At 41.6% G+C, this 72,089-nt stretch overlaps 2 protein-coding genes across 2 annotated transcripts in view; both read left to right on the plus strand.

Moving 5' to 3' along the window:
• Positions 1-20,484: 20,484 nt before the first annotated feature.
• On the plus strand, positions 20,485-40,374 carry LOC142443539 (alcohol dehydrogenase 1-like). The gene is made up of 9 exons (XM_075544870.1): positions 20,485-20,600; positions 23,173-23,274; positions 32,323-32,461; positions 34,938-35,025; positions 35,171-35,390; positions 35,597-35,857; positions 37,658-37,793; positions 38,960-39,098; positions 40,237-40,374. The coding sequence occupies exons 1-9, from the start codon at positions 20,583-20,585 to the stop codon at positions 40,259-40,261; spliced, it is 1,128 nt and encodes a 375-aa protein (XP_075400985.1). The 5' UTR covers positions 20,485-20,582; the 3' UTR covers positions 40,262-40,374.
• A 7,860-nt stretch (positions 40,375-48,234) lies between these two features.
• The window catches only part of LOC142443540 (alcohol dehydrogenase 6-like), a 27,325-nt gene continuing 3,470 nt past the window's right edge, over positions 48,235-72,089 (plus strand). Inside the window, exons 1-7 of the mRNA XM_075544871.1 lie at positions 48,235-48,252; positions 53,934-54,035; positions 57,761-57,893; positions 68,108-68,195; positions 68,307-68,523; positions 69,530-69,790; positions 71,469-71,604. Coding sequence (XP_075400986.1) covers positions 48,235-48,252; positions 53,934-54,035; positions 57,761-57,893; positions 68,108-68,195; positions 68,307-68,523; positions 69,530-69,790; positions 71,469-71,604 — 955 coding nt within the window. The remainder of the gene's footprint in view (positions 48,253-53,933; positions 54,036-57,760; positions 57,894-68,107; positions 68,196-68,306; positions 68,524-69,529; positions 69,791-71,468; positions 71,605-72,089) is intronic.

The raw sequence follows: 72,089 nt of genomic DNA on the forward strand, positions 1-72,089 counted from the left end.
GCAATACCGCCTGGTGGGTTGGAACCACGACTCTTCAGGTTTGTGGTCTATCACAATTATAGTTCATCTTACAAATAAAGGAGACTGCAACAGAGATCAAGAAACAAAATAAGGTGAAAAAAAATAATTGAGAGCTTACTATTATCATGGAAAATAACTTGCAAGTTGGAAATATACTCATCAGAACCAATCATTGCAAATGCATAATAAAATAAGGGCAAAAATATCAACTACATGTGGCAACCCAGATAATACTGGTGACCCTAGTAAGAAAAATTGCCATTGAATTTTTTCAATTGGACTCTATATGGAAGTACCTTGGAAGGATGACTTTTCTCCTAGTGACAGATACTTCTCCATTATATAGTGTGAATTGATGTCAAGCTAGCCATAAGCCCACAAAATATACTGAACTTACACAATATCAGATAACAGAACACACTTGATATAAGTGTGTTTATTATCTGTGGAATGTCTAATATGTGAAGTGTGTCATTATCTGTGGAATGTCTAATATGTGAAGAACACAGTTACCATCTCTGGGCAATGAAGAGATTTATACCAGTTTCCTGCCTCCAGGAAATTTATAATATGTTGGAAAAATAGTTAACCAAAGACTGAATCAGTGGGAAGAAGGGAAAAGTTAGAGGTGTACAGAGAGTGAAATTCCCTGTCGTCTGAAGCGACTAAATAGGGAAGTAAGAGTATTAGTTTAGATTTTGAAGATAGGGTGGACTATATATAGGGCATACCAGATAGAGCATTGTAGTCAGAGAGAAGGTAGCAACTACAAGCATGGGATGAAGTGTTCACAATGCTATGTAGTTGCTTGAGTTGGTTGATTAAATAGTGTGTTTCTGAGCAAATATATATATATTCATATACATATATACACACCATACTCTGAAGACTCTGTGCCAGATTTTGTTTCCTGCAAATAAAAACCATCAAATATTTAGCAGATATGCCAATCTGGGAAGTTAATAGAACAATAATGAGTGAATATATTGGCGCTGGATAAGGAAACCAGCTAAGAGAGAATAAGAATGGGACATTGAGGAAAGAGAAAGGAGGGCTGACATGGCAAGAGACAGATGAGAAATACCACCCAGGAAAGTAAGATTCAAAGATGGCGACAGGTCTCGAAGTTAGGGGATGGAGGAAGAGTAATAATCCCTTTGACATATACAGAGCATCAAAATAATGCAGGTTAAAAACAAATCGCCATGTCTTAGAAACATGAGTTTTTACATGACTGAAGCCATTAGAAAGATAACAAGCACACTAACCCACCCAGGAGAGAGTATTGTTTATGTCTCCACAGGAAAGGGAGAGAGAGACAAGACCTCATCACGGTGGGCCAACCTTGAGGGCAACCTTCCTTCCGGCATGGAGCAGAGAGGTAACAGAGTTGACCCCCTTCCCAGAAGAATGCACCACAGAGGATGGCTATGAAGCTATAGCCCAGGGAGAGGGGCAGGTCTCCCCAGATCACATGGGAGCAGAGAGAGAGAACTGCATCCTGGCCAACCAAGCCTCGAGGATGACATACTTACTACTTGAAGCAGCCAATGCACAGCGAGCACTGTAGGACCGGCCCCACCAAGAGACACAACTACCCCTCACTGACCCATAGTGCTTTGGGGGACAGCACTGGAGACACAGTGGGGAAAAGTGTGCCCGGTTGACACACACACCCTGACCCCCTCACTGGAGTGAAACACTAGGAGCACAACAGAGCAGCAGCAAGGGGAGCAAAGCAAGGGAGTTTCCCAGGAATCTTGAAAAGAGACTCCTAATGTGCAGGGCAGGGCTTGGCACCTCATCAGGCTCTATTGGAAAACATTCATAAATGTCAGCAGGCAGATCTGGGACTATTTATAGGCTTTTTTTCTTTTTCTTCCCCCCCCCCCATGTCTATTTATATAAGATAGGCAGGATTGTTTACAATCCCAAGGCAAAAACAATGGGACCAATGGTTCTGGGAGGACATAGGATAGGAAGAGGTGGGGGAAAGGGAGTGGGGAGCCAACAAACCCAGGGACAAGGGAACAACAAGAGATCTAAAATCAATGGTGAGGAGGATGTAGAATGCCTGGTGGGGTTTGATCAAGTGCAATGTAACAGAGAGGATTTACTCAGAACTGAATAAAGGTTGAATGTGATAGTGGGACAGGAGGAAAGTAAAAAGAAATAGAGGACAAAACTAGGGGGCAAAAGACATTTATAGAAGTATAATACAGGTATGTAAATATGTAAACATATTAATATATAATGATAGGGATATAGGTCTATGTACATATATTTATATGTTAGGTATTAAGGTAGCAGATGGACAATGGGCCTCTACTCAAGTCCTCCCTCAATTCAAGACCACTTGGTTCTAATAACCTGGCATTCTGTGATGCTCATATTCCCGATATGATTGCTTAAGACAAAATGGGTGCATAAGTAAATGTGGTGAAGAAAGATGATGGTGCCCACTTATTAAAAGATATAGTATGTGGGGGTTTAAAGGGTTGAAGTTAAACAAGCAGCCATCTAGCAAGGAAGCAACAAAACCCACATGGAAAAAGGACACCAGCCTGTGTGATCCTGAAGTATCGACGGGATCAACTATCAGGGATCAAAAGATACAAAACAAACAACTACATCAATGTGAAGGAGGGGGTTTGTAGTGCAGACCCGAAGCCCATCTGTGGACAATTGGATATCCCCACCAGCAGAGTTATAAGGAAGGGATGATTCAACCAAAGGTGCAGCAGAGCAGTGACAAAAACACACATCATTCCTCTAATTCCTGAAGGCTTCCTTCCCCCCACAACCATGACCCAGTTCTGCCTTACAAATCTAGCTAGACTAGAGAACATACATTGGTACAGATAAGAGCTCTTGACACATGGAATTCAGGACAGATGCAACCCTCAGGAACAGTAGTGGCAGTAGAGAGACCATGAGGACAGGGGGAGAGTCAGGGTGGGGGAAGGGTAAGAAAGGGGGAACCCATCACAAAGTTGGATATATAGCCCCGCCTCCAAAAGGAATGAACAACAAACATGTTGGTGAAGGGAGACAACGGACAGTGTAAGATACGAAATAATAATAACAATATATCATTGATCAAGGACTCACAAGGGAGGGGGAGGGAAGGGAGAAAAGAGGAGCCTATACCAAGGACTCAAGTAGAAAATATTTTAGAAATGATTATGGCGACATATGTACAAATATGCTTGATACAATCAATGTATGCAATGTTATAAGAGGTGTAAGATCCCTCAATAAAAGGATTTTAAAAAAAGATACAGCATCTGGTGTTTTAAAGGCTTGAAGTTAAAAAAAGCAGCCATCTAGCAGGGAAGTAACAAAGCCCACATGGAAGAAGCACACCAGTCTGTGTGATCAAGTGGTGTCGATGGGATCAGGTATCAGGCATCAATAAACCCAAAACAAATAATCATATCGATGTGAAAGGATGGGGGGTAGGGGTCAGAGGGAGACCCAAAGACCATTTGTAGAAAATTGGACATCCGCTCACAGAAGAGTCACAAGGAAGGACGAATCAGCCAGGGTACAGCGTAACACCTATGAAACACACAACATTCCTACAGTTCTTTAATGACCCCCCCTACACACACTACCATGATCCAGTTCTACCTTACAAATCCAGCTAGACTAGAGCATGTGCTCTGCTACATATGAGAGCTCTCGACATACAGAATCCAGGACAGATAAACCCCTCAAGAACAGTAATGGGAGTAGTGATACTATGAGGGTAGGGGGCAGGTGGGGGAAGAATGGGGTAACAGGTTGCACATATAACGACCCCCACCCCTGGAGATGAACAACAGAATCGTGGGTGAAGGGAGACAGCAGATGGTGTAAGATATGAAAATCCCAATAATTTATAATTTATCAAGGGTTTAAAGGGGGGGAGGGGAAAAAGAGGAGCTGATACCAAGGCCTCAAGTAGAAAGAAAATGTTTTGAAAATAATGATAGTAACATATGTACAAATGTGCTTGATACAACTGATGTGCAGATGATCATCAGAGCTGTAAAATCCCCCAATAAAACAATTTATAAAAGTAAAGGAAAGAAAGATGCCCAGCAAACAAACATGACCCTTGAGCTTGAACTTGAGAGAGATGATAAAGGCAATAGTAGAAAGCATGAAAATAAAGTCATTTGTCAGAACCCTGGGTTCTACATACTTCTGTGGGCTGAAAGAAAGAAAGAAGATTTTCTATTATATTCCTTTACATGCACAACTCATGAACCCACTCTCTCTCTCTGTTGTTTTCCTAATAGAAGCAAACTCCTGGGAGGTCCAAAAGGTTAAGACAAACGATGGGCACGTGGCTCAGCAAGAGAAAAATCAGGTAGAAATAATTTATTTCTTCAACATCCACCAAAGGGATAGTTGTTAAAATGAACGTGAAGCTCCATTTTACTGACGAAATCACAAAAAATTCAACTACGCATTTCGTAGGAGAGCAATCAGTAGAACTCAGTCATTTTCCCATTGAGAAATTTGAAACCGGCAACAAATCACATGGTAAGTGGAGGGTAAACGTGACCAACAATCAACACGAGGTGAATAACTAGGGCAAACGAGTTGCCACATAATAAGTACTTACCACCTAAGCTGAGGTTGATAAAAGAAATGTTCTCTTAGATGCATATTGTGGAAATCAAGGTAGAAAAAGTTTATTTCTTCAATACCTACCAAAGGGATAGAATTTAAAATAAAAAGGAAGCTCCATTGTTTTTACTAAATACGCAAAAATAAGTAGGTCCAAGAATGAGGTCCCCGAGGGGTGGCACTGTCGGGACATCATTGTTCAGCACTGGCAGAGCTGCCTTAGTTCTCCGCGGTTTGAGGATGAAAGAACTGCAATCCAGGGCGCGGGAGGCGGTAAGCGTTGCCGAGCCATGAGTGTGAACAAGAAGCCATAGGAGTTTATGTGAGGAAACCTGTCATTTCATCCTTGAATGACCGTTGATGCCAGCTCCAGGCTGACATATCCATTTATCTCTGTTGTTCTCTACAAACCATTAAGAAAACAAACATTTTTAAGAAGGAACTCAAAAGGTGGATGTCCTATGAAACATTTCCCAAAAGAATAATTACTTGTCAGTCCAGTTTGGTAGGTAAAGAATGAGTCAAGAGTTCAAATGTAAATAATCCTTTGTACATGAAAAAGGGCTCTGCACAAAGAAAGGAATGATGACATTGAAAGGGGTTTGATTGCACGTTAAGACTTAGTCCACCTCACGGGTTGTTGAGAAAGAATTAAAAAATGATCCATGGACTAATGCTCCAGCAATTGGCCATATTAAATGCGAAGTAAATCTTCAGGAATCTGAACGAAGTCACTTGGGATTTTCAGCTACTTCCCTGCATCTTGGACAGCACTTCTCAACCTGTGGGTTGCAACCACTTTGGGGGTGGAATGACCCTTTCACAGGGGTCCCCCGATTCATAACAGTCGCAAAATTACAGTTATGAAGTAGCAATGAAAATAATTTTATGGTGGGGGGAACTGGCTGAAAGGGTCACAGCATTAGGAAGGTGGAGAACCACTGGTCTTGGAAAAGGGACATTTAAATAATAGACTTCCATAAACCCGTGAGGCCTGACTCTCACGGATGGATATACAATGCATGTTGCTGGTAGAGTATAAAATGGTGCAGCATCCTGGAATAAAGTGTGCTGTGGAGATTCCTCCACACTCTGAGAATGGAAGAGGAGAGGAGGGACGAACCACAACATTGCTTACTGGGACAAAACCTCATGACACAACAGTTTCCCTTTAGCCCGACCCCGGCTTCCAGAATGCAGTGGGGAGAGCAGCTCTTCCAGCACCAATCTCTATGAACCTGCTGCACAGGCACCTGTGGCCCCCTGGAAAAAGCAGCTTTGGTCATTTCTTTATTACATTATTAGAACTGTAGAATCATTGGCTTAATCATCTACCTAATATTCTCTTTCATAAATATTATTAGTAGTAGTGGAAATAAATAAGTTTAGCAGTTAGCCAGTATATAGGATTTGCTAATGGTTTGACCTTGTTTCTATTATTTTCGTAATCTCGTATTAATTTCTACCTTAATTTTCTGACATTTTGAACAATTTTAGTCATTCATGTTGGACCATCAGTTTCTTTTCTACATTGTGAAGGTCAAATTCTTCACCAAAGTGTCACTTCCACTTCTCTCAGCAATCTCGTTCACATCATTCAGAAACTTGTGAAAATCTCTCTCCCTCCATGAAGCCTTTCCTTATTAATCAAAAATGACTACTTCCCCAAAACAGAAAAAAGAAAGAAAATGACTTCTTTCTAAACAATGCCTTCTTTAATTAAACATTAAAGCTCACTCTAAATTTACTCAAAGCATAGTTAAGGTGGCAAATAATTACATGAAAGATATCTTCCCATATACATTAGCTTGCTAGTGTGTAAAAATTCACCCTAAAATTAGCAGCTTAGAACAGCACCCACTTATTACCCACCAGTTTCAAAAGGTACAAAGTCTGTGCTCCATGTCCTAAGGCTGTAATCAAGATGTCAGCTACACTTTGTTCAGCTACGCAAGGGGTTCTTTTGCCAGCTTTTGGCTGAATGCAGTTCCTTGTGACTGATGTCCCTGTTCTTGTTCTGGTTGTCATCTGTTCCTATAAACTCCCTGCAGATCCTTGCCACCTGGCCTTCTCCGGGTGATCTCTCATGCTTGAAATTCCATAACTTCCCACCCTCCTCTGATCAGAGAGTGCAGTCTATTGTAAGTTAACAGGATCACAGAAATGAGCATCCATCACCATTTGCCATATGTCATGACTTAACCAAGGGAATCACTGTCTCATATTCACCTATTCTATCCATATCCAAAGAATATTAAAATTACCGTGGATTGTGAAAAGAACAAACCAGTCCATCTTGGAAAAAGAACTACCAGAATGATCCTCGACAGCGAGGATGGCACGACTCTGTCTCCTATAATTTAGTCAGATCCTCAGGACCTACTAGTCCCTCAAAAAGGACGTCATGCTGGAAGAAGCACACCCGCCTGTGTGACCACGAGGTGTCGAAGAGATCAGGTATCGGGCATCAGAGAACAAAAAATCATATCATTTGTAAATGAGGGGGAGTGCAGAGTGGAGACCCAAAATCCATCTGTAGGCAACTGGACACCCCTTGCTGAAGGGTCACGGGGAGAAGACGAGCCACTCAAGGTGCAGTGTAGCAATGATGAAACATACAACTTTCCTCTAGTTTTCATTTCTTCCTCCCTTCCACTATCATGATCCCAATTCTACCTTACAAATCTGGCTAGACCGGAGGATGTGCACTGGTACAGATAGGAACTGGAAACACAGGGAATCCAGGACAGATGACCCCTTCAGGACCAGTGGTGAGAGTGGCGATGCCTGGAAGGTGGAGGGAAGGCAGGGTAGAAAGGGGGAACTGAATACAAGGATCTACATATAGCCTCCTCCCTGGGGGATGCACAACAGAAACGTGGGTGAAGGGAGGTATCAAATGGTGTAAGATATAACAAAATAATAATAACAATTTATAAATTATCAAGGGTTTATGAAGGAAGGGGGAGTGCGATGGAGGGAGAAAATGAGAAGCTTATATTAAGGGCTCAAGCAGAAAGCAAATGTTTTGAGAATGATGATGGCAACAAATGTGCTTGACACAATGAATGGGTGTATGGATTGTGATGAGAATTGTATGAGCCCACAATAAAATGATTAAAAAAAAATAAAATAAAGCATCCAAATGATCCTTGGTTAAAAAAAAAAAGGACATCATGCTTGGTAAAGTAGAAGGGCGGCAAAAAGAAGAAGACTCTCCATGAGATCATCAACGTGGTTGTAACAACAGACTCAACATAAAACAATTGTGAGGACGGCACAGGACAGGGCGGTGTTTGATCCTGCTATGCACAGGGTCACGATGGGCAACAGCACCAATACCCACATTCAAATCCTTGGGTGGAGCAAACGCTCAGCTCCGCAGCAAAAGATGGATGATTCACCTCACCTAGAGGCACCTTTGAAAGCCAGTCTGGTGATGTGCTTGCACTGTCAGCACAATAGGAAGTGTTACATGCTTTGGAAAAATTACTTGGAAGTATTAATTAAAATATTAAGTCATTCTTGTCCTATTCCCCAGCAGTATTGTACTTGAGAATCGAGTACACAGAAATGAAAGCAAATGTGTGTTTGACCAGGTTAGTGGATCAAGCCCCCCAGCCACTCAAAGGAAGAAAGATGAGGCTACCTATTCTGCTAATGCAGAGGTTCTCAACATGTGGGTCACGACCCCTTTGGGGGTTTGAACGAATCTTTCACAGGAGTCCCCTAAGACCATGGGAAAACACATTTCTATGGTCTTAGGTACTGAGACACCCGCCCCTCGAATCTGTTCTGTCTCCAGGCTTGTCCGCTCACATGCAGATATGCCCACATAAAAGTACCCTGCATGAAGACTTTTACCCACGCTACATCATGCTTCAACACAAAATTTCATTTATTTGTTATTAGAAATAAATATTTCACAATCTATAGTTACATATTGTTTTTGTGATGAAGCACTATGCTTAAATTATGTTCACTATGTCACAATGAAAATACATCCTGCATGTCAGATATTTATGTTAGGATCCATGGATTCATAGCAGTAGGAAACTTAGTTATGCAGTAGCAATGAAAATCATTTTATGGTTTGTGGGGGGTGGGGGTCACCACCACATGAGGCACTGCATGAAAGGGTCTCCGCCGCTGTTCAAATGGTTTCTAGCCTGGGGACCCCATGCAGGGTTGCTCTGATGTGGAATCAGTGGGATGGCAGAGGGTTTGGTGTGGCTTTTTTAGCGCCTAAGACAAGCCTTGTTAGTGGGGAGGAGCCCTGGTAGCATAATGAGTTATTAATTGGGCTACTAACCACTTGGTCAGCAGTTCAAAATTCTTGGTCAGCAGTTCAAGATCACGAGCTGCTTTGTGGGAGAGAGCTGAGGGTCTCTACCCGTATATTACAATCTTGGAAACCCAGAAGACAGCTCTGCTCTGCCCTATGGGGTCACTGTGAGTCAGAATCGACACAATGGCAGTGAGTTTGGGTTTTGTTGTTCGATTTTTCTTAGTGAAGGAGGCAGGTAGGGGACTTTAACCAGTTTGATTGACAGAGTAAACAAAGAGAGCTGGTCTCGAAGTGAGTAGTCTTTGGCTGCTAACTGAAAGATCGGCGCTTTGAACCCACCAATTGTTCTGCAGGAGCAAGAGGAAGGACCGGACGATGAGCTTCTGTAAACGCTTAGGGCTCAGCCCGCGGTGGCACAGCTCTAGTCTGCCCTGGCAGGTTAAGATGAGCAGAATCAACTACAAGGCCGGGTTGTTTGTTTCTTTTTATTGCGTGTATTATTTGGGGAGGTATTGATTCTTTTATTATTGCTGTTTTTATTTTGGTTTAGGTTTGTATGGGAATGAGACCAACAACAGCAAGGCCAAGCCTATGACCCTCTCTTCTGCCTCAAGGTGACCCATATGTTACAGTAGTGAGACACTCCATGGGGCCTTTTTTGGCTGTGATCTTTAAATAAGTAGACCAATGGGCTCTCCTCCAAGACTCTGTCGGGTAGGTATGCATAGCCAACCTGCAGTAGTCAAGCACAAATCATTTTTGCCACCCAGAAATCTGAATATGAGAAAGATATGGAACTATATCAATAGGCTGTTTATCTCAGGTGTAAAGAGCTGTAGGGAGTCGAATTAAAGGTAATTTTTTAGACTATAAGGGCTTTGTCACATTTGGTAGTAGGAGCTGTATTACTTCATTGCCTTTGTAGAACAACTACCAAAGAGAGAATTTGTAGAAACGAAAAATTCTCATAGCGGGAATGAAAACCCACTAGAAAATCAAGATTAAATAAATGTACCTCTTCGTGCACCTTTCACTAGGAAGCCCCCTGAGGAAAAGTCCAGATTGAAAAATGAAGTCGAGTCCAAGAAAGACAGACGTGTGACTGGGGAAGCTGCAGCTTTCGCCCTGAGAGTGAGAAGGAGCAGGAAGAAGCGCCTTGGCCGCAGGTGAGTCTGAACCAAGCACGTCAAAGTCTGCAAGAGGATGAGCATTTCAGTGAAACTCCAGTAGCTGTTAGCAGTCGCGAATGAAAGTGGGCTGGGTCACAAGCCACTTAAAAGGAAATAATGTTGGTGAGCTTTGGAAAGCTTTGCCACTAAGCTAAAATAAAGAGGGATTGGGAGATGTGGGGGAATGTTGTTGATAAAAGACAGTGATGAAGACTGATACCTGCGTCTATGAAATAGAACTAGAGCGCCTACCTCCTACAGTCATTGTAGGTTAAAATCACCTGATAAATACAAAGGGCTTAGAATATCACTTGAATGCTAGTGACAGCGACAAAATAGTAGCTGCTATTACCATCTGTCAGTTTGTCCTACTTTGATGACATGCACTTTGCTTTGCCTCTGAAACCTATGCCAACAACATTTCAAATTCCCCCAGGTTCACCCATAATGGACAAGTTTGAGTAGAGTTTTCAGAGTAAAACAGATTAGGAAGAGAAGCCTGGTGATCAACTTCTAAAACTAAGCCGATGACAACAAAATGTCATTGCCCCAGACTGCAAAGCAGTCAAGTTATATTGTAGTCTCAGAAACAGACTCAATTATGCAGATGGCATAAAGCCACCCTCAGGCTGTTGTGCATGAGCACAGCAGGACTTGGAGCCAACTTCAAAGCAACTAACTACTATGACATTATTGTTTTTACCTCTTAGTAGCAGCAGTTAGATGCTTAAACCCCAGAGTCAAATCTCCTGAAGTCCATCTCTAACTATATGTGATGGTTAGGCTAGCTTTGTGTCAAGTTGGCTGGGCCAGGATTCGCAGTAGTTTGGCACTTGAGGTGTCCCCCGTGATTTGGCTTCAAACTAATTAAAATGAGAAAAATCTCTAATTTCTACTTAACAGTTGACTTTTTCTATCATTGCAGCCACAGCAATGATACTATGTGGTGTCGTTCTAGAGTATTAAGCACTGTGCTAGTCTGGGTACATTAGAGAAACAAATCCACAGAAACACACATATATATGTATATAGATAAGAGAGAGTTGTATATAGAGGTTAAGTGCACATCAAGAAAACATCCCAACCCAGTGCTGCCCAAGCCCACAAGTCCCATATGTCCGAAACTAATCCACAAAGTCCTCCTCCATCTCACAAAACACATGCAATGATGCCGACTGCAGGAGGAAAGCAGTCAGTGAATGTGGAAGCATCTCAGTGCTGGCAGGGGTCTCCACACAGCTGCTCCAGCACTCAGGGCTGCATCCAGGTAGGTCCATGTGGCTTCTCCTCAGGGATGTCTTGCAGGAAGTGAGCCTTGTCAGCTGAAGCAGGGAACTGGATAAGGCAGCTGCAGCCTGGTCTAACCATCAGAAAGCAAGAGACCCGAGAATTCGAAAGGCGAGTATCACTGAGCCATTTATCTCTCTGCCCTTCAATTAGCCCCACATGTGTTTATCGGCCAGGTTGGTACAATAAACTTTAACTATCTTGACACATTTGACATTTCCACATCAACTCAGTAATTATACATGAAATTATCTGTGAAATGATTTCCCATAAATCACCAAAGCATATGTAAAGCATTCAAATGCATTGTTTGGTTCTCACAGAGAAGGCTAGAGTGAACATCTCTGTGGTTTTGGAGTTAGGCTACTTGGAAGCTATTCCCAGGACCCTCCACAGAAGATATGTAAACAAGCACTCTGTTTGCTCAAACACACCTGATCTTCACAGTCAGTTTTGGGCTCATAGGCAGGCACAGGGGACTGCCAAAGTATTTCAACACACTTTACATATTTTTTCAAAATCAAAAGGAAATGCTTCAGGATGAAAATTTAAAAGGGAATTGCTAATTAAGTAGTCAATTACTGGTTCTTTTTACAAAAAAAATTGCTCTAGAACCTTATCATCTTGGTCCAGTGTGTATTTGCTGCCAGCAGTTTTTCTCCCCTCTCCTTATTTTGTCCCTGATCTCTCAACATACTTAAGGTTTTCAGGTTATTGAGGTCACTAGGGAAAGTGTTGTGTGCTTTTGTTTTTCTTTTCAGATTGCTTTAAAAACATTAACCTCGTCTTTTGTCATAATGTAATAATTTTTAAGGTATTTAAACTGAGGGTGATTCCTGCCACTTACAATGTTCTTTTTAAAAAAATATATTTTATTGGGAGCTCTTACATATATCATAATATTCCATCAATCACAGAAAACAGTACTGTACAATTGCTACCACAGTCGGTTTCCAAACATGTTTTCTTTTTTTTTTACATAGATGGCATATAATATTTTTAAAATACCATTAAACAATGTACTGTTTAAGGTTAAGTATAATATGAGGGGATTTTTAAGGGTAGAAAAAAATGAATTAAAATATAATGGCATCTTCCCACTTTCCCCCACTTTTTAAAAAATCATTTTATTAGGGACTCATACACCACCCATCTCGATCCATACATACATCAATTGTGTAAAGCACATTTGTACATTCATTGCCCTCATCATTCTCAAAACTTTTGCTCTCCACCCAAGCCCCTGGCATCAGGTCCTCATTTTTTCCCCTCTCTCCCCCCTTCTCCCTCCCTCATGAACCCCTGATAATTTATAAATTATTATTTTGTCATATCTGGCTCTGTCCCACGTCTCCCTTCCCCCACTTTTCTGTTGTATGTCCCCTAGGGAGGAGGTCAAATGCAGGTCCTTGAAGTAGGTTCCCCCTTTCCAACCCACCCTCCCTATCCCCTCCCAGTATCGCCACTCACTCCACTGGTCCTGAGGGGATCATCCGCCCTGGCTTCCCTGTGTTTCCAGTTCGCATCTGTACCAGTGCACATCCTCTGGTCTAGTCAAGCTTGCAAGGTAGGATTCAGATCATGACAGTGGGAGGGGGGTGGGGAAGGAAGCATTTAAGAACTAGAGGAAAGTTGTATTTTTGATTGTTGTTATGGTAAGATTTTTGTTCTGATGATTCTTAAACTCAAACCAAAGCTGTTGGTATCAAGTCAGTCCCCACACGTGGAGCACGGAGCCTTCCCTGTGTGTTACAGAGCAGAACTTCTTCCGAGGGTTGTCGGCTGTGATTTTTGCAGGAAGCAGTTGGCAAGGTCCTTCAGTAGAGCCACTGGGTGAGTTTCATTGTAGTGGGGGAGGCGGGTGAGGAACAGGGCGGGTTGGGGTGGGGCGATTTCAACACTGTTTCAAGGTAAAATAGAGACGATTATGAAAGGTTTAAAGAGCAGCTTGGATCAAGAACTTCATGTTCCATAGAAATTTAACTATGGAGTTCAAGGCAGAATAGCTCTGGATGTTTATATAAGGGTTGGTCTGACATTAAGGTGAATTTTCTCACAGGGAATCCCAACGATGACCCTAATGGATAGACATGCTGACTGCTGAGTCTGCAGGTCAGGGACCGAACCATCTCCGGAGGGGGCCTGCTGCAAAATCAGATAACAGATAGATTTTCTAGGTATTGATCCATCGGTAGCAAAATAGAGATTTCCAGAGAATGTGTAACATAAGCATTTCTTAAATACATTACTTAAAATCATACTACATTATTTTAACATGGTAATATAAATTAACATGAACTTGCTTACAACAATGTTTTCTTAGAACAGCCTACATAGGGAGTTTCAGACAATCATTTGCTTTTTTGACCCTCCCTGAGAGCAAGCTGCATCATCTTCAACGTGCATGACTACAGAGGAACTCTTTTCTAAATTCACAGAAGCAGCAATGGAGTCTAGTCTCAAATCTTAAATCAAACATCTTACTTATGCCGAGTGCTTTGTTTGAATTGCTCTTGATCGTTTCCTACCTTTAGATTATCGGCACTCAAAAACTTCTTGTCCCACCCAGGTACCACAGGAAGTGCTCCTTAGGGTTTCCAAGACTCGACACCTTTACAAGAGCAGACCACTTCAACTTTCTCCCCTCAAGCAGCTGGTAAGTTCGAACCATCCATCTTGTGGTTAGCAGCCCAACACTTAACCCACTACACCACCAGGATGTCTTCTCTTCCTTTTTAGGCTGTTGTACGTAATGTCGAATCTTGGCCAATGAAGACAGGGGCTCTCTTGTTAAGACACTGGTCTTTGCATCGTGGGCTTTGGAGTCTAGCTCAGCTCCACTCATGATAAAACTCTATTAGAGATGCCAGCTCTTAAACCCCTGCTGACTTCTTCCGGCAGTTATGGTAACTTGTTTGCAGAAACAGTGGCAAACTAACAACACCTTCCCCCATTACAGATATAAGGACTCCTGATAGGAATCTAGGGCGGATGATACCTTCAGGACCAGGGGTGTGAGGGGTGATACTGGGAGAGTAGAGGGTGAGTGGCTTGGAAAGGGGGAACCAATTACAAGGATCTATATGTGACCTCCTCCCTGGGGGACAGACAACAGAAAAGGGGGTGAAGGGAGACGCCGGATAGGGCAAGATATGACAAAATAATAATCTATAAATTATCAAGGGCTCATGAGGGAGGGGAGAGTGGGGAAGGAGGGGGAAAAAGAAGACTTGATGCAAAGGGCTTAAGTGGAGAGCAAGTGCTTTGAAAATGATTAGGGCAAAGAATGTACAGATGTGCTTTGTACAATTGATGTATGCATATGTATGGATTGTGATAAGAGCTATATGAGCCCCTAATAAAATGTTAAAAAAAACCCTATTAAATATATTAGAGAGTTAAAAAAATTTTAAAAAGGACCTCTGACAGTGTACTGAGTCATGCATTGGGAAGCTAACCACAAGGTTAGCAGTTCAAATCAACAATAGATCCTTGAGAGAACGATGAGGCTTTCTGCTACCACAAAAATTTATAGTTTCAGGAAACTCTAATGAACAGTTCTACTCTGCCCTATAGGGTGACTGTAAGTTAAAATCAACTCAATAGCGGTAGCTTTGGTTTGGGGTTATGAATATGACCATCTTGAGAATGTAGGTGGACCAAAGACACCATTATGATAGAAAGTGAAAAGATTGAAGGGGTCAAGGATTTAATTTTATTTGCATTCACAATCAACGCTCATAAGCAGCATTGAAGAAGTCAACTGGCAGAGATTCAGGCTGAATTCAGAAGAGAACATGGAAGCAGCAGTCAAGAGATTAAATGATACGCTGCAGTAGATAAATCTGTACACAAGACCTCTTTAAAGTTTTAAAAAGCAAAACAAATCTTTCTTGGAAGAGGTACAGCCAGGGATGCCAAGACTTGTCCCATGTACTTTAGACATGTTATCAAAAGAGACCAGTCCCTGGAAAAGGCTATCACGTTGGTTAAAGCAGAGGGGCAATGTAAAAGAGGAAGGCCCTAAATGAGATGGACTGACACAGTGGCTGCAACAATGGGTCCTAACATAGGACTATCGTAAAGGGTGGCTCAGGACTGGGTGGTGTGTGGTTCTGTCACACAGAGTGCTGCTAAGAGCGGGCGCCCACTCAATGGCACCTGACTAGAACAATGACAGTTTGGAGAGCAAGCCAATGCTTACCCAACGATGCCACCGGGGTTCTTTCTCAAGTTATCAGAGAGGCGCCAAGCACAACCACAAAGAGATAGCCTTTCGCTGCCACTACGATGCTCAGATCACAGAGAAAACAAAATTGAAATATAGTAAATGTTTCCAGAAAAGTTTTACGATTTGGCGTTCCCACTTTCACCCAACATTTTTTAAAAAATATACTCTTGAGAAAATTGTTTCATATGAGTTTCTAAAACACGCTCTGTTTTCAAAATGTTGTTGGTTTAGCATAATCGCACGAACATGAAGAAACAAGTAAACCCTGACTGAGCATCTCAGCATTCTGCTGACACTGCGCCTCTTTCCAGTCCCTGCGTGGTGTTGCAAGTCTTTGTAATACTATGACAGGGGGTTGTGCATCCCTTTGCTTCTTTCTGTGTTCTGTTCCCCTGCTTTTAAAATAAAATGTGTGGTATCCTTCCACCTGGAACAGTCACGCAGAATAATAAGTGTGTTTGCCTTTAGTTTTTAGTTTTGTTGTTTTCTGTTATTTAGGCAAACAGGCTGACCATGCAAGAGAAGCCAAAAGTGGTTGTGTGTCTTACTAATTGTGGTAAACTGAGGAACTGGATGAGAATGTAACACAGCCGACTCATCCATGTTCATAACGACAGGTCTGGGGGAAGACTCTCATGGTGATGAGATATAAAATGAATCTTAATATATATTGTCATGACTGAACACAGTCCCTCCAATACCCACACACCCCATACCAAAAAAAAAGAACTGTCAGAGAGAGGGACGGTGCTATAAGGTGAATCATTTCTGTGTCGGACTACTTCACAATGCCTAAAGGTGATCTGTAGATAAAGGCAATCAGGTTCTACAGCCAACCCACAGCAAATGGAGCAAACTCAGTTTTGACATCTCTTGCTGATACTGATCAGAAAGTACTCTCCCTGGGGAGGGCTCAGGAGCAGGGGAGGTCAAGTCCTCGAACTAGGTCAACACACTGACTTACCTCATTGCTTGTTTATTATGTTACCCACTTATGATATTTCCTAAATATTATGAGGTGCATGCCGTAGGAAAGATCTGTAAGCCCCATTACATATACCCATTGGAAAACATATTCTCTCTCTCAGTCCTGACATGAGACGAGGAGCCCCTGTGTCCCGCTGTCTGTCTGTAATATTTTCCACAATCGCAAAGTTACTCCTAAGGACCCATTCGAGTGTTGGGGACGCCCTCACCCTGACAACTAATAAACTCATACCTGCATGTCAAGGAGGGACAATCTCCTAAAGAGCTGACGCTTGGCATTTATTTGTCCCCTGGAAACCCTGCAGTCACATTATCACTGAAAATCATCTAAGAACAATGTGACGAAGGCCAAAGAGTGATAATGTGCGCCTAGAAGGAAGACAAGCAGATACCAACACCCAACAACCATTGCCTTCAACTTTAGCGGGGACGGGGGAGGGCATGGTTGAAAGATATTAGAATTTCCAACCCAGTTCCAAGGCTGGACTTCTGATTAGAACTGGCACCGTCTCCTTCCTTTTTCCCAATTGGACTGAAACAACATTATAACTAGTGACCAGAGGAATAAGGGCTGGGATTGCTGCTATTTAAGTCTTAAATATTCTTAAAATAAGACTTTGAAGAAATATATATTCTTTTAAAGTAAGAGTCACGCTTTAAAAGGACTCAGAATTTTCTAAATCCCTTTGTTGTTGCTGCTAGGTCAGGTTAAGTTAATTCCTACGTAGATGACCCCATATTTGTCAGAGTAGAACCATGCTTCATAGAGAACTACTAGCCACAAGATTGGTGATTCAAACTCACTAATCACTGTTCAGAGACAGACAAGGCTATTTGCTCTGATAAAGATCCACAGCCTCAACCTGGTATCCCGTAATGATCACCTTCTCAACACCATCAGTGAAGAAAAAGTGGGTGCATAAGAAAATGTGGTGAAGAAAGCTTATGGAGCCTGGTTATCAAAAGATACAGCATGTGGGGTCTTAGAGGCTTAAAGATAAACCAGCAGCCATCTAGCTGAGAAGCAACAAAGCCCACATGGAAGAAGCAGACCAGTCTGTGTGATCATGAGGTATCGATAGGATCAGGTATCAGGCATCAAAGACCCTGTGAATGCTGTGAATGAGGGGGGGTGTAAAGTGAACATCCAAAGCCCATCTATAGGCAACTGGACATCCCCTTACAGAAGGGTCGTGGGGAGGAGACGAGCCAGCCAGGGTGCAGTGTAGCACCAATGAAACATACAATTTTCCTCTAGTTCTTTAATACTTCCTCCCTCCCACTATTATGACCCCAATTCTACCTTACAAATCCAGCTAGACCAGAGCATGTACACGGGTACAGAGCTGGAAACACAGAGAATCCAGGACAGATAAACCCCTCAGGACCAATACTGAGAGTAGCCATATCAGGAGGGGAAGGGAAAGGTTGGGGAAAAAGGGGAACCGATCACAATGATCTACATATAACCCCCTCCCTGGGGGATGGACAACAGGAAAGTAGATGAAGGGAGACATTGGTCAGTGTAAGACATGAAAAAAAATCCTGATTTTGAACTATGCAGTGTCCTTGTTCTATTCACAAAACTGCCTCTTGACCCATGTGCAAGTTTCACGTAAGCACAATGGAGTGTTCTGGAATTCTCATTCTTCTCAAGGTTATGTATAGTTCATCAGGGTTCACATAGTCGAACGCCTTGGCATCGTCAATAAAACACAAGCAAACATCTTTCTGGTATTCTTTGCTTGCAGCCAAGATCCATCTGATATCAACCGGAGAGGGTCTTCCCTCTCTTGACTCCCTCTCTCTTTCCCTCAAGCCTCAACTCCATGTCGGAATAGTTATTCTGTGCATCTCCAGTAGCTCCCAGCTGACCTAAGTGCTACACAACTCTAATGATGTTCTTGAGATGTGGCCTACTTCACATATAAGTCGATGCTGTCGGGGAGCTAGCTTACTTCTTCCTGATCTGGGTCCTACACCTGGCTCATTAACCTCCAGTTCTTTGGACTTGAGCCAACAATATTGTAACATCTGACCCCAAACTTGAACCAGACTGGACTTATCCACTTACACCATTTTTTGAAGCACTTCCTTGATATATATTTATTTTTTATATACACGTCTTTCTTTATGTACATTTATATGTGGGATGGGGTATATGTCACTGGTTTTGCTTTTCTTAGAGAACCCAGTCAAACATGGGCAGTATATATAAACTATTCAAATTAAACTTGTAAACAACTAACTAGGTTATTGAAGAACCCCTAGCAGTACTGTCAGAGAAGCATTGAACTGCTAAACACAAGGCTGGTGCTCTTGGAGCTGTTTGTGGTCATTTGCTCTCGGATCCCCTCCATAAACCTCTGTCTAGCACAATAGAATTGCTGCGAGTTGGAACTAACTGATAGCAGTGGGCTTGGTTTTTGAGTTTGGGGTACTAAAAAGTGTTCAATTGACAGAAAATTCCACACCTAGAGACTTGTGTTTGTTAAATCTTAAGCAAACTACTCTTTTACCAAATTATTCTTACCTTATGACAAGTGTGAACTTCGAAAATAATATAGGCTGTCAACAAACAAATTGTTCTGTTTGTGTCTGCAGAGAAAGTTCTAAAGTATATTGGGCAAGGGGCGCAACTCAGGGCGGACAGTGTTCATCCAAAGAACTTAGAAACATACCCAACAAGTTAACAAATGATCCCTCACCATTTGCTGCTCTAGTATCCTGGTTCAACAGAATCAGAATCGCAAGTGGTAGAACCTGATTATAAACTTTTCACAACCTCCTATGGGTGTCTAATGCTCTCTGATGTTGAGGGGTAAGCACTAAGCAAGCAGCACGAGGAAAGCATGATGATAAATGTCATTATCATCTTCATCACCACGGCCCCAACTGTAAAGGTGACGCTGAGGTACAGGGAGACAGACAGACATCACTGACAGGACAAGGGAGAGCAGAAACAGAAATAGCTTTATTAGAGGGGGAAAGCTCTTGCAAGAGGTTCCCTACTGACCTAGACCAAGAGCTGGGGGCATGGGATTTTAAAGGGGTGGTGAGGAATGTGTGGCAATTATGGAAATTAACAGGTGGGGTCTGGAAACACCTGAGAATTGCTTGTCAACTCCTGGCAGTTTGCTTTGAACCCACACCATCTGGTTTCACTGGCCATCTGATCTGGCAGTTATCTTACCTGGCGCCATCTGCTGCTGACCTTTGGGATGTGCAGGGAAGCACTCACAGAGCCCCGACCTGCTTCAGCTTAGTCCATACAGGGCTGCTGAGGGCAGACCCGGCACAAACACCAGGGACACATTATTCAGCTTCACTTTTTTTCCTGAGCCACCTCCCCTGTATTGAATATATAACCATTATTTTAATTTATATCACCTCTACTTTTCTTCAAAATGCAGCTAAAGTCTTACCTAAATGAAACTCTGCCATCATCAATTATGATTTCACATCTTCTTCAACATTCCAGTTTATACTGTTAGCGCGTGGTTTGCCAGCTCCTTGACAACAGGAGGCACCGTCTTAGATTTTTTTATCTTCCATAATTTTATTTAGCAATCCTTTTTATGTCATCAGTGCTCAATAAATGCTTATTGTCAATTGGTTAATAGCTGACCTTTCTCTTGCTCCTGAACACATTTACCCTTTTAATATTGTCATTCCACTGCCTCTCATTTATTTGTCAATCTGTTCCTCTCTGCATACCACATCCTTAGTCTTAATGCCTCCTTAACCAGCTTCCTCATTCTCTGACATTCCATTCTGCCTCTCCCTTTCCAATACTGGCCAACCTGTTTATTGCTCTGGAGCTCTCTATGTTTGGGTCAGGTTGAGTAATGATTTATGATGACTTTCATTATGTCGGCACTATAAAAACTAGCTGGAGTCTGCCAGCGCCCGTCAAAGAAGGGGAGTTCTTTCTGTTAGACCTGTAAGACCCAAACCAAAAGAAACCAGGAGATTCATCATGGACACTGGTGGCAAAGTAAGTCGGATCCATATGCTCTTCATTAGTTATCAAAGGTGCACAGTAAAACCAAATGAAGGCACCTTTCTCTCTGATCAGATTATTTAAAAGGTTCATGATAATCTCAAGTATTTTCCCCAACTGTGGAAACTCACTGCTGGGAAAACAAATCGCTGGGAATGTCTGGGTTGATTTTTCCATGACATCGTAACAAACAGCTAAAAAAAAAGTGTCTATCCCAGAGAATGTACGCTGGTACAGATAGGAACTGGAAATACAGGGAATCCCCAAAGGATGATCCCTTAAGGACCAGTGGTGAGAGTGGTGATACTGGGAGGGTGGAGGGAAGGTGGGGTAGAAAGGGGGAACCAATTTACAAGGATCTCCATATAACCCCCTCTCTGGGAGACAGGAAAGTGGGTAAAGGGAGATGTCGGGCTGTGTAAAATATGATAAAATAATAACAATTTATAAATTATCAAGGGTTCATGAGGGAAAGGGGGTGGGGAGGAAGGGGGTAAAATGAGGAGCTGATACCAAGGGCTCAAGTAGAAAGCAAATGTTTTGAGAATGGTGATGGCTTGACACAATGGATATATGTATAGATTGTGATAAGAGTTGTATGAGCCCCCAATAAGATGATTTTTTTTTAAGTTTCTATCATTTGACTAGAAATTTATTTATTTCAGGGAAATAATTATGCATCCTTTTGTAACTATGTTACCTGTGTGTTTACATTCTTTTAATGTATAACAATGAAAATATCATATGTCAAATACTGGGAAATATTAGGGACCTAAGTAAATTACAATAGCTAGTAAGGCTTTAGGTGAGTGGTTCTCAACCTTCCTAATGCCACGACCCTTTAATACAGTTCCTCATGTTGTGGTGACTCCCCAACCATAAAGTTATTTTTGTTGCTACTTCATAACTGTAATTTTGCTACAGTTATGAATTGGGCGACCTCTGGGAAAGGGTCGTTTGACTCCCAAACGGGTCACGGCCCATAGATTGAGGACGCTGCTTTAGGGAGTATGTGTGTATTACTTTTATGTACTGTATGTATGTATTACTTTTGTCATTAGAAAAGTTTTCTCATAAATGTTTTTTTTTACTTGAACTTGAATTCTTTCAGAATTGTTTGATCTAAGTAGTTTATCCCACTGAAAGAAATAATATAGTTTATATCTTATTTAAACTTCCCTCATGGCATTATCTTTGAAGACATAAAGAAAGATTTACCAGGTTAGTATATCTTTTGATTGCTAGTGCAGCATAGCTGTAAAAGGAAACACAAATAAAATTATGTGGGGTACCAACACCAATCTATGATAAAGTTAAAGTACAGATAGGCACATAGGGATGAACCTTAAAAGCCCATGGAGAATCTTGCCAAAGAAAACAAAAAGAACTGATTATATAGCAGAGATGCTAATATAATATTGGACATGAAGAATCAATCAAGATACAAGCTAGGAGAATTAGTTTAGATTTCACTTCACACTGTACAACAAAATAACTTACAGCTGTAGTTGAGAGTTAAATGTTCAAAAATCAAATCATAGAAATATGATGATAAAGAGTATTTATTTGGTCTCTATACATGGAGAAGTTTCAACGTTTAACAATGAATAACTAATGAATAGATAAATTTTATCAACCAAATCACTTCAAATATAATGTACATATATATGCATATAATTTTATAATAAATTAAAAGTGTGAGCATATCAGGGAAGAAACATGCATAACAATTGTGGGAGACAATGGCTCAAATATAATCCCAGGAAAAGCACGAAGGTGCCAATAGACACATGTATACAATGTATGATCAAAACATGCTACAAATGGAGGAAAGCACAAATGACTAATATAAACATAGAGAAAACTCTACACCACTCTACTCAAAGAAATTCCAAGTATCAGAATGTCCTGTGTCCTAGAAAATACAGGACTTAGCATTTTTGCTTTTCACGATACAGCCCATAGCGGTGAGCATGAACTCCATGATGGTGTGCTTTTCCGAGGCTGATGTCCCACGCCTCTCTCGTGCTGTGGAGGCACTCAGAAATAAACAGAGCCCAAACAATGTCTCCTCTTTCCCAAATACTTTTCACTTAAGAAAATCAGGTAGATAAAATTATGAACAAAGGCACTTCCTACAGTATATTTTATAATACTGAAAAAAAAGTGAAAATAATTACATCTCTAGCAGTACTTACTGAATAAGCAAGGTAACACATTTCTGATTAGGATTTTAACATCGTAAAAAATTGCCTATAAACAAATAAATGACAAATATTCAATAAATGTTGGCTCTTAGCAAAAAACTAGGGTGAGAAATTAGTTATATGACATGATTTCAATTATATTTTTAAATCCTTAAAACTATGAAAATAAACATGCTAAAGTTTCTGCAGCTTATGCCTAAAAGTTCTGGTGAGATTTTTGCTTTTTTAAAATATAAATTAATTTTTTCCAAGCAACAAAAACATTATTTGTATAAAGGGAATGTTTCAATTTTTTAATTTCTAGTATTGAAAACATGTTGCTGCTATACCACGTCATTTGCTTTTCTTTGTGTCTACAGACAATTACATGCCAAGCAGCTATTGCCTGGGCAGTAAATTCTCCCCTTTCACTTGAAAAAGTTCAAGTTGATCCACCAAAGGCTGGGGAAGTTCGTATTAAGGTAAGTCTAGATCCCTTAGCCTTTACCTTTAAAAGGAAATCCTGTTTCATAATATATATATCTGTCTCATTTACATTTTGGGTCTGCCTATCTCTCTTAATAGAAGAATTTCATAAACTGAGATAAGTGCATAGAGCAAATGAAAATTTAAAATAATTTTAATTATGATAAAATATTGGTAATTATTTTGCCTATTATTAAGATTCTTACTTAGATTATATAATATTACAGGCTACAGCATGTGAGCTAGAGGATTTTGTTTTGAGAGTTAAATTGTTTTAATGTTTGAGGGGGAGGGGGAAGTGAATGCATTCCTCATAAATCTATGATACATAGTTTATAAACAAGAAATGTATATCCACATTTTGTTTTTAATTATCACAACTGATACTGATAAACGTGAAATAAAAGATGATAAGAGTCTATATAATAGACAATCTAGTACACTTCTAGGGAAAATTCAAATGACTCGCCCTTTCTGTAAAGTTTTGAAAATAAATTTAACCATAATAATATGTCTTCCCTTTCCCAAACAATTCTCACTTAAGGAAACCAAAATAGTAAAAATTAGGAATTAAGGAGCTTAACTACAGTATATGTTATAGTACTCATAAAATGGCAATAATGACTAATGTAGTGGTAGCGACTGATTAAGCAAGTTCGGGCACATCTAAATGATGAAGCATAAGTAGTCATTCAAGATTGTGATTTTCAGGTAAACAAGCGGCCATCTAGCTCAGAAACAACAAAGCCCACATGGAAGAAGCACACCAGCCTGTGTGATCACAGGTGTTGAAGGGATTAGGTATCAGGCATCAAAAAGCAAAAAAATAATATATTGTGAATGAAGGAGAGTGCAGATGAGGGACTCAAAGCCCATCTTTAGGCAACTGGACACCCCCTTACAGGAGGGTTGCGGGCAGGAAATGAGCCAGTCAGGGTGCGATGTAGCAATGATGGAATATACGACTTTCCTCTAGTTCTTAAATGCTTCCCCCCAAATCCCACTATCATGATCCCAATTCTACCTTACAAATCCCACTAGACCAGAGGATGTGCACTGGTCAGATAGGAACTGGAAACACAGGGAATCCAGGACAGATGAGCCCTTCAGGACCAGTGCTGAGTGGCAATACTAGGAGGGTGGAGGGAAGGTGGGGTAGAAAGGGGGACCCAATTATAAGGATCTACATATAGCCTCCTCCCTGGGGGGTGGATAACAGAAAAGTGGGTGAAGGGAGACATTGGACAGTGTAAGACATGACAAAATAATAATAATTTATAAATTATCAAGGGTTCATGAAGGATGGATTGGCAGGGAGGGAGGGGAAAAACGAGGAGCAGATACCAAGGGCTTAAGTGGAGAGCAAATATTTTGAGAATGATGATGGCAACAAATGTACCAATGTGCTTGACGCAATGGATGGATGTATGGATTGTGATGAGTTGTACGATAAATAAAATGATTTTTTAAATACAGCAGGAAAAAAAAGATTGTGATAGGGTATAGAGTAGAACTAACTTGTTGGGTTTCTAAAGCTATAAATCTCTAAGGAAGCAGAAATTCACATCTTTCCCCCTCAGAGTGCTGGTGAGTTCAAACATTTAGCCTTTCAGTGAGCAACCAAACCCATAACCCCTTACACCACTAGGACTCCTGGAGCATTATTACATATCATGAACTACCAACCACGTCATCACTTTGACTTTCCCTATATTTGTGTGTGGTTGGAAGATGGCAAGATTATCCTGCACTACTGCTTTGTGCTCACATATCATCACCTCAAAAAATTAATTGTACCATGTACAATGGGATAAAATTTGAATTTCCAGGAGTGATCTGAAAGATGATTATTAATTATTGAACAGCTTACAATAGAGATGAAAAATATTGGCCTATCAAAGGCTCCTTGCCACTCTTAAATCCAACTCTCAATCAACACTTTTAAAATTATATCAAATCCTTAATTGTCCAAGTTTAGGGGTATTAGTGCTTACAATTTTATTAAACATCGAATTTGCCCATCTTTTAAATTAGTACCAGAATTCAACACTTGATTCAATGAATGCCACACATACTAAAACCTAAATGTCTCTACTCCATATCAAGTGTAATCTAAGTAAGAGAAGGCACAGGAAGATGGTTAGGAGACTAACAGAGAAAGGAAATGTAGAGGATTGGGGAAATACTAGGAGGGGGAAAGGTGGAAGGATTGTGGTATAGAAAATATGTAAATGGGGAGTAAAAGGGCAGAGATAGGAGAATATAGGAATTAACACTACATAAAATATCATACTTCAGACATATTGTCAGGAGAGACCAATCCCTGGAGAAGGGCATCATGCGTGCTAAGGTAGAGGGGTAGTAGAGGAAAAGAGGGCCCCTAGGAAAATGAATTTATATTGGCTACAGCACTGCTCTCAGGCATAGGAACAATGTGTGGATGGCACAGGGCCAGGCAGTGTTTCATTCTGTTGTGCATAGAGTTGCTATGAATTGGCACCAACTCGATGGCACCTACCAGCACAATAACAAATTATCAACTCGCTGCTTAACTGCCTGTTGTAGTGTGGTGCCTTGCATGCTGCTGTGGTACTGAAAGCTGTATCGCTGGTATTTTGAATAGGTTTCAGCAAAGCTTCCAGACTAAGGACACATTACAAAGGGGGGACCAGCTGTCCATTTCTCAAGGGTTAACCACTGGAAACCTGATGAAAAGTAGCAGAGCATTGTCAGATACAGTGCCAGAAGATGAACCCCTGAGGTTGGAAGGCACTCAAACTATCAATGTGAAGAGATCCTGCCTCCAAAAAGAATCAACCATAATGATGTGGATGGTGTAAAGCTTTGGGGAACCCTAAGAGAGGGTACCCTCCCCGCCCCTCCAAAAAAGGGAAAAAGCTCTGCTGGGCAGAGGTTTTGTAGTATGTATTTTTCCCACTAGGCGAGCATCAAGCAACTGACTGAGTTAGTGCGCCCAGTGGCATCACCTGGAAAGGTTCTCTCTTGTCATCGTGAATTTTTTCATGAAAGCAGTTTTACTCCAACCTTGTTTTTTTGGTAATGGCTCATTTAAGAGAACAGCTTGTGGCTGTGAAATTTTGTTTCTGGCTCAGGAAAAAATGTAGCAGAAACTGTTGTGATGTTGAACAAAACTTAGAAGAACTGCACCATGGGAAAAACTCCAGTGTGTGAGTGGTTTTCTCATTTTAAAAAAAAGTGTAATGCTAATTGATGACTAACATCATTCTGGATGTGTTAACTTCCCCAAAATGTTGACAAAACTCTGTGCTTGCCCACTGACCATGGACCATTGAAGAGATATGGAGAAAATATCTGGACTGTGTCTGAGCTTGGTTCAGCAAATGTTAACAGAAGATTTGGGAATGAGAAGGGTCGCTGCAAAACTTGTGCCTCAGGCTCTGACTGACCAGGAAAAAGAGCATCGAGTGGAAACATGCTGTGCTCTAAAAGACCGGCTCCAACATGACCAAGACTTTTTTCCCCAAAGTCATTACCGGTGATGAGACATGGTGCTATTCTTATGACCCTGAAAGCAAACTTCAATCAAGCCAGTGGAAGACTTCATCATCACCTTTCCCGCCCCCCCAAAGCTCATTAAGTGAAATAAACAAATCAACACAATGCTCATTTATTTTTTTGATGTGAGGGGGATAGTGCCTTTCGAGTTCATTTCACCAGGTCAGACTGTGAACCAAGCTGGCTATTTAGAGGTTGTGAAGAGATTGCATAACAGTATGCAACAAAAAAGGCCTGATTTGTAGCAGACAGGGGATTAGTTTGCCACCATGACAATGCACCTGTTTATACAGCCATCTCAGGGCCCCAGTTTTTGGCCACAAGAAAAACATACCTCTCTTGCCCAACGCACCTTACTCACCTGACATCACTCCATGAAAAAAAAACTTCTTTTTGTTTCCACCAATGAAGAGAGACATGAATGGATAGTGATTTGACGATGTAGAAGTGGTGAAGGAAAAAAACAAGGGAGGGTTGTCAGCCATTCAAACAGATGAGTTTCAAAAGTGTTTCCCATAATATAATAGTACATTTGACAAATGAAGTAAGTGTAATGAAGAGCTTTGAAGGTGATAAGGTTGTTTTATTAAAAAAACACCAAAAAACATAGCTTTGAAAAAATCTAGCATTCATGGGGGGGGGGGGTACCTCCTCGTATTTTCTGATAGGGCATGGCTAAAAATGAGGAGAAATGGTGACAAGCATCTATTAATCAGAACGTAGAATGTATGAAGTATGAATCTAGAAAAATTATGTCATCAGAAATTAAATGGAACACATAAAGGACAGTATCTTAGGTGGACTACAATGGATTGGTGTTAGCCATTTTGACTTAGACAATCATATAGGGAGTGACAGATCCAAGAGGAATAGCTTCAGATTTCAAGATCTATCTTGAAGCACAACACTGTCTGTGATAGGAAAACATCTACATGACTGCAAAGAAGTCCAGTTAACACAATCATGATTCAAATTCACACAGCATCAAGTTCATAATGAAAAAATTGAAGAATTCTACCATGTTCATCAGTCTGACACTGACCAAACATACAATCAAAATGCACTGATATTTATTAGCTACTAGAATGCAAAGTTTGGAAGTCAAGGGGAAGGAACAGTAGTTGGACAATATGGTCTTGATTATAAAAACACAGCTGGAAATCACATGATGCAATTTTGTAAAATGAATAGACTTCTTAATTTCAAATACTTTGTTGAATCAGCGAGTATACACAAAGACCTATCAGACAGAATACACAGAAATCAAATTGACTATATGCAAAGAGACCATGAAGATACTAAATATTAACAGCTAAAACTGGGTCATGGGCTGACTGTGGAACAGACCATTTGTTCCCCATATGTAAATTCAACTTGAAGTGAAAGAAAATTTAAAACAACTACACGTGTGCTAAAATACAACCTTGATTATACCCCACTTTAATTGTGAGAGCAACTCAGGAGTATATTGATGCATTAAACTGTTGAAAACTTACCGTACACGCTGTGGAATACCATCAAGAACATTATACAGAAATAAAGCAAAAAGTCACCAACAAGACAAGAAAGAAAAGACCAAAGTGGATATCAGAAGAAACTCTGAAGCTTTCTCTTGATCTTAGAGTAGTTAAAGCAAATGGAAGAAAGGATGAGGTAAAAGAACCGAAAAGAAAATTCAAAGGGCAGCTCATGAAGATAGAGCATTAGGAAGATGTGCAAAGATCTGGAATTAGAAAGATAAAAAGGAATGGAGAGCTCAGTATATTTCAAGCTGAAAGAACTGAATAAAAAATTCAAGTCTTGAATTGAAATATTGAAGGATTTTGGGAAAAAGATTGAATGATACAAGGAATACCAAAAGAAGATGGAAATCATACACAAGCCATCATACCAAAATAAACTAGTTGACCCATTTAACGAGGTAGTATATGACCAAGAACCAATGAAAGTAAATGAAGATGTCAAAGCTACACTGAAGGCATTAGTGAAAAACAAGTGTCTAGGAGGGATGTTGAACCAACTGAAATATTTTACCAAGCTGCTGAAGCACAGGAAGCACTCATCCATCTGTACCAAGAGATTTGGAAGTCTGTTACCTGGCCAACTCATTGGAAAAGATCCATGCAAGTACTAAATCACATGCAAGTAAAATTTTGCTGAAGATCACTAAACACTCAGTGCAGCAATAATTGACAGGGAGCTGCCAGAACTTCAAGCCAGATTCAAAAGAGAACATGGAACAAGGAATATCATGACTCATGTCAGATGATCTTGGCTGAAAGCAGTGAATAATATAAAGATGATTACTTGTGTTTTATGGACTATATTTATGTGGAACATGACAAATTGTGGATAGCATTGAGAAGAATTGGCATTCTAGAGCACTCCATTGCATTGGGCATATCTGCTGCACAAGACTTCTTTACAGAGATGTTACTTTGAAGACTCAGGTATGCCAGGTATTTTCAATGACCTCATTCATATGCAGGTGAAAGTTGGACGATGAATAAGGAAGACAAAAAAAGACTTGATGCATTTGATTTATGGTGCTGGTGAAGAATACTGAAAGAACCATGAACTGTTATAAAACCAAACAAAACTGTCTCGGAAGAAATATAGTCAGAATATACCTTAGAAAGGAGAATGTTGAAAGTTCGTTTCATGTACTTTGGACATGCTATCAGGGGAGACCAGTCCCCGAAAAGAGACATTATGTTTGGAAAGTAGAAGGTCAGTGAAACAGAGGAAGACACCCAGAAACAGAGATTGACACCGTGGCTTCAACAATGGGCTCAAATATAACAATTGTGGGGAGAGTGCAGGGCAAGGTAGTCCTTCCTTCTGTCGTACACAGGGTCACTACCTAATATCAAAATATCCCTCCCGTGTCCAGTGCTATGCTCAGATTTCACAGATGAAAGAGAGTGAAGAGCAAAATGGAAAACGCTAGGAATTTACACAAGAGGGGAAAAAGTCAATAATTTGTGTTAACTATTACTGTTTTTGATGTTAGAGACCAGTCAGGCTGACGCCACATGACATGTCACAAAGTATGACGATTTTGTAGGGCTTGGGGGTTGGGGGGGAGGGGCTGTAATCTTATTAAATTGCAGGCGGATCCCGAGTTTGCGCGTGTTCTGCGCGCCATCTGTTACGGACGGTTCACGAGATAACTCGTGATTTCTACACTCTGTCTTCAGATGCCATCTGCTTGGATATATTTTAACTACTTCATCTATTTAGGTGTTTACATCAGTGGTGAATGTATCAAAGTCGGTTGTCTTCATGGTCTTTTTGTTTATTTAGCATTTTAGTGCAGTTTGGTTAAATCACATAGTTACTATTTGTTTGAATTGTTTGGCAAGGAGTCGTGCATTTACCATGATCAAACCTCAGTGAAATGTAAACCATCATCTAATCGCTCAAGTGGTCTCCCGTTACACAAAAAGACATGAAGAAATTCTTAGCCCGAATTCTTCTAATTTTTCAAAGTTATATGGATTATGTTGATTATTTTTACAAGAAGTTTATAAGTTCATGAAGATTATAGTTCGTAAAAGTAATAATATTCCACATACATTGCAAAATATTGTTTCATAATGTGAGACAATGTTTTATATTCAAAAACTGAAAGCTATAAATAAATATAATAAAAAATTGATGAGATGTAAACCCATTTATAGTTTAATGCAAAAAAAATTAACAGCTGAAAAAATACCCGGCCACTTGGGTAAGTTAGTAAAAAAATATCCAGTCTTTATAACTGAGGCCACTCACTGGGGCTTTCCTCAAACTGCCAACCTAACGGCTAGTAGCTGATCAAAGACCATTTTCACTTAGCAAGACAAAGAGGGTGAGCAAGCAAATGTGGTGAAGAAAGCTGATGGTGCCCAGCTATCAAAAGAGATAGTGTCTGGGGTCTTAAAGGCTTGAAGGTAAATAAGTGGCCATCTAGCTCAGAAGCAACAAAGCCCACATGGAAGAAGCTCACCAGCCTGTGAGATCACAAGGTGTCAAAGGGATCAGGTATCAGGCACCATCAGAACAAATAATCTTACCATAGTGAATGAGGGGGTGGAGTGCGGAGTGGAGACCCAAAGCCCGTTTGTAGGCCACTGGACATCTCCTTACAGAAGGGTCTCAGGGAGGAGACAAGCCAATCAGGGTGCAATGTCACAATGATGAAAAATATAACTTTCCTCTAGTTCCTAAATGCTTCCTCCCCCCCACTATCATGATCCCACTTCTACCTTACAAATCTGGCTAGGCCAGAGTATGTACACTGGTACAGCTAGGAACTGGAAACACACAGAATCCAGGGCGGATGATCCCCTCAGGACCAGTGGTGTGAGGGGCGATACTGGGAGGGAAAAGTGAGGGTGGGCTGGAAAGGGGGAACCGATTTCAAGGATCTACATGTGACCTTCTCCCTGGGGGATGGACAACAGAAAAGTAGGTGAAGGGAGACGTTGGACAGGGCAAAATATCACAAAATAATCATTTATAAATTATCAAGGGTTCATGAGGGAGGGAGGAGTGGGGAGCGAGGTGAAAAAATGAGGAGCTGATGCCAGGGGCTTAAGTGGAGAGCAAATGTTTTGAGAATGATGCGAGTAATGAATGTACAAATGTGCTTTACACAATTGATGTATGTATGGATTGTGATAAGAGTTGTATGAGCCCCTAATAAAATGATTTTAAAAATTTAAAAACAGAATGCTTTCAATGTGCATGTTTATATATTTTTTTAATTGACCAAACTCTAATTCATATGGAAGACCAAACTCACTGGTCACAGAGAGACCAGTATGACCTCTGAGATTATGACCCTTAGTCATCGTTCAGATCTGGAACTGAACTCACCCCTCTGGCAAAATCATCACCTGTAGGAGATCAAAAGGGCAGCACTGCACTGACGCAGTGACAGAGCTCGGAGGGTTAGGAAAGAAGGAAGAATGAAAATAAGAAGCTCATGAAGGAAGCCAGATCCGTGACAGTGGGAGGTTGCAAGGGATGAACCAAAACAAAATGTGGTTGGATTGCTGAATGTTAGACTGATGCGCTCCTCTTAATTCCCGATGTGTTTTTTTAATTGACTTTCCCAAAGTCTTATACACCGTGATCTACAAGGCATGGTATGAAAACCTGTATTTCTAAATGGACATGTTATTGACATATGGTCCAAATTTGGCCACTTAATAGTCCTTCTCTTGAAATCGTCTCTCAAGACTTTTCGATGACATAGGATGTAAGGCTTGATTTCAAATATCTAATTGTCTCACTAACTTTGAAACTAGCCACATGACGTAGGGCAATTTATTCTAATCTTTGGGGGTTCCTGTCCTCCTCCCTAAGATGGGCATGATAAAACCTTCCTGACATTCCTCAGGTGACATTAGCATGATCAAGTGAGGAAATTCATGTAAAATGTTTAACTATTCAATCAATGAATAACAAAAGGGGGAATCCCAAGCCAACTGATCTTTGGCTACTTCATTCCTATCCAGCTGACGTCTTCGGGGATCTGCGGCACTGATCAGCATGTGCTGAGAGGACAGCTGGCAATGAACTTTCCTTTAATCCCAGGCCATGAAGGAGCGGGGATTGTGGAGAGTGTCGGCAAAGGAGTGAGCACGGTGAAACCAGGTAGGAGACAGTGCACAGCGCAGCAGCTGCTCACAGACCTCCCTCGTGGCAGGAGAGGAACATAATACATCAATATATTTTACAGGAGAAATAAATTGGCTTGACTTTAAAGTCTTCCAATTGGCTATGTATCATATATTATATGTGCTCAGTGATTCCAAGGATTACATGGGTTCTGTTGTCCTACCTAGCGAGGTAATGGCTGAACCAGGTATACACTGCCAAAACTAAATGCGGATAGAATCAGCACACTTCTAAATCGATCGCAAGCACCTTAGGGACAAGTATTGTTTCCTACGAGTATTCGTAGACCCCACAATGTTTAGCACAGTGCCTGCCCTAGAGTCTAAATGTACTGAATGTTTGACAAATGAATAAATGTTCTAAACTGCAATTAAAAGCTTACATTTCATTGATAGAATAACAATGACAATTCAAAGAATAAACTTACTGTGCTTCCCAGACATTACATTTTTGACAAATTAAAGTTTGTAGCAAACTTGAGTCAAGCAATTCTGTAGGCACCATTTCTCCAATAGCATGTGTGTTAGTCTGGATACTTTAGAGAAACAAATCCACAGAAACTCATGTATAAGAGAGAGTTTTATATAAAGGATAAGTGCACATCAAGAAAACATCCCAACCCAGTACTGCCCAAGCCCATAAGTCCAACATTAACCCATATGTCCAACACCAATCCACAAAGTCCTCCTCCATCTCACAAAACAGATGTAATGATGCCAACTGCAGGAGGAAAGCCAAGTCAGTGAATGTGTAAGCATCTCAGGGTTGACAGGGGTCTCCACACTGCTGCTCCAGCACCCAGGCCTGCATCGGGGTAGGTCCATGTGGTTTCTCCTCAGGGATGTCTTGCAGGATGTGAGCCTTGCCAGCTAAAGGAGGGAAATGGCTAAGGCAGCTGCACCCTGGTCCGACCATCAGAAAACAAGAGATCCAAGAATTCGAAAGGTGAGGCTCAGTGAGCCTTTTATCCCTCCACCCTTCAATTAACCCCACATGTGTTTATCGGCCAGGTTGTCACAATAAACTACCTCCTCATGTGCTCAGTTCATGTCTCTGTGTCACATTTCAGTACCATTCACAATATTTCAAATTTTTTTCATAATGCTATTGCATACATGATAGACTGCAGAATAGAGTCTACGTAACTTCTTTATTTACTAGAATGCAACTCAATATAAAGAAAACAAAAATCCTTGCAATTGGACCAATAGATAACATCATGATCAATGGAGAAAAGATTGGATTTGTCAAGAATTTCATCTTGCGTGAATCCACAATCAACACTCATGGAAGCAGCAGTCAAGAACCCAAACAATGTACTGCATTGGGAAAATCTGCTAAACAAGACCTCTCTGTAACGTGTTGAAGAGCTAAGATGTCGCTTTGAGCACTAAGATGCTCCTGACCCAAGTGAAAGTTTGATAATGAGTAAGGAAGAGCAAAGAATAATCACTGCATTTGAATTCTAGTGCTGGCAAAGAATATTGAAAATAGTATGGACTGCCAGAACAAATAAATCTGTCCTGTAAAAAGTACAGCCCAAATGCTCCTTAGACGTGAGATTGTCATGATTTCATCTCACATACTTTGGACATGTTATCAGGAGAGACCAGTCCCTGGAGAAAAACATCATGCTTGCTAAAGTGGAGAGTCATCGGTGAATAGAAGACGACTCCCAATGACATGGATTAACACAGTGGCTGCAACCACGGACCAAAAGTACAATAATTGGGAGGAGAATGCAGGACCGGGCAATGTTTCCTTCTGATGAAACTCTGAGTAGAATTGCTATGAGTCAGAACTGACTTGATGGCACCTAACAGCACTGTCAACCCTAGCCTCTTACCCCAGGCCCCCCAAGATTCGAGTGTCTTCAGTAACCTCGCCAGAGCTCTTTAACCTGAAAACCATTTTCTGTAATAAGTGCTCCAGAAACCACTTTTATTCTCTGAATTTAACATATCTTAGAATTTAGGCCCACGGAACATAACATCTCATGGGCCTGCTGTTTGTCTTTGTGCCATATTCAGACAGGTAACTCTGCCAGAATATAGCTGGGTAGGTCACTCTAGGCAGGTGACAACCACTATGGAGTCTTACATCCTCCAAAGAGAAAACAAAGAGGTTAAATTAAATAACTTCCCTCTAAGGTTTGCTTCTCGTTTTATTATTCTCTTCCTAAAACAGAGCACAGGGAAGCAGACTTTACAGCTACCGGTCCAGCAATGACTACTCTTCAATGTCCACCATTCTCCAAAAAATAAAATGAAGTGAGAGTTGTGAAGCCAAGTGAAATGGCATCTTGTTAGAAACAGCCGTGGGTGACGTGATGCTGTGGCCATCGGTTGTATACATCAAGCTTTGAAGCCATTCAATACGATTCTTTTGAAACACGCTGTTGTATTTTTATCCCAATCATATTTCCTAATCATCTCTTTCCCCTTCTACCCAGGAGACAAAGTGCTCACACTCATTCTTCCACAGTGTAGAGAATGCAGCTCCTGCTTGCACCCCACAGGCAACTTCTGCGACAAGCAAGAGTTAGTAAATTTGATTTGCCCTTTGTCCTTTGACTGAATTTCTTAGTCCATGAGCATTGATCTGCAGCTAACAGTGCTAACTTCTCTCTTGGCAATTCTGTGTGGTTCCTGCCCTGGTGTCTGTGTTTGTGTTGCTGTGGAACAGTGTTATACCCTCTTCTGGACTTATGATGGATGGGACCAGCAGATTTACCTGCAAAGGACAAAGGATTTATCACTCTTTCCGCACAAGCACTTTCACTGAGTACACTGTTGTGCCTGAGATTGGAGTGGCAAGAATTGATGATGAGGCTCCTATGGATAAAGTGTGTGTCATAAGTTGCGGGCTGCCTACAGGCTATGGTGCTGCTGTTCATTCCGCCAAGGTGAGGCAGTTTCTTGTATCTTAATATGTGTTATAGTGATAGGGATAAAAGCATCAAAGGGGCGCCCATGAACCCAAATGGTTCACTTGGTGTATAGTTCCCACAAGTCACACTAGCTGTTGGTTTGCTTGTTTTCCCTTTAGTGCTCTACTTGCATATGTGCCCAGGTGTCAGACATAACACCAGCGTACCTTTTGGATTTGTAGGTCACCCCTGGCTCTACCTGTGTGGTCTATGGACTTGGAGGAGTCGGATTAGCCATTGTCATAGGATGCAAAGCTTCTGGTGCTTCTAGGATCATTGGGGTTGACATCAATGAGGAGAAATTTCCCCGGGCAAAAGCCCTCGGCGTCACGGATTGTATCAACCCTCAGACACTCGAGAAGCCCGTCCAAGACGTGGTGGTGGAAATGACAGGCTTTGGCGTTGATTTTGCCTTTGAGGCCATTGGACTCCCCGAGATGATGGTAGGTGGGCTTGAGGCTGCTTGTCAATAGCAGCCGGCAGCTGTCAGGTCGAACTCATGGCAAGATCTGGTGTGTCCGAGTAGAGCCAGCCTCCACACGCCTGGTTTCCAAGGCTGATTGTGTGGGCAGAGGTTGCCAGGTCTTTCTCTCAGATCATGTGTAGGTAGACTTGAACCTCTATCTCTCAGCGGCTGAGCACCTTGATAATCATTTGCACTGCTCGGGCTATTTACACATTATACACACGGATAACAGATCAGCATAAACTCTCCTGGAGATACATTATAAACCTATGGATCCCTGAATCTCAAACAAAAATAGACAATAATCTGTTTTTAAAACAGAAGCAATAAATGCTTAGACATATATCACAGTATGGTGCTGGTAGCTGCCGTCCCATAGATCTCGACAGCCTTCGGCGTGCATAGGGGAACTGCCTCAGAGAACGTTCAGGACTGGGGCCTTGTGAAGCAGATGAGCACCAGGCTGTCTTTGGAAGAACCCTATGGGAGGAGTCAAAGCACCACCATTTCCCTAGTAGCCAAGCACTTAAATATTGCTGCACTCAGGAACTTTCCGTGGTGGTCTGTACCACCGTTTACAAGCAAGGCTGCCACCAGGCCAGGATTGTACTCCCTTGCCTCTCCATAGCTCTGGATTCACCAGACTTTGATTTGAGCATCAGTTGCCTCCTATATAATATAGCAGAGCCATTCCCTCATTTAAAAAATGTTTTCATAAAATATATATGTTTGCTAAGTATCTATGCACCCGACAATGTGTTAATCTCCGGGGGACACCAGAGTGAATAAAGTAGTCACTTGTCCTCTTCGATCTAACATTTCAGAGGGGAGTGTGCATTGCATTCGGTATCTATAAATGTGCACCTCATTTGGTACATGGATAGAAGATTCATGTATTGGGTCCAAGAATAAAGGGAGTGGAGATAGTAATGTAACTGAGAAGTCGTTGACAAATAAGGCCAAACGGAGCCAAGCAGGGGGAAATAGATCATGGGAAGTGAGGTTAAGAACCAGAAAAAGAAATAAAGTAGAAGAGATATAAAGAATTATATATTACGCCATTAGAAACTCGAATTTTAAAAAATGGAAGGTTTATATGCACATACTTACAAGTACATATATTTGGGTGAGTTGTTTTGTTTTTTAATCATTTTACTTGGGGCTCATACAACTCTTATCATAATCCATACATACATCAATTGTGTAAAGCACACTTATATATTCATTGCCTGCATCATTCCCAAAACATTTGCTTTCCGCTTGGGCTTTTGGAATCAGCTCATCATTTTCCTTTTTTTTTTTTCCCTCCCTCCCCATTCCCCGCTCCCTGTTTGGTTTGGTTTTTAACTACGGATGAGGAGGGCAGAGAAGCATGCAGTTGAGAAAGTCAGGCAAAAAATAGAGATACCCCCTTTGAGGAAACATGTTGCTTCCATTAATAAACACAGAACTCACCATGTATTTGTTAGTGTATTGAATGTTTTAAGAATGATAAGTATTGCGTTCTCATCACAGCCCTGTAAGATAGGATGCACGAGTCTTCTTTTTACAAATGCGGAGACTGAAGCATAGGGAAGGATAACTCGCCAAAGGCCACACCGGGCAGGTCTGTCTGGTCTGTGCTCTTTACCATGAAAGCATGCTGGGTCAGTAAGAAAGCTGAAATCGCTTCTTTCCAGGAGATTCAGAGCCTGGGGCCGCCAAAATTCTCTAAAAGGGGTAAAGTAGTAGCTGTTGTGTATGAGGATATGCTTACAGTTGCTATTGTTGTTATTAGGTTGCTGCTTGGAATTCCTGCCACATAAGCTATGGTGTCTGTATGATAATTGGGTTGGCCCCGTCCAGCAGTTATCTTTCCCTTGAAGCACCGAAAGTTATCACTGGACGAACAATGAAGGGATCAGCTTTAGGAGGTAGGTTGATGAACAGAAAGGACCAGTCCCTTACTCTCTATGAGAACTTGGCAGCAAGTTAAAAGTCAAAGCCCTTCCCCTTGGCAGACAGAGAGATAATGGCAATCCTTTCCAAAGACTCTTCTTCCAATGTGTCAGTGTAACTCATAAAGCACTTTTTCAAAGTAAGTTCTGGTGGTGTTGTTATTCAAATACAATTTGTAATATGCGGAGACTCCTACAAAATCATCTCAGGGTTAGAATCACTGCAGCAACTTTAAGTCGGCTCCAGTGGATTCAACACTTGTCCTGTTTACAGCAACGCCTAATGGAAAACTCTAGGCAGTGTCCTGGTATCGCAGCGCTTACCGCTGCCTTCTCAGAGAAGCTCATTTCTAAGGCGTCTTTACCAACAGCCTTAGGAAATTAACATGCCCATCAATCCATTCTTCTAGTTGGAAGCTCCCTGTGCCGGTGGGAATAGAGAATGGAGGGATAGATTGCAAAAGGGTAAACGAAGCGGAGTTGAAGACTACCAGTTTGAAAGGCCCAATTTCTCACCAGAAGAATTCTGAGTGACAGAACCGTGTGTAGCAGCCACACGCACTGCCGTAGTTTCCTGCCTAGGCCCACCATACAAAGTATCACAACGTAATGCCTTAACCCTAATTTGTTCTCTCACCTTTCTGGAGATTAGACATCTAAATACCGAGTACTGGCAGTGCCCAGCTTTCTCTAAGGTCTCGGGGAAGACCCTCCTTTGCCTTCCTGATTGCCGCAGGGATACCTTGGCTTGTGCCAGCAGCCACACAATTCAAATCCTGACCTCTTTCTTCTCGTGTCCCTTCTTTAAGGATACCAGGCATACCAGAGTCCGCCCTAATCCATGACTTCATGCTAATTAATAACATCTGCAATAACCCTACATCCAAATAAAGTCAGAGTCAGTGAAGTTAGTTCTTGACTGTATCTTTATAGGAGACGTAACTCAACCCTAACAGTTAGCAACTGCAGCCAAAGCTGTCTGGTGTACAAATGAATTCTCTTTTGTGCCCAGGGACAAACTTTCAGAGAAGTGCTTTATCTACCTCAATGGCTTATTTGATCCCTAACCCCACCTGCCCTTTGGTTAGTATGATATTTTTCAAATCACATGATCTGTTTTAATATAATCAATTGTTTTTCAGATTATAAAACCAGAGATGCTATTCCCGAACTAGTAACTGATTACCTGAAAAATAAAATTAACATAGATCCATTAATTACCCATCAACTGCCTTTTAATCAAATCCACAAAGCCATGGACTTGTATAATGCTGGTAAAACGTGAGTATTTTGTTTGTCGCTCTCCTAAAAGCTGATAATGCAACAAAAAAAAACAAAAAGAGTGTTTCTTTAAGCATTGCCAAGTAGTTTCACGAGAAACAGACCTTCGATATCTTCCACACAGCCCACCATATTTCCTACTGTTAGCAGGATATGAAAAGATTGTTTCTGAGGACCACTTCTGGAGACAGACCCACATCAACCTTGTTTAGAGAAATTTTAAGAATTTGATATAACACTAAGACCCATGCTACCCTACAGTTGTTAATTATGTATTATTTTCTGGTTAGAGACAAGATGTAAAATAAATGAGAAAACATAGCAGGAGTCATAAAATAATGCAAGGCATCTTAGAGTTGCTTCCAGGTAGAGACTTAGGCTCCAAGTCGAGGCCCAAGTCCTTTCTGCACTGCGCGTGCATGGATTGCTTGGGTCTGCTCACACACCTGCCGGTGTGGAGTCGTCGCTCAGCAAGTCCTTAATGCAGTCACTTAATGCATAGTTTTCAAGAATGGACCATTTTTCAGGCCTGTGCTAAATTCTGAAAATAGAATGGACACCAAATGTAAAACCATGAACAAGTAATGGAACAGTAATAAATGCTCCAAGTTTCTCAAGCAAATATCACGGTCATGTGCTCTCCCCTAACTCTACCCACCTCCTTTGCTTATTTAGTAATTTATAAATATTTTAAATCATTATCTTATGCCTTTCTGGAGGCTACTGAGCATTATAGCCCATTTAAAAAGGGAAAGAAGAGTAAAAAGAAAACTCATCTGAAATTTTAGAAAGAGATTATCAGGGGCAGGGAGCAGGGATCTAGCTGGCAGTTGACACAACAAAAGGAGAGGAACAAGGGCTGCCTTTTGTCCTAAGTCAGGCAAAAGGAGGTTAGGTGTTAGGGGTGAAGGAAACGGGTCAGAAGCTAAAGCAGAGGGTATGGGGAGCCTGCTGTTCCTGCAGAGATGAAGGTGCTTAGAGCTGACGGTATTTCCTATAGGTAAACGAAGATGATGGTGAGGTCAGAGGTAGGTGCTCTAGATCACCGAGTCCCTTCCATACTGTGTATAACTAACTCGCTGAAATCCGTGTTTCCAAGGCGCGCCAGTCGATCCATTTCTGTACTTCTCTGTTTCAGCATCCGCTGCGTTCTGTTGTTCTGAGAGCCAGATGACCACAGGAGCAAGGGTGATGCTTGTTTCCGGTTTTGCCTCCCTGATAATCTTTAGTGCAGTTGGAAGAAATAGAGACGAAAATAAAGTGAAATTGAGAAAAGTAAAATAAGTGCGCCTGAGTATAATTATTTTAAATGTTGTCTTCAATTTTCAGAGAATTCATTCTGTGACTTTATAAAGAGAAATAATGGAATTGAACTGACGATGCCACTGATATGTTCTTCAGCCAAATTGACCTGTCACCAGTCTGTGAAAGTTGCCACTGAATTATGCTTCATATCTGGCATGTTTTTCTATATCTTTCATTCACTCTAAGGCTGACATGATGATTTTGCTGCTTACACAAGATGATTAAAAACCAAAACACCAAACTCACTGCCACTATTGATTCCAACTCATACTGACCCTGTAGGACAGAGTAGAACTGCCCCTGCGGGTTTCTGAGACAGCACTTCTTTACAGAACCAGAAAGTCTCGTCTTTCTCCCACAGAGTGGCTGGTGTTTTCAAACTGTTAGCCTTGAAATGAGCAACCCAATGTGTAGCTCACTACACCGCGAGAACTCTTCCCCCAAAGGCTCGTCTCCTAAGTCTGTGGGAGACCGCGTGCTGACGAAGTACATCATCTCCATCCAGGGCTCTTCTCATACTTGTGGCTAAGCCTATCCAGCAGTGAGACAAGGGTCCTATCTGCTTTGAAATATAAAAGATATGAAGAAACTATAACTGTATTCTATGTATTCACGAAAAAGGAAGAAACAGTGCAACCATGATGCGAACCAGCATGGCTCTTTCTCAAACTTCTCCAAGTGGAAGCACTCTATAGTCAGCAACCCTCCTTCTACAGACACGCCCTAGAGTTCTAACAGAAGAGCCTAGAAGGGGCATGTGCACACCTATGTTCCTTACAGCACTAATCATATTAGCAAAATAATAGAAATAACTTTCAGCTTGCCCTTCAGCAGATGAATTCACAAACCAAATGTAGCACATCCTAGACAATCAAACATTATGCCGCCACAAATATGATGAGTTCTCAACATGAATCGGGAGGGTATTCATATGGAGTGAAATAAATCAATCTCAACAGGCCAAATATTTGTCTCATTTTCATAAAAAGACAAACATAGATACATACACAGTAAACCAACACACATTAGCAGTTAACAGGGGGTGGCGGGGGGCAAGGGCCCTATGCTAATTGCTACAACATATGTAATTTAGCAACAGCAACCAAAACATGTAAGTGCAGGTATATATGCTACATTTATATGTATACTAATATCCACTTCCATGGAGTCAATTCTGACTCCAAGCAACTCTACATAGGGTTCTGAGGCTGTAAATCTTCACAGGAGCAGACAGCTTCATCTTTCTACCAAGTAGATGCTCGTGGGTTTGAACCGCTGGTGTCACAGTTAGCAGTATGTGTATAGGTATGAATACATGATTATAGTTACATGTATACAGAAGTGTGTGTATATATGCATCCATGTATACTTATATGCATGCATCTGTAGTTACATGTATAGTAAAGCACATAATAGGCACAGCTTATTTTGTTCTGTTGTACATAGGGTCGTTCTGGGTCAGAACCGACTTCATCGCACCTAACAACAGGCACCAGTACAATGCTTCTTGGGCATAGCCAAACATCTAATTCAGTTGATTTTCTAAGTTTGAGGCCAAAGACCATAGTCTTGTGAGACAACTCAGTTAATTGGCATATTTTTCACAAAGCTTATGTTCTTCATCCTGGTCTGGTAAACTGTCTAGGGTCTCAAAAGATTGAAAATAGCCAACCAAGTTGCAAATATCGATCTCTGCTCTCTGGAGAGAAAGAAAGGGAAGAAGACCCAAAATTAAGGACAGAAAATAATCTACAGGACTAACAGTTTACACAGACCCTGGTCTCTTCTACCCTAAGAACAGAAAACTAGATGGGGTCTGGCTAACATTGTTTATGGTTCCAATCAGGGCCACAATAAATGTCTCCTGGAGACTCCGGATAGGGCGAGATATGACAAAATAACAATCTGTGGATTATCAAGGGCTCATGAGGGAGGGGGGAGTGGGGAGAAAAGGGAAAGAAAAAAAAAGAGGACCTGATGCAGAGGGCTTAAGTGGAGAGCAAATGCTTTGAGAATGATTAGGGCAAAGAATGTACGGATGTGCTTTATAAAATTGATGTATATATATGTGTGGATTGAGATAAGAGTTGTATGAGCCCCTAATAAAATGTAAAAAAAGAAAAGAAAGAAAATGATTAGGGCAAAGAATGTACAGATATGCTTTATACAATTGATGTATGTATATGCATGGATTGTGATAAGAGTTATATGAGCCCCTAATAAAATGTTTAAAATTTTTTTTAAATTTTAATAAATAAATAAATAAATAAATGTCTCCTGGGAGAATGGGAGATAAATGAGGACCAGAACCTCAAATTCTTAAAATGTGTAGACCTGCTGCACTCAGGGACACTTGAGAACTCCCTGACACAGATGCTCTGAGATAGTCATTAACACTTGATTCAAAACTAGCCCCTGTGGTCCACCTTTTAGCCAAATAACAGATGGGTCACAAAATAAAGAGTATCCCGGGAGTGCTGTGCTCCTTTAGAAACATATCTATATATGAGACCAAACACTTCCCAATACCTGAAAACCAAGATAACAAGGTAGGAAGCAGGGAAGGAGGTGAGTGGAAGGGAAACAACAAAAACAAAGATATTGAAACTGTTACACCCTGTTATAACTGTCATCAACATCCCTGACGTTCAATTTGTGTACAAGTTGTTGAAGGGGCACCTAATCTGCTGTCTAAACTTTCACAAAATATATTATTTATATTATAATATAAATAATGTCAAATTGGAAAATGTAAGACATATATATCTTCAAACTGAACTTGTAGAGATTAAAAGTTATAATGTTGGAAGTGGAATAGATTAACTAATTAGTGCCCTGGCAATATCAATTATTTAAAATAAAAGAGAAGAAAAAGACACCCACCCCACCCCCAATGTACACTGGTACAGATAGGAACTGGAAACACAGGGAGTCCAGGACAGATGATCCCTTCAGGACCAGTGGTGAAAGTGGTGATACCAGGAGGGTGGAGGGAAAGTGAGGTAGAAAGGGGGAACCAATTACAAGGATCTACATATAACCTCCTCTCTAGGGGACAGACAACAGAAAAGTGGGTGAAGGGAGACATCGGTCTGTGTAAGACATGAAAAAAAATAATTTATAAGTTATCAAGGGTTGATGAGGGAGGGGGAAGTAGGGAGGGAGGGGGGAAAATGAGAAGCTGATACCAAGAGCTCGAGTAGAAAGAAAATGGTGATGGCAATAAATGTACAAATGTGCTGGACACATGGGTGGATGGATGGATTGTGATAAGAGTTGTACGAGCCCCAATAAAATGACTTTTAAAAAAAAGAAAGGAAAAATAGCCAACATAATCTCAGCTGGTTAGCTTACACAATTCTGACAAAAAAATAAAGTTAAGCAAATTTTCTGCTTGATGGAGGCCAAAATAGCTGTGCCCACATGTGCAGCAGACAAGAGCAAACCTTTCCATGGAAGATTTAAACAAGTCAGATTAAGATGCTAAATCATTTATCCAAAGAATTCCAACAGGAGATGAAGCACATCCTTGCCAGCATGATCCTAAAGGCGAAGCACAGTCACAGCGGAAGGTGGAAGTGGTCCAGGCAAAGCAAAAGCAGACCCGTCCAGAGCAAAAGCCAGGGCAAGTTTTTTAAAAATTTATTCTCAAGGCATTTCGCTTGTGGACCTCCTGGAGGGCCTACAACAAACAAGACTACCTGCTTGTTGTGGGAGTGTTTTGAGGATGCTAGCCAAAGCTTTAGCAGAAAGACGCTCAGGAAAGTTTCCGCTGAGTCCTGCTCCTCCACCACCCCACCCCATGCTCTCCCTCAGTCTTCTCATCACACCAGGGCAGTCCTGTGAGTGTTTCCAGGAGAAATCATGATTCGGCTCCTTTGGGCTTCTTTCTGTTCCCTAAGCTTGAAAAATCTTTAAAGGGCTACCATTTTTCTTAAGTTGTGAAACAAGCTTCACTGACATGAATCAATTCCCAGGATCCTGCAATAGTCCATTCTTCCAGGACTGATGTCATGGCTTACAAAAGTATCTTGACCTTCCCTGGGCTCTCTTCAGGTCTCGAACTGATTCTCCCTTGCAGCTCAATTTTCAGCCAGACAATAGACAGGTCTGTAAGGGGAATGATAACATTGTTCATACCTTTCAATAATGACCCATTTAGGGCCAAGGTGGTAGTGTTTTATTTACCCAAGGAAAAGTTCAGAATGTTTAGGAAAGGAGGAGGGGTGGAGACCGGAAGCTGGGGGAAAAGGTGGGATGGATGGTGCTACAGTGAGGGGACTGCGATGAATTAGTTGAATTAGGATGTGTGTGAATGGTTGAAAGTAAGACTGATGATTTTTTTTAAACCTTCACCCAATTCACAATAGAAAATTGTGGGGTTTGTTACTTTTTTTTAACTTAAAAAAAAAAAGAAAAGCTTGTCTACATATAATTCTACGACCAATAAAAATATATTCTAAACACACGGTTAAAATAAAGTGGCATTGAAAAGCTGAAATATTAAAAATAAAACAAAACCAACCTCACTATCATTGAGTCAATGTGCCCTCACAGCCGCCCTATAGGACAGGGTAGAATAGCCCTATGGGTTTCCAAAATTGTAACTCTGTCGGGAAGTAGAAAGCCCTCTCTTTCTGCTGAGGAGTCTCTGGTGATTTCAAACTGCCAACTTAGCAGATCACAGACCAATATGTAACCACTATGCCACCATCAAATATTGACTATGATAAATGTTTGGGCTGGATCTGGACCAAGGCTGCCCCTTGTACCAGCTTCTTGAAAAGACAAATGGTCTGACTGAACTTCAAAGCACCTGCTTCATTCATTTCACAAAGCTTACCTCCCAGGGAAGAACACCGCCTCCTCTCCCTGGAGCTCCAGGAAGCAAGTTTTCTGAGAACAAAATGATTTACTAACAGGTCATCTCCTGACCTGAAACTTGCAACCACAGCACAAAGAATCTCCCTTCCCCTTACGTGTCCATATGCCTTTAAGCTCATACCCTACATATATATCCCACCACCCCAGTACCAGGCGCGACTTCCCTGACCTAACTCGTTGGTTTGAGGAACCTACCCGGGGGCTCAAGATGCTCCCGTCCCTTTCTCTGTTCTCCTTCCCTCCCGGAAGTCCTTTCTCTTTAATAAAGCCGCCCCTTGCTTCATGTCTTTGTCTGAATTCTGTCCCTGTACTGCGACTTCTGCCCTCAACCTCTCAATAAAGTTTAAAGGACAAAGAACAATTTACAAGTGGATAACTTGATCATAACAGACTGAAATGCTAGCTAGTGCTACGCATTCCTCACAATGACTGCCATCTTGGACTGTGGCTGTCACTGTGTCAATACATCTTATTGAGGATCTTCTTTTTCTGTGACCCTTTACTGTGCACAGCACGATGTCCTTTATGCACTAGTCTCTCTTGGTAACATGTTCAAAGAACTTTGTCTCATGATATTCATTTCTAAAGAACATTCTGGCTATACTTCCTTCAAGTCACATTTGTTTGCTCTTCTAGCAATCCAAGATAATTGCAATATCCTTCACCGATACCTTAATTGAAATGCATCAGTTTTTCAGATACATGGGATGGGATTGCAAATATCGCGATATCTGCTGTACAAGATCTCTTTGAAGTCTTAAAGAGCAAGGATGCCATGTTAAGGAATAACGTGCACCCAAAGCTGTGGCATTTTCAATTGCCTCCTAGGCCTGGGAAAGCTGGATCATGAGCAATGGAGACCGAAGGAGAATGGATGCCTTCCGATTGTGGTGCTGACAATCGCTTCTCGGCCTTTTGGCTAAGATCAAGTGCAATTATGGTGCTGACAGTCGCTTCTCGGCCTTTTGGCTAAGATCAAGTGCAATTATGGTACTGGCAAAAAATATATTGAAAGTAATGACAGGGGAACAAAGAAATCTGTCTTGGAAAAAGTCCAGCCAGAAAGTTTCTTAGAAGCGAAGCTGGTGAGGCTTTGTCTTGTGTATTTTGGACATGTTATCAGAAGAGACCAGTCCCTGGAAAAGAGTAGCATGTTTGGTAGAGCACAAGGTCAGCAAAAAAAAGGAAGATCTTCAAGAAGATAGATTGACACCGTGGCTGCAAAAATGGGCTGAGACGTAATAACAAGTCTGAGGATGGCACAGGACCAGGCTATGTTGCATTCTAGTGTCAACAGAATCACTTCCAGTCAGAACCAACTGGACAGCACCTAACAACAGCATATGTACATATGTAAGCTTCACTGGCTTTGCATCTCTAGAGTTCCATGTCTCAGACATGTTTACAATGTGGTTTTCCAGAGAACATACCCAAAAAATGACATTAGAGAGCAAGGAATGACTGCATGTGGTCTTGGTTTTGATTTATGGATGAAGTCAGCAAGAGGGCTGGCCAGGGTTTGTGTTTTGAACTTTCCATCAGCACTAAAGAAGAGAGTGTGGCAACTTTTATCAGACATAAAGCCAAAATGACTCTCTCTACCACTCCCACCCCTCACCCCAGCCTTTCTTTCTTTCCTATTAACACAGAGTATCAGTTCTGGCTCTGGAGCTCTCGTGGCATAGTGGCTACCAGTTGAACTACTAACAGAAAGATCAACAGTTCAAAACCACCAGCCACTCAGAGGGAAAAAGATGGAGCTTTCTACTCTCATAAAGAGTTACACTCTCAGAAACTCAAAGAGGCAATTCTGCCCTGTCCTATAGGGTCATTATGAGTTGGCCTCAATTCAGTATTAGTTCTGTTGTACATAGGGTCACTATAAATTGGAACCAGCTCGAGGGCACCTAACAATAACAGTAAAAATCAACTTTGGGTACTTTGCTGACATTTATGTTTCATACTGGTTCTTTTAACAGTACCAGAGCTCTTAGAAATTTTAAGTGGGAGTGTAAATCAACAGAAAGTATATTGGATAATAGTTTAATAATAAGTAATTATGAATATATTTTACCTACCGAGTCAGAAATGCTAGGAAATATAGGATATGGGTAATACTCAGTAAGCAGTCAACTAGGCAGTGACCAATGTTCTCAATCAAAAATATGTCCTAATAGAAATAAGCCCCAGGTCCTCTAGCTCTTAACAATCCCACTCTTTCATTTTATATCAGTCATTTGGATGGGGGGAGGAGTAAGCCAATGCTAGATAGATTGATTACCTTCTTTGTTACACAGATCATCAAGGTCACTGCAACCTGGTCAAGTCTCCCTTTGTCCAACTAAAGAGATTTTACCAACACCACTTGCTAGGTGTTAAGCTTCTTATACAAACTGATTTCACTTCCATTGAGTAATCAGCTCTGCATACCAACAAAGTGAGCTGCTTGTGATAAACTGCTTGAGTAAACTCTCAGCCTTCATCCTTCAATCATCATTAACCATATGCTTGAGCTAACTGAACACTCAAGTTCAAAGACAAAGATGGTCATCTCTGCATTTAAAAATCAACAGAAAGTTAAACTTGTACGTTGTGTTCCTGCTCATACATATAAAAGTCCAAGACTTAAAATCCAACAGACTGAATAGAATTGATTGTGTGTACTGAACTATTAAACCAGTAGTTCAAAGAGTGCTAAGAAAGAAACCACATGGTTAAGTGGAATAAACATTACACAATCTAATCTTTGGACATTTTAACCATAAAAAATTTATTTCAGATTACATTTAGGAATCTCCCTACTGAAACAGAAGCTTGCACATAAAGCACAGCACTGTCCTGGCATCTACCAATGGTCTGCATACACTTGGATTTTCCAAATTTAAATTTGTGATGTGAATCTCTCCTTCTGTGTTCATCTGTGGTACCGAAGAGGAAGAAAATCAGCATGAGTACTACAGGCAAGGTAGGTGTGTTCTTCTCTACATCAAGCCATAGCATTATTTCTGTGTTTATCTATTTACCACTCTCTCATCACCCAGCTAAGAGCCATATGGACAGTGGGTGGAGCATTGGACTGCTAACCACAAACACAGCACTCCAAACCTACCAGTCACTCCTCAGGAGGAAGCTGAGGCTGTCTGTTCCTAGAAGGGTTCAGTCTTCTAAACTCTGTAGAGAAGCTCTAACCTGTCTAAGAAGCTCACTACAAATCAGAATTAACTCTAAGGCAGTGGGTTGCATCGCCCAGATATTCTCTGGGCCCTTAGAAGAAAACAGTCTTACTCTTAGTACTTCTCCCCCTTTCCCCTTTCTTTCATTTCTTCTACTTGCTTGCTTTCACCAGTTGTTTCCATTCTTCAAATAAGCATTTGCCAAAGCTTGTGTCCTACTCTCTAGAGTTGAAGATGAAAAATAAATTTCCTCCTTCAAGGACCTCACAGATCCTTAAACAGAAGCATGTTTAAAAATCATGAAAATCAAGGCAAACAGACTTCTAAATCACAATAATTGGTCTCTTTTCCCCTAAAATAAGAGAAAGAATGTGAGTCAAGAACAGAAGGTAGACATGAAACATGTGCTAATTGTTTTTTCAAACAATTTTGCCATGAGATCAGAAGAACTGGATGGTGTTCTCTACCATTGCTGAATGTTTTTTTAAATTATTTTTTATTTTATTTTTTATTTTAACAATTTATTGGGGCTCATACAATTCTTTTCACAGTTCATACATATACATACATCAATTGTATAAAGCACATCTGTACAGTCTTTGCCCTAATCATTTTTTTCTCTTTTCTTCTTTTACATTTTATTAGGGACTCATACAACTCTTACCACAATCCATACATATACATACATCAATTGTATAAAGCACATCCATACATTCCCTGCCCCAATCATTCTCAAGGCATTTGCTCTCCACTTAAGCCCCTTGCATCAGGTCCTCTTTTTTCCCCCCCTCCCTCCCCATTCCCCCCTCCCTCATATGCCCTTGGTAATTTATACATCGTTGTTTTGTCATATCTTGCCCTATCCGGAGTCTCCCTTCCCCCCTTCTCTGCTGTCCCTCTCCCAGGGAAGAGGTCACATGTGGATCCTTGTAATCAGTTCCCCCTTTCCAACCCACTCACCCTCCACTCTCCCAGCATCGTCCCTCACACCCTTGGTCCTGAAGGTATCATCCACCCTGGATTCCCTGTACCTCCAACCCTCATATGCACCAGTGTACAGCCTCTGTCCTATCCAGCCCTGCAAGGTAGAATTCGGATCATGGTAGTTGGGGGGAGGAAGCATCCAGGATCCGGGGGAAAGCTGTGTTCTTCATCGATACTACCTCACACCCAAATTAACCCATCTCCTCTCCTAAACCCCTCTATGAGGGGATCTCCATTGGTCGACACTTGGGCCCTGGGTCTCCACTCTGCACTTCCCCTTTCATTTAATATGATATATATATACATATATACATACATATATACATATACACATATATACACATACATACACACACTTATATCTTTTTTTTTTTTTTTGCGTGATGCCTTATACCTGGTCCCTTGGGCACCTCGTGATCGCACTGGCCGGTGTGCTTCTTCCATGTGGGCTTATTTGCTTCTGAGCTAGATGGCCGCTTGTTCACCTTCAAGCCTTTAAGACCCCAGACACTATCTCTTTTGATAGCCGGGCACCATCAGCTTTCTTCACCACATTTGCTTATGCACCCATTTGTCTTCAGCGATCCTATCATGGAGGTGTGCAGTCAATGATATGATTTTTTGTTCTTTGATGCCTGGTAACTGATCCCTTTGGGACCACTCGATCACACAGGCTGGTATGTTCTTCCATGTGGACTTTGTTGCTTCTGAGCTAGATGGCCGCTTGTTTATCTTCAAGCCTTTAAGACCCCAGTCACTATCTCTTTTGATAGCCGGGCACCATTGCTGAATGTTTTGACTAAATATTCCATAGAAATAATATTTACCAAAATGTGGAAAAAACAGAACAGAATTTAAAATTCTCAGGGACTCCAGACTTTCTGTAGCAATGAGGATTGGGTAACACTATTGACACTATTGTAACTATTGATATGAGATTACCTTTGAACTTTAAACCAAATATAACCCCTGAAATATTTTTAATCAAACAATGGTTTAATTTAATTAGTAAAAAATATCTGCTTTTAACATTGTCCTTTTATCAGAACTATATATGAGACAACTCAGAAACATATATGGTACAACTCAGAAAAGGAGAATGAAAATGGTTACATAACTTGCAAAATGAATGTAATTGATGTCACCAAAAGGTACACATATAAATTGTTAAAGTTGGTGTATATTTTGCTGTGTATATTCTCAACAAGAGCAAAATAACTAAAATCATATCATATTAATTTTTTAAGTATGCAAGGTTAGAAATAAAGAATGAAAGTATAAAGTAAGAGGTTCACCCAATTTGCCTTGTCAGAAGTGACAGTTCCGTGGAAATTTACAGGAGAGATAAAATTTACCAGGTAGAGTAAGAAAAGATGAAGCAATGAGAAGAAACTTATCAAAATCAAACTCACTGCCATCAAGTCAATGCCTACTCATAGCAATCCAGTAGAACAGCCTAGAACCGTGCCTGTGAGTGTCAGAGATTCTCACTCTTTATAAGAGTAGAACGTTCTCTAGTTCTCCCTGGGAGTAGCTGGTGGTTTCAAACTGCTGACCTTTTGGTTAGCAGCCAAATTTGTAACAACTACTCGACCAGGCCTCCTACTTGATCCTATAAAGTTTCTGGAAGTTAGAATTGAAACATAGAGGTAAGAAAAAGATATTATTTAGGTATCTCCAATATATTATTCAATAGACCCAACAGGAATAAATGAAACTGTTCAGTAGGAATCCACTCTTTCCATTAAAAATAAAATGACCTATGAAAATATGCTTCGTGCCCTTATCTCCACCTGTGTTAGATATCCAATTGGTAAATAGCCCATTCTTATCAAAACCCAGTGCTCTGCAGAGACAAGCATGTTCTTTGATTTGAAGAATCTTCATTCTAGTTGGAACCTTGAGTATCTGCATCCATAAGCAAAGCCCAGTCTAGAACAGGCCATCTATCAGGACTATACCATTGTGCACCAGTTCACATGGTCAACATCTTTCTGTTTTCTTGAGGTTGGGTTCTGGTCAACTCGGCCATAGCGATCTACTATGTCATGCAGGCACCAGTGGCAAGCTTTGGAGTTCACCCACACCTCCCTTCATTTCAGATCATCTGGCCCCTTTACATATTCTCATCAGCAATAGCCCTCTGGAGCTCTGTCATGCTCATGGGCTCAGTATCCCCACAATTCTTTAAACCAGCCAGCCTTCCTCCTCACTCTCATTTCCAGCCTGTATGAACTAGGTCAACAGGTTCCAAGAGAACATGTCCTACTTCAGTCAGTCTCTTCATTGTTGCATTCTCCCACTTCCAAACAACAAATGGAAACAGGTGGTCATCTGGCAAGCATACCAGACTGCTCACTGGATCTCATTAATGTTCAGTCCTAGAAAGTAGTTTTCTCTGAGGAGCATAGAATTTCCCAGCCTAGAGCATCCAAAGAAAACTGATCACTTCAAATTTCAAAAAGCCTTATTTTTCTCCCTGAACTCTTTAAAGGCGAATCTCCTGTCTCTGTCTTGAGTTGCTGGTAGTCCTACAGTCCTCGCTGGGCCCCAGCAGCTCCATGCAGGGACCTCATCCTCTGGGCTTGGTGTGCCAATGTGGAGTCTAGGTCAACTGCCCCTTTCTCTTTTTCCATCCTGGTTTGCTTCCGTCTGGGCACGGTAAGTCAGTTCCTTCTCTCCACCAGGAGGTCTAGTGTCGTTCTCTGCAGCACACACTCCCAGGGTGGGGGTCAGATTGGTTCTGGTTGGGGCCGGCCCTGTAGTCCAGTCACACTTTGCTCTAACAAACTGATATTCAGTGATGTTCACCCCCTCCCCCACCTCCCCTTACCCCACACACACATGATCGCTTAAGACAAAATGGGTGCATAAACAGATGTGGTGAAGACAGAGGTTGATGCCTGGCTATTAAAAGATACAGTGTCTGGGTCTTAAAGGATTGTATCCAAACTAGCAGCCATCTAAGTGAGATGTCAACCAAATCCACATGGAAGAAGCGCACCAACATCAGTCACTGTAGGATTGTAAATCATATAATCCAAAATCAAAGGAGGGAATAGTTTCGGAGCCTAAATTGTGAGAATCCAGTTTGCAGAAGGCTGTGGATGACAGGGGGAGCCCAAGATTCATTTGTGGAACTAGATAGGAACTAAGGCTCTGTTGATCTCCCTCTATCCATAATTGAGGGATGGGAGGAAAGTCGCCACTAAACAGTGCATTGGAGAGATTAATATAAAAGATTAAAAGGATAAACCTGACTTGTATAGTTAAAACCTTGTCAGTTGATCCCCCATTTTAATACACTCTGGGCCTGATCTGGTTTTAAATACTTTCTGTACTTTTGTTTGCTTGTTCATACTAGATTTTATCTCAGTGTTATGTCAATAGGAGTCACTTTCTTGAAATTGTTCTTTATGTTTTTCTGCTATATGAAACTCAGTATTGATAAACCTGTAAGGACAGCAAGTAGAACAAGGGTTTCCTGGGGCAGGGGAGGCGGGGGTGTTACAGTGGTGGTGAGACAGTAAAAGGGAAACAATGTCAACTGATTGTGGTAGCAATTGTACAATACTGCTTTATGGGATTGAGCTATGGAATGATATATGTATTAACACCCAATTTTACACACACACATACACACCATATATACTCAACTATAAGCCAACCCGAATATCAGTCAAAGCACCTAATTTTACCTCAAAACCTACATTAAAAATGTGCTGAAAACTTGGCTTATACTCGAGGACATAGGTTTATAAATTTTAAAAAAGAAGAAAGAAAGAGAAATGTCCTTTTGGTGATGAATGCAATGCCATCCCTTTTAATCTGTGGTTCCCTATATAATAAACCATATGATTTTCTGATTCAAAAAAATGGCGAATGCCCATTCATTTCAGCTCACTAATGCCTAGGGTATAATTTTCACATGTTCAATCTCAGTTTTTACAAATTCCAGTTTTCCTAGATTCATACATTGTACGTTCCAAGTTCTGATTATGAATTGATGTTTACAGCTGTTTCTTCTCATTTTGAGTCACACTCCATATGCAAATGAAGGTCTCACTGGCTTTCCTCCACATCATTAATCAACTCTCCTTTCAGAAGGCAGCTCTTCATTGGTCGTATTTTGAGTGCTTTCCAATCTGAGGGGCTAATCTTCTAGGACTACGTCTGACAACGTTCTGCTTCTGTTCGTTAGATTTTCAGTAACTGACAATGCTATGGTCCTCTCCATAGGGTTTCCAGCGGCTAAGTCCTCTGATTCAGACAGCCTATTTCTTCTTCCTACTCTGTACTTAGTCTGGAAGGTTTGCTGAAGCCTGTTTCCTTTTGGGGACCCTGCTGGTATCTGAAATACCAGTGATGAAGCATCATGCAACACACAAGCCACCACTGTGCAACAGGTGGTGGATCTTTAGTAGAGAAATCATTAAACTCCCGAGACTAAGCACTTTCCCCTGAGGAGATATATATATGTTTGTTGCAGGTTATCAGGTGCAAAGCGGCCATCCTGTGGGAACCTGGTGCGCCATTTTCCATCGAGGAGGTAGAAGTGGCTCCACCAAGGGCACAGGAAGTGCGAATCAAGGTAAAGCACAGACCACACCGTCACACACACAAAATCAGAGCTTCTCACTGCAAGTCATACATTCTTTTCATAATGACCAGCGTAGGGCAGGGCGGGGCTGCCATGCTCTTCCAGTTCCTTTTCAGTCACCATTGCCTTCGGTGTTTAAACCTAGGCAGCGCAAACCTAGGCAGGTCTAAAAAAACTCCAGCTCCTGACAAGCCAGCGTGGGGCCCATCAGAACGGTGCTTTATCAGTCATGGCTTCTAGATCGCGGCTTTTCGCAGGTGGTTTTCAGCAGTGGCTCTCTAGATCTTTCTTCTCACGTATCTCCGGGTGGACTCAAATCTCCAACTTTCGGACTGAATTCCCCCAAAATAAAACTTAGATTTAACCTACAGCTATATTACTATTGACCAGTTAAAAGAAGTTTCTTGCGCAAAGTCATGCTTTAAGCTGTACTTCACATTTCTATATGACATTTATGTTATCTTGACATATGTTGCACACACAAAAAATGGTTTAAAGAAACACCGTTACTGGGCATATGCCTAAAAGAAATAAGAAACAGATCACAAGCTCGCATTCGCTCCCCCATATCCATGCCGCACAGTTCACAGTTGCAAGCAGCTGGAAACAGCCCGAATTCCCATCAGCAGAAGCGTGGATGAAAAAGGTCCTGGTACATACACACAATGGAATACGACACATCCCTAAAAAACAGTGACGAATCCATGCAACCCCTCAAGATGAGGAGGGATATGGGAGACGTGAAGCTGTGTGAAGTTAGTCGAGCGCAAAAGGACAAATACGGTATGCAGGAGGAACAACCAGCAGACAGGGCCACCTCAGGCTTATAGGGCATCCAGTCTGGTAGCGAGCCTGCCCAGTGCCAATGAAGCACACATCGCTCTAGGTGAGTGTTGTGAAGGTCACTTGGCCAACGGACGCATGGAGTCAGCAGGGATCAAATGGTGTGGGGAGGGGGACTATCTGTTGAGTGGCTGCCATTCGGATCTGCGGTGAGGTCCCTGGAGAAGGAGGCGCCCTGTCAGAGGGATCAGGCTTACTAATGGGCGGGGCTGCGCAGAAGGGAGAGGGAATCATGGTCAGGTTTGAGGAAGCATAGGTGCACGTCTGTTGGGGAGAGGGGAGAGAGGGCTGAGCTCTAGGTCCAGGAGGAGTGATTGAGGATGCTTTGGGGGTCCCTAGGTGGGGAATCTCTTCGGTGGCGTGCAGCAGGTGGGCAACATTGAACTCGGGTGTCTGGCAGCATCCCAAGAACCCAGGCTGGGTGCTGTGGAACAACGGGACACTGAATCCTGGATCCTTGGGGCTGCATCAGTGAGATCCCAGGTGGGAACTCCACTGGGTGAGCTGGACTCTACCTCTGAGATACCTGTAACCTGAGAACTTAATTCAGCAAATACACTGGTGTCTGAGGAAGTAGAAGACAGCTGTACCAAGAGTGGAGGACTGTTGGTTGGTGGACAAAATTTTGCAACTTCAACAACCAATATAATGTACTAAGATGTGTATTGTTCGGGCAATCCTGTGAAGGACATTCTGTTCTATTCTGTTTATGCTTGTTCATAATAGGGCGCACCTCACAGGTGGTTTCCTGATTTTGGTAAGTGAAACCAGGATTGATGAGTCTTCAGGGGCAGCAATTAGAAAAAGGGTTTCTGGGATATGTGTATGGGGGTGGTGTGTAAGGCACAAGGGAGATGATGTCAAGGAGTCAAGGAAAGAAAAGTATGTTTGGAGACTGATTTTCGAAGCAGTTGTACAATTCTACTTGATGTGATTGAACTATGAAATTATATGACATATGTATTAACTCCCAAGTAATAGCACATTAAAAAAATAAAAAGCATAGATCCAGAAATGGGTTTGGGCCTCACACTAAATCCTACCTCCAACGTAATAACAATTAGTTCTTACATCATGATCCTGCTTTATGTTCGCCCTCGGGAAGGGAACACAGAAGATATGAGTGCTATAGCAAAATGTGGAGAAGAATTTAGATGGTGACCAGCTTTCAGATAAAATAGTGTCTGGGCTCTTAAAGGCTTCTCTCAAAAGAAGCAACCATCTAAGTGAGGTGTCAACTAAGTCCACATGGAAGCAGCACACCATCATCAGTGTCCCATGGATTGGGTTCCATATAATCCAAAATCGAAGGAGGGATCAGTATCAGAGTCTAAATTATGAGAATTCAGTGTGCAGAGGCTATGGATGACAAGATACATTTGGGAAATTTCATAGGAAATAAGCCTTTGGAAAACTCCTACTATCTAAAATTGAGGGGTGGGAGGAAAGTGGTCACTAAATAGAGATCTTGGGAGACAGGAACATAGAAGAGCAAAGGGAGAAATCTGAAATTGAACAGCTAAAATTTTGTCGGTAGATCAGATTCTCTCCTCCTCCTCACCCCCACCCCCATGATGGAGGTTGAACCTGATCTGGTTTCCAAATTTTTCTGTACTTTTAGATTGTATTGTTTTGTTTGGGTTTTATATGTTCATACTGGGGTGGGTGTTCATACTGGGGTGGGTGTTATGTCATTGGGGGACACCCTCTTGAAGTTGTGATACATGTTTTTCTGTTTTCCATATAAGAGATGGAATCTATAGGGACAGTAAGTAGAATAAAGGGTTTGTGAGGGAGTGGGGTACAGCCGGGAGGGAAGGAGCAGGGTAAAAGGGAGACGATGTCAAGGAGTCCATGTAGAAAAAGAACATTTGGAAACTGATCGAGGTAGCGATTGTACAATTCTGCTTCACATGATTGAACTATGGAATAATACGATGTAAATATGAAATCCCAATCAATAATAATTTCTTAATTTTGTTTGATTACATATCCTGAAGAGATGTAAGATTAGAACTGAAGTGAGCAAGTTGCTCCTGTTGTGTGCTGTCGACTCAATTCTGTAAATTCCAACTCAAGGTGGCCTTGTGTCCAAGTAGAACAGCCACATGGTGATCATTTTACAGAAGCAGATCACCAGGGCATTCTCTGCAGTGTTCTGATTACCAGCTGAGTGCTCAATCCCCTACCTGCACTCTTGGCCAGGACCACGGGTGTCTATTACTTTACAGAGAAGAAATAGAAGGCTTTCTGAAGGTTAGTGGGCTGCCCAATGCACACAGCTAGTTAGAAAAAAGTTAGATTAGAATAGTTCCCCATCCTTAGTTGGATATTTGGAATCACCTGGGAGATTTGAAAATTGCTAAATGAACATCAGCTTGAGAGATTCTGAGATTCTGATTTAATTGACCTTGGTGGAGTGGGAGCAGCCCCGTCATGGGAAGTTTTTAAATCTCTCCTAGGTGATGGTAAAGTCAGCCACTAGGCTGAAATACAGTTCATCTGACTTGTAGAGGGTTTTTAGCTGTTATTATTTTAATTATAATTATGAAGATTTTAAGTACTGGTTACTGACTCATTACAAAAAGGTAGTCAATTTCTAAGATAAGTTGTTTGTCAAGTCCATTCCCTCTTTTAAGAAACTCTTTTCTGGCCTCCATCCTCTGCAACCACCAGCCTCTCCAGGGAAGAACGACGAGGCTGTCTGCTTCCACAAAAGATTCACGGTGTAGAAAGAGTTGGAATCACTTTGACGGTAGTGGGTTTGGGTTTGGGTATCAGAGAAGCATAGCAAATTAGCATATCACATTTTTAACCAACTGTTCGGAACCACCTGTATCTGAGACAGAGAAAATGCTTTGCCTTCCTTACAGATTGTGGCCACAGGGCTCTGTGGCACGGAAATGAAAATGTTGGAAAACCTTCGCATTTATCCCATTATCCTGGGGCATGAAGGGGCTGGAATAGTTGAGAGTGTGGGAGAAGGAGTGAGCTCCGTGAAAACAGGTATGGATTGGGACCTGGGGTGTGGAAATAGCAGCAACTTGGAATCCACAATAAATTATAAAAGCAATTCTTAATGTGTTGAAATTGAGTCGAATACTAGTTCAAATATTGCCATTTCTTAGAAAAAGAGAGATAATTATGTTACCCCAAAATATTCTCTTTTTTTCTAATTATTTTACTGGGGGCTCTTACCACAATCCATACATCCATCCATCGTGTCAAGCACATTTGTACATATGTTGCCATCATCATTTTCAAAACATTTTCTTTCTACTTGAGTCCTTGGTATTAACTCATTCTCTCCCTTCTCCACCCTCCCTCCCTCATGAACACTTGATTATGTACAATTTTTTTTCAGGTCTTACACTGACCACTGTCTCCCTTCACCCACTTTTCTGTTGTTCATCCTCCACCCCAAATATTCTTGTACTTACATTTTTTATTTTTTTAATCATTTTAAAACTCATAAAACTCTTATCACAATCCATATATACATCCATTGTGTCATGCACATTTGTACATTTGTTGCCATCATCATTCTCAAAACATTTGCTTTCTACTTAAACCCTTGGTATCAGCTCCTCACTTTTCCCCTCCCTCCCCCTCTCCCCTCCCCTCATGAACCCTTGATAATTTATAAATTATTATTATTTTGTCATGTCTAACATCTCCCTTCACCCACTTTTCTGCTGTCTGTCCCCCAGGGAGGGGTTATATGTAGATCCTTGTCATTGATTTCCCCTTTCTACCCCACTTTCCCTCCACCCTCCCCGTATCACCACTCTCACCATTGGTCCTGAAAGGATCATCTGTCCTGAATTCCCTGTGTTTCTGGTTCCTATCTGTACCCGTGTGCATCCTCTGGTCTAGCTGGATTTGTAAAGTAGAATTGGGATCATGATAGTGGAGGGGAGGAAGCATTTAAGAACTAGAGAAAAGTTGTATGTTTCATCATTGCTACCTGCACCCTGATTGGCTTGTCTCCTCCCCATGACCATTCTGTAAGGGGATGTCCCGTTACCTACAGATGGACTTTGGTTCCCCACTCTGCACTGCCCCTCATTCTCAATGATATGATTTTTTTTCCTTTGATACCTGATCCCTTTGACACCTGGTGAGCACATGCCTGTATTTAGACATCTATAAATGTCCTTTGCCTCCTAGTTTTTTTGCTTTCTTTCCTCTTGTCCCACTGTCATGCTCAGCCTTCATTTGGGTTTCAGTAATTCCTCTCGGTTACATTGCCTTTGATCAAGCCCTGCCAGGACTTTTATACCCTCCTCACCGCTGATTTTGGATCACTGGTTGTTCCCTTGTCCCTGGGTTTGTTAACACCACTTCCCTTCCCCTACCTCCCCCTCTCCCATGTCCCCCCCCCAAAAAAACTGATGTTCCTGTTGTTTTCTCTTCTGGATTGTTTATTCAGCGTACCTTATCTAGATAGACCTGCAAAGATAGTAATATGCACAAAACAAGACAAAGCAAAACAAATCAATAAAGGATAACTACAACAATAAAAAACAATGCCAAAAAAAGAGAAAAGCCTGTAAGTTCAAGGTCTGTTTTTTGGCCTTTAGGAGTGTTTTCCAGTAGAGTCGAATGAGTGCCACGCCCTGACCCCAAATTCTATTTTTGGTACTCCCTCGGGATTTCCTTGCTCTGCTCCCTTTTCTGTTCGTCTTCCTCAGCGTGGTGGGGTCAGATCAGGCACAATTCCCACACTGTGTCTCCAGTGTTGTCCCCTGTAGGGCTATGGGTCAGTGAGGGATGTCATATCTCATAGTGGGGATGGTCCTATAGTTCTTTCTGTGCATTGCCTATTCTGGTGGGGGATATTGTCCTCAAGGCTTGGTGGGCCAGGATGTGCTCCACTCTCTCTTCCTCCCCCTTGATTTGCTCCCGTGTGCTCTGATCAAACATGTCCCTCTCCCTGAGCTGTAGCTTCAGTGGTATCCTCTGAAATAGATTCTTCTGGGGGGAGGGGTGTCTGTCCATGTAGTTGGGATTGGGGCCGCCCCCTCAGACCTCTCTACTGATTCTCTGCTTCATGCCAGTATGTTGCATTCACATCTTGGAGCGCCAGGTTGAAGTCTGGTCCCTCTTATAACAATATAAACAATACCCTCCCCTTGAATGGGTAAGTGCCCTATTCCCCTGCTAGCCGTGTCTTTTTTTTTCTTTTCTATTTTCCCCCCTCCTTTTTAGTTGACTACCATATGTATCCCTGGATTTGGTCTGGCCCCTCCCATACTACCTGGGCCTCACCCCAGGAATGTTTGTATACAGTGACTTTTTTCCTGCGCCCCTTTTACATTTTTTTAAGCTTACCTCAGCAGACTCATGTTGTACTTGTCCTTTCGTGCTTGGCTTACTTTGCTTAGCCTGATTTCCTTTGGTTCTTCCCATGCGGCAATGTGCTTCATACATTCATTACTGCTTTTTAGTGATGCATAGTACTCCTTTATATGTATGTTCCACAGCTTTTTAACCCATTCGTCTGTTGATGGAAATTTGCATTGTTTCCAACTCCTTGCAATTGTGAACTGTGCCACGATGAACATTGGAGCACAGATATCTGGCCATGGTTTGTTTCTTGCCTCTTCTGGGTATATGTTCAATAGGGGGATTTCTGGGTCGTATGGTAGCTCAATTTCCATCTATTTTAGATATGGCAAAATCGATTTCCATAGTGGCTGTACATACCTATATGTCTACCAGCGGTGGGTGAGAGTTCCTATCTCACCACAGCCCCTCCAACACTTGTAGCTTTCTGATTTTTTGAATTGGGCTACTTTTGAGGGTATTAGGTAATATCTCACAGTTGTTTAATTTGCAGTTCTCTTATGGCTAATGATCAGGAACATTTTCTCATGTGTTTATTGGCCATTCAGATTTATGCTTCTGTGAAACTTCTATTCAGGTCCTTTGCCCACCCCCTCAGTGGACATTTTTTTAAATTCTTTTTAGAAGCTAGCAGAGTATTGTAGATTGGTGTCAGTTCTTCCCTGAATGCTTGGTAGAATTCTCCTGTGAAGTCATTGGTTCAGAGGACTTTTTTGTTGGTAATCCCTTGATAACTCTGCCTATTTCTTCTATTCTATGGGTCTGTTGAGATTCTTGATGTCAATCAGGGATAGTCTAGGGAGGGATTGTTTTTACTAGAATCTGTCCATGTCTTCCAAGTTGTTGAACTCACTGGAGTACAGTCCTTCATAGTACTATGTAATTATCCTTTTGATGTCATTCATGTCTGTTGTAATGTCCCCTCTTTCATCCCCTGCTTTTTATGAATTGCTGCTTTCTTGGTATGCCTTTATCCAGCCTTTGATTCTAAGTCTATTTTTGTCTGTAGCCTTGAGATGTGTCTCCTGTAGGCAGCAGATAGAAAGGTTGTATTTTCTAAGCCAGTCTGCTAGCCTCAGTCTTTTAATGCCTGGGTTCAGTCCACTGATATTCAGGGTTATTAGTTCCATCTGTGGATTCTGTGATGCTGTGGATTCTGTGATGCCACCTTATACCTTTTGTGTTAGATGTTTTCCTACCTCCCTTTCTTATCAGTGTGTTGTATGTGTGTGTGTGTGTGGTTCATTCTTGACGTCTTTCCATCCTTAAGCCAATGCTATCTTGGGGGTTGTTTTCTCTTTGTTGCACTCTGGGTGGGGTTGTTATATGTGACAGTCTCTTATTTATGCTGGGTGAGTGCTGTTCTTCTGCCCATACTGGGTTGGCAAGAATCTTTTGAAGGGCTGGGTTTCTTCTGATGTATTCTTTGAGTTTTTCCTTATCTGGGAAGACTCTTATTTCTCCATCTATCTTGATAGATAATTTGGCTAGGTAAAGTATTCTTGGGTTTGCATTATTTCCCTTCAATTTTTAGAAATGTTTCTCCACACTCTCTTCACCTCTTCATAGTAACCACTGATAGTTCTAGGCATATTATTATTTGGGAACATTTATATGTGTTTGCTTGTTTTTCCCTAGCTACTCTCATGATTTTCTCCTTTTCTTCAAAGTTGGATAATTTAACTATTATGTGCCTTGCTGACTTCTTCTTGTGATTCACTCTAATTAGTGATCTTTCAGGCTCCTGAATGGTTGCCTGGTTTTCATTCATTAATCTGGGGAAGTTTTCCTCAAAGAATTCTCTCACTGTTGTTGCAGATAACTTCTTTGTTGTATCTTCCTCTGGCAATCCAATGATTCTGATGTTGTTCCTCTTCATAGCATCAGACATAGCTCTTAGGTTTTCTTCAGCTTCTCTGATGATCTTATTAAGTGTTTGTTTGTGTTTGTTAAAGTCTGCTTGGCTGTCCTCTAGGTCACTGGTGCAGTTCTCTGCTTCCTCCAGTCGACTGGCAAAGTCCATGAGTCTGCTACTGGCTTTTGTTATCTCTTCCCTAAGTTCTTGTATTTCCCTTTGGTGTATGCACTTTATCTCCTCTATCATTTCATCCTTTTTATGTATTGCTTCCCTCATATCCTGTAAGACTATAAACAGCATTCTGAAATTTTCTTTCTGTGGCAGATCTATCCCTGCTTCTGTTCACGTTGTTAGGTTCGGGGCATCTTCTGCCATTGCCTTTTGTTTCTCCTGTTTTGTTGTTGTTGTTGTTGTTGTTGTTGTTGTTGTTGAGGTCATTGGGACTGATTGCTGTTTTTGTTTTAGAGGAGCCAGGTGCCATTTTACAGGGAATCGAAGAGCACTGGTTTCTCTGGATACTCGTAGGGATGCTTCTTAGAACTGCCTTCAGCTAATTTCACTATGGAATTGGCCTACAACTCTATCCTCCTATGACTATACTTTCCCTAGTCAACTAGTATTCTATTATTTGGAAGGCACGTTGGATGGTCCTCTCAGGGATGCTGGTTGGTTTGTTGTGGACCCACAAGGATGGTGCTGTAATAGGTGATCTCACAAGAAGCCGTGATGGTGTGGCCCAAGGCAGCTTTGGGCACTTCAGAGGGTGTGTGGGGGCTCCCACTGCAATGGGAGTGCCACAGAAGCCTGGTGGGTTTCCCGCTTTAGTGTAGAGCACTGTGAATGGTCGGCAGAATTTCCCTGGTCAGGTAGATCACTGCAGAGGTTGGGAAGAGGTTCCCACAGCAGTATGGAATGTTATCGAGTGTTAGCTAAGCTGCTTTAGGTTGTGTGAGGCACTACGGCAGGTGGGAGGAATTTCCCTCAGTCACGTGGGACCACAGAGGACAGATAGGAGTTCCCCCAGCGAAGCAGGCAGGATATCTCTGGAAGAAGGTGGGTGGGATTTCCTCAGCCAGGTGTTCAGCACTGCAGAGGGTGGGTGGGTGGAATTTCCCCCAGAAGAAGTTGGGCAAGATATCTCTTGGTGGAGGGGCGTGGTTTCCCCAGCCTCAGGTTATGCTGCAGAGGGTGGAGCACTCCCAACTGGGTGGAGGGCAGGCATAAATACCCTAGGCTAAGGGGAGTGGGCTGGAAGCTGGCAGTGGTGTGTGAGAGAAAAGTAAAGAGAAAAAGAAATTAAAGAAAAAAAAAACAACCCGCTGAGACTCTGGAGGGATAGAGAGGAGAGGGGAACAAAAGTAACAATATAGCTAAGCCCCAATCCCTGACGGTGGGGCTGGAAGGATTTAATCCCTGCTCTGAGGTGGCAGCAAGCTGTGGCTGTATTATGATAAAGCCCCTGCGCTGGCTTCGAATGATCCCAGCTTCGGCTGAGACAGTGGCGGGGCTAAGGTCAAACCCTAGCCGGCCTCCACTGTGGTTAGCTAAAAGCCCCTAACCCCTCAAACCCTAGTGGATCTGTGCCTACTTATCTTTATGATGTTCCTCCTGCGACTCAGCGGTGTGGAATTTCCCTCTTAGTAACTCTCCTGTGCTGATTTCTGCAGAGTCCACACTCTATTTCTTGGATGGATTTGGTCATCCAAGGCTCACAGATAATACCCACCACTACAGGGTTTATTAGGAACGTTAACAGGTTATAAAATGGTAAGGCTATGTTATTTTGTCCACAGCATCTCTTCTCAGCCATGCTGGCAAGCCAGGCTCTTTCTAGTTCACAGCCTCTCAGCCACATGGCCCGTGGCCTCCACCCTCAAACAAGTATTGTAAAGAGCCTTTAGTATTGGGAACTGTCCAAAGGGCACCCCACTGTGCAGGCCAGCCTCCTATCTGAAGGCAAAGAACTTTATGCATTTGATGTGACAATTCAAGCAGGGATCTTGCATGCACTCTACTGGTGGCTCTTCCTTTTTAATGATCTTAGGATTCCTTATTCCTCTCTTTGTGATGGCTCAATTGGATCTGGCAAGTTTGCAAGACCAATCCATCCCAGATTTAGAGGCCTATATGCTTTACTTACCACTCCTACAAGGTGGGACTTACAACGACTAAGGATAGAAGAGCCAAACCAAGACATTTCATTTCACAATAGTAGTTACATTTGTCATGTAGCATAATATATTCATGAATGCACACACTGCCATCCCGTCAGTTCCTCCCAGGAACCCTATAGGGCAGAGGAGAATTGCCCTGTAGGTGTCTGAGATGACGTAGAAAGCCCCACCTTTCTCCCACAGAGAAGTTGGTGGTTTTGAACTGTTGATCTTCTGTTTAGCCATCCAACACGCATCACTATGCCACAAGGGATCCTTAAGAATGCCCTGTCTTAGCATGTTCACAGATTCTGGAGATTAGGTCAGAAATCTTTTGTGAATTCTGTCTACTATTGATCACCCTCTGCCCAGCCTGCCAAAGATTCTCAGCCCTCCCAAAGTCAAAATAGATTCACCTCGAAGTTCCCCACTACTTATTTGCCAGTTTGTCATACTATGGAAGCGTGTGCTGTTGCTGTGATGCTGGAAGTTATGGATCGCGTTGAGAAGAATGGAAATCCCAGAACACTTCAGGATGATCAGTACATGGATCAAAGGAATTTGTGTAAACAGAACACGGGCACACTGTATGGTTTAATATCAGGAGAGGCATGCAACAGGGTTGTATCCTCTCATCATACTTATTCAATCTACATGCAAACAAATAATCAGAGAATCCAAATTAAATGAAGAAGAATGTGGAGTCAGAATTGAAGGAAGACTTATGAACAACCTGTGATGTGCAGGTGACGCAACTTCGCTTGCTGAAAGTGAAGAGGACTTGAGAACTTTCTAATGAAGATCAGGGATTGCAGCCTGCAGACCGAATTACAACTCAGTGTAAATAAAACTAGAATACTCAAAATTGGACCATTCGGTACCATCATGATAAATGGAAAAAGATTGAAGTTGTCAATGACTTTGTCTTGCTTGTATCCACAACCACTGTTCATGGACGCAGCAGGCAAGACATCAAATGATGCACTACCTTGGGTAAATCTGCGGCACAAAACCTTTTTTAAAGTATTGAAAAGCAAGGATGTCACTTTGAAGACTAAGGTGTTGCTGATCTAAGCCATGATATTTTCAATAACCTCACAGGACATTGAATAAGAAAGATAAAGGGAGAATCCATGCATAAAGAACAGACAACTCTGTCCTAGAAGAAGTACGGCCACAATGCTCCTTAGAGGCACGGATGTTGGGACTAGGTCTCACATACTTTGGACATGTCAGAAGGGACCAGTCCCTGGAGAGTGGCATCATGCTTGGTAAAGCAGAGAGGCAGTGAAAAAGATGAAGGCCCTTTACAAGATGGACTGACACTGTGACTGCACCAATGGACTCAAACTTTAAAACAATTGTGAGGATGGTATAAGACTAATAAATTGTTTAGTCTGTTGTCCACAGGGTTACTTTGACTTGGAACCAACTCCAAGGCACCTAACAACACCACTCCCACCACGGTTGCCAAAGGCTCATCACCTACAGCATCAAGTCTAAGCTCCTCAATTCATAAAGCCCTAAATCTCATGATCAAATTATCAGGGTAAGAAACTCTGGATATAATTCATCCTTGGCAAAATTCTTCTCCATTTGTAGACTTTAAAAATTAAAGAAACAAGTTATCTTCTTAAAATGTACAACTTTTAGATAAGCATGGTTTGGATAAACTAGTTTATTTAAATAAGCTAGTTATGGACATTCCCATTCAAAAGAGGGGAACGTGAAAGGTAAAAATATAATCAGTGCCTGGCAAAACCCACTAAGTTTCAAGAACTAGAGAAAAATTCTTTGTGGCTCCTTGGCTCTACCCTCTGGGGTGACATTTTCTCTGAGCCCTTGGTGCAGCTAGCTCAATCAGACTTCCCTTTTCCCTGAACAGTGTGTGTCTTTGCAGCTGCCTGGCTTTATCAGCATGCTTTCTACCAGTAGAACATTGGCAGCCCAGCAGTACCCTCTCATTTCCTTTCCATTCAAACTGATGGTACTTCTGCTGATCTAAACATTGCAAATACATTGCAGGTTTTTCAAGAAGTTCAACCGTCTTTCTGAAGAACTTCTTGATTTTTCTATTATTCTCCTATTCTCAAGAACGTCAACGGTCTTTTCCTCAGCTTAGGTCTTTCCTCTCACATTGTACTAGGGAAAATAAAGGAAAGGAGAAGCTTCAACACTTGGAACACTCGAAGACTTTACTTAAAAATCTATCAACTAGATATCCAAGTTCCTTGTGTGCAAGTTCTGGTTTTTTACATAACTGCAGGATGCAATTTTATGAAGCTTTCTGACATTAGATACCAAATATTCCTCTTCTTGACTCATTCGTCACTTCCTTTTGAGTCTTCACCAACAGTGGCTTTAACATTCATACTTCAACTAAGAATTTAGATATTCTCTTAGGCAATTTACTATTATAATGCTCCTCATATACCTTTTTACCTCACTAGCAGAGTCTCTACCATCCATCATTTTATTAACAGTCTGCTCAAAGCAAATTAGGCTTTTCTCAAGTCTCTACTCATTGCCTGATTCCAAAGGCACACCACATTTTTATGAATTTTTTTAATAGCACTCCACTTCCAGGTACCCATATCTATGATAGTTTTTTATTGTTGCCGTAACAAATGTCCAAAACTGTTAAGGCTTACAACATTATCGATTCATTATTCCATTGTTTCTTTTGATAATAAGACAGTGTGGACTATGTTCTCTGTTTAGAATCTGACAAGGAAAAAATTACGGTATCAGTCATTTGGGCTCTTAATGTAGTTTTTGGAAACAGTCCAAATCCAAGTTCATTCGAGTGGTTTCCAGAATCTAATTCCTTGTTATTATAGAATTGAAGCCTTCATTTCCTTATTCGCTATCCGGTAAGGGCATCCTTAGCACCTGAAAGCCACCTGCCTTCCTTCTCATAGCCTCGCCAGCCTCAAAGTTGAGGCTCAACAGTCCTTCTCACAATTTGAATCTCTTTGACTTCTTCTTTTTCTTCCTTTATCTCTCTTTTTAAAGACTGATATGATCATCTTACATAACCAGGACAGTCTTCCAATGTTATTGTCGATGTATTTGTAATCTTAATTACATCTGCAAAGTCTCTTTTGCCGTGTAATAATATAACACACAGCTCTGTTGTTTTGAGAAATTCACACAGCACACAAAATATTTATTGCATTGTTGTTTTTGTACTTTAAAAAAAAGCAGAACCAAAAAAATGGAAATAACCTAAGTTTGTAGCAGCATACAGGGAACTGGTTAAATAAATTGTGAACTCTCTACAAAATTAAAAATGCTGTGACAGGGAGGTGGTGACATGCTCTGCTGCAAACCAAAATGATGTGCTTGGAACAGCAGCCGCTCCATGGGAGAAGGATGTGGCAGGCTGCTTCCACAAAAATTATAGCCTTGGAAACCGTAATAGTCTGGGTACTTTAGAGAAACAAATCCACAGAAACTCATGTATAAGAGAGAGTTTTATATCAAGGCTAAGTGCACATCAAGAAAACATCCCAACCCAGTGTTTCCCAAGCCCATAAGTCCAACATTAACCCATTAATCCATATGTCTGACACCAATCCACTAAGTCCTCCTCCATCTCACAAAACACACACTATGATGCTGACTCCAGGAGGAAAGCCGAATCAGTGAATGTGTAAGCATCTCAGCGCCGGCAGGGGTCTCCACATGGCTGCTCCAGCACCCAGGGCTGCATTGGGGTAGGTCCCTGTGGCTCTTCCTCAGGATGTCTTGCAGAAAGTGAGCCTTGCCAACTGAAGCAGGGAAGTGTGAGCGAGCACTTGCTGTACCACAATTCTAAAAATCTAAAGTCCTGATAGAACATTATTTTGCTCTCCTAGGTGACAAAGTAATCACGCTCTTTCTACCACAGTGTGGAAAATGCACCTCTTGCCTGAATCCTGGAGGTAATGTTTGCATAAAATTTAAGTAAGTCTCTGTGATTGTCTTCTTTTGGAAAAATTAATTCCATTTCATTGGAAAAGATGTAAGTGTTCTAACACTACATATTTTTTTCTGTTTATTTTTTGTGTGTAATAGAGAGTCACAGAATGGGCTGATGTCTGACGGCACCACGAGGTTTACCTGCAAGGGGAAATCAGTGTATCACTTGACTAACACGAGTACCTTCACTGAATATACCGTGACTAAAGAAATTGCGGTTGCCAAGATCGATGCAGGTGCACCTCTTGAGGAAGTCTGCCTAATTAGCTGTGGTTTTTCCACTGGCTACGGTGCAGCCATCAATACTGCCCAGGTGAGGAGCATGTACACTCATTATGAACAGAAACCTTGAGACGTGGAGTTGAAAGCCCTAGGTGACATGTGATCATACAACCTGGGAGAGGCCATTACAGACCTGTTTGTGAATATCTCTGGTTCTCTACCCTCTGCCAAGTCCTGCTGTGCACCCACCACTATTTCCCACAGTGGGTAGTAAGTGGCAATCTTGGGTGCCATTCACAGATGGGAGTATAGAGACTGTCTGGGAGTTGACTGTAACACAGGTACCATGTGGCTGTGTGTCCTTCCACAATCCCATCAATTATTTATTTCATTCAGTAACATTTATGGAATGTGTATTTATAGCACGTACTCTTTGGAGTACGGGAATCTAGTAGCTGGTAAAACCCATTGAATTTACATTGTAATGGCAAAATAGCAAGTGGTGATGAGTACCAATAAAAAGGAAAGTGGAGAAATCAAGGTCCAAAAGGGAATATCGATATACTGAATTTGTCAAGGAATCCCACAATGATAGATGGGGATACTAATAAACTATTGCATCCAAATCTTCCCAGCATCTGCTATAAGCGCTCGTTGAATTTTAGGTCTTGACTTTTTCCATTGTCCATTATTAGCTCCAGGGCTGTGTAGAGAAACCAGGTGGAAGGATTTCAGTTTACCCGAGGAATGCAAAAGTCACAGGTACCCAAAAGGAAAAAGTTAAGGGAGGCTTGCAAGAAGATGGAACAAGAAGTAAAACAAGATTCTGTCAAATATGTCATAACATTCAAATAATGTTGATTAAACTACTTAGTTCCTGGGACTCTGAAACTCCACTTATAGGTAGATTTTGCTTCTTTTGTAAAAGAGTGTCTCCCAGCTATAACCATACTGGGAAGCTAAAACTCCAGTCTCCAATATGTTTTATTTGAGAAGAGCCTTGGTCAATATCTCAAGTAAAGCATGCACTTGGCCCTCCTGAGAGAACAAGTGCGCCGGTTCCATTTGCTTTGCTTTTCTGCCTTCAATGTGCTCAGGTCACGCCTGGTTCCACCTGTGCTGTGTTTGGCCTTGGGGGAGTTGGCCTGTCTGTGATCATGGGCTGCAAGGCAGCAGGAGCAGCCAGGATCATCGGAGTGGACATCAACAAAGACAAGTTTGCAAAGGCCAAAGAGGTGGGGGCCACTGAGTGCATCAGCCCACGGGACTTTGAGAAGCCCATCCAAGAAGTTTTAATTGAGATGACCGATGCTGGTGCAGATTTTAGCTTTGAAGTCATTGGCAATCCAGAGACTGTGGTATGTAGTCCACTCCAGTGAAACTTACTGGTGATCCCCTGGGATTCTCATGAAAACCCTTAAATTCCCTACACAGTTCTCTAACTTTTCTTATGCCCCCAAGATAGCCCAGGTGGTACACATTGTCCACTCTAGCGAGTCTGTTCACTGTCCTCAACATTGCATCTAGAACTTCTGTGGCCTCTTCTCCTTCTTTCTTTCATCATACCGGTCCTTCCTATGAGATAAGCAGATAATCTCCAACAGGCAGGAGAATCAGACTTATGTAAAGAGTTCCCGCTAAATGATTTCATAACAAGACATAGCCAGCCTCTTACCTATCATTTCTGAGCCAGGAAATGTAAGCCATATAACGTAAGCACGGAATATGAAACCCTGTGAAACAATGAGCTTTACGCGTTCAACAAAGTCCTTACTGTGAGACCTGAGATAAATGTCCATGGCTCACAATCCACTAATGTTGATTCAATGGGCTCACTTCAAAAATGAAATGTTTTGAAATCATTGAAATGGTCATTGTCGTTGTTTTCTCTGTTTGCTGGGAGAACATGGTTTATATAAAAGAAAATAAATCAAGAACAAGTTATTTTAAAATCTGAGGCTTATTTTCTTGGGAAATGATGCATTTTGGGGCTGCAGGGCCTGATCTTCTGAACAGCTGTTTGAACATTCAAAACCTGCCTCTTCTGGTCTGGGTCCTTTCCTCAGCACACAGAACATTTTCATTCCTCTTATGTCTGATTCCCACTTCTGTAAAGAGGATGTCATGAAACCTTTCACACAGTTTTGTTCTGAGAAACAGCCTTTGTGAGAAATAGTGCTATGCCAATATCTAGCTCCTCAGAGTCTAAAAAGAGAGTCAGTAATAACTAACCACTGGTGTTAGTGATGGTTCTGATAAAAAGTATTATTACCATGGATGTTATAATTACTTTCATTTTTTGGTGTTTCCTCTTGTGGTGGTGTTATCAGGTGCCATCGAGTCAATTCCAATACTCACTGCAACCTTATGCACAACAGAACGAAACACTGCGCGGTGCTTCGCCAGTGTTCCAGCCATCGTGTCAGTCCAGCTCGTTGAGGGCCGTACGCTTTTTTGCTGCCCCTCTTCCTTACCAAGAATGATTTTCTTCTTCAGGGACTGGTCTTTCCTTTCATTTATTGAGTTCTGTATTTTTAGGCACCCTGATGGTACAATGTTTAAGCACTCCCTGGGCTGCTAACCAAAAGGCTGGCGATTTGAACCCACCAACCTGCCTTCAGAAGAAAGGCCCTAATAACGGGCTCCTATAAAGAATCCAACAAGTGAAAGAAAAAAAATTCCATAGTTACCCCACGTGGGTTTTCCAACACTGTAAATCTTGTTGGAAACAGACAGCCTAAGAAACCCTATGAGGTAGTTCTACTCTGTCACATAAGGTCACTATGAATCAGAATCAACTCAAAAATAAACAATCACAATGAATCGGGATACACAACAATAAAACATACCAGGCAACAATGTCTTAACCATGTTTCAAAGCATCTTTTATAAAGTACATGTTATTTCAAATGTGGATCAGGAGAATCAGAGCAGAAGGTCCCAGATCCTTCAGTAGTCGAGTTAAGAGTGAAACACAGAGCCTAGTCCTACGCACATCCCTAGTCACTGCACTATTCTGCATTTGCTTTGTGACAGGCGGCCGCCCTGACATCCTGCCACGAAAGCCATGGTGTCTGTGTGATTGTGGGATGTATGACTGTTGGTGTCCAACTCAACATCAGTGGCCGGTTGTTCTTCTCAGGGCGCTCACTGAAGGGAACTGTTTTTGGAGGTATGGATGAAACAGGGAAGGGTGGAAATACCCTGGGAGGTTCTAGGTGGGGAATAGACGGAGGTGTACCATAGATAGTGAGAAAGGACCCCAAATAAGAATTTTACGTTGAGGTTTTTATTTCAAAGCATAAATTCTCAAAGTAAGGGCATGGAGAGTGGATATAACCAGTTGGTTGTTCGCAAGCTTTTTCTCATGGGAAAGGAGAGAAAACATTTTAAATTTTTGGTAAAGAACTCAGTATCAAAAGCTTAATGTTTGGTTACCTGCCAATTGGGATTCTCTGGGGAGTATGCTTAATCAGTAGTAGTCCTTGTTCAACTAATATCAAATTTTATCCCAAACTACTGAGTTAGCATCATACCAACTCAAAGATACAAAACATAATGAATTCATGATTGACGGAAACACAACCAGTAGGAAAAAATAGATTTTTTTTAGAAAAAAGTATCTTTTCATAGAATCTTTTCATTTCTCTTTTGTGT

Source organism: Tenrec ecaudatus, chromosome 3, assembly GCF_050624435.1.
Source record: "Tenrec ecaudatus isolate mTenEca1 chromosome 3, mTenEca1.hap1, whole genome shotgun sequence".
Taxonomy (NCBI): Eukaryota; Metazoa; Chordata; class Mammalia; order Afrosoricida; family Tenrecidae; genus Tenrec; species Tenrec ecaudatus.

Coding starts and splice junctions, on each gene's coding strand:
- LOC142443539 (XM_075544870.1), top strand. Junction 35,026..35,170: donor AACTTCTGCGACAAGCAAGA/GTTAGTAAATTT, acceptor GCTGTGGAACAG/TGTTATACCCTCTTCTGGAC. Junction 35,391..35,596: donor CTGCTGTTCATTCCGCCAAG/GTGAGGCAGTTT, acceptor TTGGATTTGTAG/GTCACCCCTGGCTCTACCTG.